Source organism: Ambystoma mexicanum, chromosome 5q (genome assembly GCF_040938575.1).
Source record: "Ambystoma mexicanum isolate Mex_15411 chromosome 5q, UKY_AmexF1_1, whole genome shotgun sequence".
NCBI lineage: Eukaryota > Metazoa > Chordata > Amphibia > Caudata > Ambystomatidae > Ambystoma > Ambystoma mexicanum.
Window position 1 is genome coordinate 1,006,250,655 of NC_090933.1, and position 72,089 is coordinate 1,006,322,743.

Consider the following 72,089-nt stretch of genomic DNA (forward strand, 5'->3'; position numbering starts at 1 on the left):
TTTCTATAGATGTGTCGTTATAAATAAATACCTTTATATCTTTACACTGAAGCCTTGTTGCGTGTTTGCTTGTCTTAACTGTGAAGGATTGATCTATGTTGTATACTCCACATACTGCCTAACTCTTCTTGAGGGAAGTCTGACTGCTCAGCCACAGCTACCAAGTGAATCTGTGTGGTACAGACTGCTACTAAGTGGGTTTACTGCCAAACACCTGTAGTCCTAAATCTTTTGCACTGGTCCCAGAGGGAACTACACAGGTTTTCGCCTTACATGCCCCAAGGGTGTTGATTGAATTGGGGGAGTTGGCCATGTGTTCTTGATAGATAAAGGGGCAACTGTCAATGTTTTGGGATAACAGGACTTTATGTCGTTGGAAATGGATTTGAAATTGACTACGTCTATGGCTAGGATTATTCAGTGGGGCTGCACAACCTTTGCAGTCTGTGGGCTAATTTCAAAGGAGGTTGGTGTATAAAAACAAATTGACAGATGGCATCTTTCATGTTGTTAGGAATCCTATAAATGGGAGGGGAGATGTCTCCTTAGTTATGCTACAGCTCATCAGTTGGGACTGATTGACATTCATTATCAGTTGGGTGATGTGGTGCACTCAATGGAAAGTCCAACAGAGAATGTTAAGTCCCTTGGGATGATGACAATAAGGATCCATCTTGGCCCATTGTCTAACAAGTCTATTGAAGCTAGGATCCCAATGTTGTTGAAGGACTGGGCAGAATCAAAGGGATGCTGGTTAAATTGCATATTGATGAGTCAGTCCGACCCATTTCTCAACATCCCCGGAGAATGGGGTTTCATTTGCAAGCCGCTGTGACAGAGGAACTGGCGCAGCTGGTCCGTCATAACAACATTTTGACGGCTACCAGACTTACTCCATGGATATCTCCATTGTTGGTAGTCCCAAAGGATGGTGGAAATATTCGGTTATGCATTGATATGCGGATTGCAAATACCGCTATTCAAAGAGAGCGACATCCTGGGCCTAGTATTGAGGATATGATTGTGCAATTCAATCGTGCTACTGTATTCTCAAAACTTGATTTGAATCAGGGTTATTATCAGATGGAGTTACATCCTGAGTCTCGGGCCATTACAACATTTTCAACGCATGATGGCCTGTTTCGGTATCGGAGATTGAATTTTGGCATTTCTTCAGCGCTTGAGGTTTTCCAGGAAGGTATTCGCCAAGTAATTCTGCCTATAAAATCTGCATTGAATTACAGCGATGATATCCTGGTATATGGGTCATCTCAGGAAGAACATGACCAAGTCTTGGTGGCCACATCTGAGGAGTTGCAAAAGGCTGGTTTGACTCTTAATGCTGCTAAGTGTAACATTAATAGGAGGAAACTGAGGTTTTTTTGGCCATATATTCTCTGATGCTGGTATGTCTCCAGACCCTGAGAAGGATAGCACTATTGTGGGGTTGGCACCTCCTCTGCAAGTGGATAATGTATGATCCTTTTTGGGTATGGTTGGATATTGTGCTAGGTATCTGCCGCACTATGCCTCTCAGACGGAGCCCTTTAGACATTTGTTGCAGAAAGAATGGAGGTTTGAATGGACTAAAGAATGTCAGGATTCATTTGAAGGAATAAAGGAGGCATTGGCAAAGGCCAAGAAGTTGGCGTATTTCAACCCTAATTGGCATACAGAAATTACTGTTGATGCCAGTCATGTGGGTTTGGGGCCTATTTTAGCTCAGGTGGAAATTAAAGATACACCCCTTCATGAATATCCTAGGCATATTGTGGCCTACGCCAGCCAGGCTTTGTCTCGCACTGAGATGGCTTATTCCCAGGCTGAAAAGGAGAGTCTGGCTGAAGTATGGGCATGTGAGCACTTTCACAGTTTTGTAATTGGAAAGTGTTTTATGTTAGTGACAGACCATCAGGCTCTTCTTTCTTTGTTTGGAAACCCTTGTACTAAAATGCCACCTAGGATCGAGAGATGGGGGATTTGCCTGCAGAAATATTATTAATCTATCATTCATAAGCCTGGAGGTGGTCAAAACCTGTCTGATTACATCTCGCGGCAACCCAGCGGTAATCCTATGACACAAGTGGGTGATTGTGAGTACCTCAATTATGTTGTGGCGAATGATATGCCTCTGCTCTTACTTTGGAGAGGGTGGCATGTGAGTCTGGGAAGGATCCCTCAGTGGTTGTGGCTGTCCATCTTACGAATCAGGGTCAGTGGAAAGACTATCAGAGATATTGTGAGAATCAGCCTGGAGTCTCTATGGAGGAGATGGATCGGCCGGCAAATGTGTGCATTGAGCTGGCAGTAATGGATGATGTGATTCTGTTGAGAGGATGTCGCCTGGTGATTCCTCCTACCCTCAGAGAAATGGTTATTCAGACAGCACATGAAGGTCATAGAAGCATTGAAAATACTAAAAAGCAGTTAAGGAGACGTGTGGTTTCCTCATGTGGATCATATGGTGGAAGAGTTGGTGAGGAAATGCTTTCCCTGCCATTGCAATCTACGCAGAGTCCAGAAAGATCTTGGGATAGAGTGGCAGTGGATTTTTATGGTCCTCTGAGCACTGGAGGGTATTTACTTGTCTTTATTGATGAGTTTTCATGGTTTCCTTTGGTAAAAAAAAGTGGTGACAACAGCTTTTCCCCAGGTTGCAGCTGTGTTTGTTGAGGTGCTTAGTGAATAGGGTATACCCAGTATTATTAAATCGGATAATGGCCCCCCCATACAATGTAAAAGATTTTTCAACATTCGCTAAGCACATGGGTTTCAGTCATCCAAAGGTAACTCCGTGGTGGCCTCAGGCAAATGGGATGGTTGAGCGATTTATGTCCTCCATTAAAAAGATCATTCAGAGGGCATCGTTTGAGAGTCGCGCTTATCATCAAGACCTTTGTAGCATGTTGCGGGATTACCAGAATACTCATCATGAGGCCACTGGGAAAACTCCTGCTGAAATCCTGATGACTTATCAAGTTAGCACTTGTTTGGTCACGCTGCCTGATGATAGGGGGGGAGTGTGATGATGAGATCAAGGAACGAGATGCTGAACAAAAGTGTTGGAGTAAGGAAGTAAGTTATCGTAGAAGAGGAGTGCGGTTTAAATATCTGGACATGGGGGATGAGGTGTTGGATGAGGTGTTGGTGAAGTAACAAGGGCGGAGGCAGATTGATTCACCATATGCCCCACACCCACAGCGTCATAGCCGTAAAGGGGACTATGATAACAGCAGACAATGATTTTCAGGAGGTTACTAGGAATGCCTCCTATTTTAAACCGCTGATCAGAGGCAACGGAGAGATTGAACCTGGAGTGGATAAGGAAGGGGGACAAGAGATACCCCAGATACCCCAGGTGGAGGAAGGGTTGATTGGGGGAGCCTTAGGGAGATCCCTACAGAGACAAGCGGTGATACCAGGAAGAGGAGAGGGTGGTGGTCAACCGCAGAGGACTGTTAAACGACCACAGCGATTAAGTGTTGAGTCACCCTTAGAGTTTTGTGAGTGGGTGATGTCACGGGCTGGTGGTAGGAAGCCTGTACCTTTTAGAACAGACCCATATGTGCATAGACACGTTGGTCTGACGGATGTGTTTAAAAAGAGATACGTCTCTTAATAAAGTTTTTTCCTTGGTGAAAGAGGCTACGGTGTCATGCGTCTTGTTTATATTGCATTTACTATACCTGCTTTGAAGTGACATAAAGAAAAGTAAAGTAAAGTAAAGTAAGGCAACCGTACTGCCCTTTTCCCAGTGAGGTACATCAGGATATGGTCATAATATGTGATAAAGTTGGCAAGAGTAATACAACTAACATTGCAACAATATATGTACATACATTAGCCATAAAGCAAATGTGCACTCAAATTGAATAACATGCACAGTATCCAGAAGACATGAAGAATACTAACATAAGCAATGTATAAGTAGAATGCATTATGAATGACACATGAATATAGCTCACTAACATAGAAACACAATTGTAATGGACAGCCATTGTTTCTAAAATGGTAGCTGCAGAGCACTTTCAAATAGACAAGTTCCTGGAGGCTTCAATAGAACACACAATGCTGACACCAAAGAAATGCAGATCCATGCAGATCTCAGGCAGGAGTTGGAAAACCACAGCCAAGGTTACCGTGAATTAAGGAAGGGTCAGAATGTTGCAGCGAAAATCCCAGATTAATAAAAGATGTATAAGAGTGCAGACAGCCTTTGTAATCCAGGAGCAATACAACTGTAATCCAAAAGACCCAATGACGAATAACCAATAAATGCAGAGTGAAACAATTCCAAATATGGTCCCACCAAACGTGTCCCATAATTGAAGAACAGTGTATATTCATTAGCAACAAACACAGATAGGACAGCTGCCTTACTCCTTAAATGTATCCACAGGCACGAGACGCCACGCAAGGCCAAATGCAAAGAGATCACCCTGGCTCATGGCCTAAAAAATGAGAGATGGTATATTTTTTAATTGAAAGGAAAGTAGTCCGTTGACCTCTCTCACCCTACTCCTGTCTGGCTCATGTTTTGATGACCTGTCAATTGCCCAAGGTTGGTTAGTAAGAAGCCAACCAATGGAAATCCCCAACGTTATGCCACACGTGAAGTCTGGTGCCCACCAATTACATGATACAGAAATGATGTCTTTTTACCTTTATCAATTTACAGTGGTCTCCCGAGGAGGCGGCAGATAAGTGTTACTCAATTAGACTTTTAACCCGTATGTAATGTATATGTAACCACCACCACTAACCAGTGTCCGTTCCCCATAGGTTTTTGTAACTAAGAGTACAGCATTATGTCAGTTATGACACATGTTGAATATATAAACCATTGTTTTTTATGTAACCGGCGAGAGTGCCAAGAATGTCATACTATCTGGCCACCCTCTGATCATGGGTCCAGGTCCCCTCCCCCACCAGTCGCACACCTGCACTGCCTTCCTGGCAACTCCCGCACTTGGTGACTGTTTTCTGTATCCCTACAGTCCCACTACCAGCACTTGACACCTGTTGTCTACACTTACCCTTGCACTTGCCACATGCTGGACATACGTTTACTTATTGTTTATGTATTCTTTTATGCCATGTACTGCACTGTCCCCTCCCCCTTCCCATGCACTTGCGTGATCTGAATGACACCTGGCCTAGTAGGATCGCTGTCTGTCTTCCCTCTGTTCCCCCTCCCTTGCATCATTGCGCCTTGAAACACTTGTGTATAGGCACGATATGAATGCCATATCATATCATGCCTACTTCCGTTATTTAGTCTGGGTTTGACTGACTCCATATCCTCTGGGTAACCCAGAACTTTCCTGGACCGTCTTAACAGTGTGTATGTGTGTGTAGGCATATGCATACTTTGATCAATTAAAACTCGTTTGTACATCTAGTAAAGGTAGGTATACTAGCACAGTATTCACCTCTGTGCCTTTGATAGATTATAGTGCATCCACATGCCATTTGCTGGCTTGTATTGTTGCTTTTCCGTTTCTACAAGCAGAATGAATAAAGAAGGAACTTTCATGCCTGTATCACAAACTCCACAGTACCTGCTTCTTTGGAGAGCATGATACAGTAGGACCTAGAGGGCCCACAAGGAGTGCAACTATGGAGAGGATTTCAAACATACTCTGGGGCAAAATAGTGTGAGATAAAATGTTATTTTGCTTCTCACCAAGCAGCCACATCCCTTTGGTTGTGCCAGGATCACACATTTGCTTACACATTCACGATGTACCCCCCTGACATGATAGATGACTTCTATGTTGATAGCTCACTGTGGACATTCTGGCATGTGCTCACCCTTCCATTGTGGCTGTATTGTAATTTGTTCTCTGTCCACTCCATAAAGCACCCATGGAATATATTTATGTGATACAATTCCTATATACCATATCATATTTCCAGCACAAACTCACACACGGCAATTTACAGCTGCCTGTGTCTTGTGATGCAACAGACAACACTCAAACACTCATTAGAAAGCATGATTGGCTTGTCTGTGAGATAGCAGATGGTACATCTCAGGTCTTCATAAAAAGATCCAATGACTAGGCTGTTCACAGCAGCAACGACATCCACACATGGGCTGTGTTGGATTACATCTCTCTTGGTTGCTCTTTATTCATGTCTGGGATGACTTGTTGAGGCAGGTGATTCATTGCCAGCACCTCTTGATTAGACATCACAAAGATGGTTCTTCTAGACCAGAACACCAGCTGTCAAATTGACCTAATCTGCATAGCCACAAATGCAGGTGATCACCCCAAAGAGGCAGCAGTCGCAGCAATAACAGTATTCACAGCCAGACAAAAGTGACAAAAGATTCGTTCACCACTTCATCAGCAATGTTTACAGTGTGAGCTGGAATGCTTACCTTAGTATTCCATGTGTAGCTCATGCTGCCTTTGTTTACTTGTAGAAGAGGTTCCATATTCTATAAGTGATCAGTTGATTTGTGCCGTTTGGAGAGTCCTGCTGGGCTCAGGGTTTGCTGTGAATAAACCTTCTTCTCTACCACCCCAGTGGCCATGTTATTACACTGGCAACGAGGTCAGCAAACCCTGCAACCCTGTGCGTGCAAGAAATGAAGGCCAAGTACGGCCCGGCAGGACTGCCGCGCTGAACAAGTAGAAAGCACAGCTGCCGTTGCCTGCGCTCCCCCTGAGGTGTGGGTCCGAGTGCCGGCGGCGGGTGAACCACAAGTGTCCTAATCGGTGTCGCGCTGCCTTTGTTTCCCTGAGGCCGGTGGGGAACCAGAGGCGTCCAGAGCCATGCCTCGGTGCCTGTGCTCCCCTGAGGCAGGTGAGGGTCGAGCGCGTGCCAGCAAAGTACCGGGACAGCAGAGGGAGAGTTGCAACAGCTGCTCTAAACTGTCAGTATTGCAGATGCGTTTTTAAAGAGCGCCTTGGGACTCCACAACTGTGCCCCTAATTTACCTGTCTATCTGGATACGAAAATGGCAATAATAAAGTCTCTGTGTAAATCCAATTCAGTGTTTCGTCGGATAATATTTGGGACCACTTGAAAAGGTAACCAAATTTAGAGAAACCCTTGTGGACATTATGGGATAGGATGACAGTGTTTCACTGGCATAGTTCTTACATTTGAAGAAAGAACTACAAAGTATCCGGCAGATGGTATATTGGGAAAACCCCAAATGCATCGGTAACAAACGAATTTGCTGGCCAAAGGCCAGATTACAGAAACTTTGCACCGGTGCAAGTGCAAAGTTTGCACAGTATCAGCACTAGGACAAAGTTTGTCTATTTTTAAAAACACTGGGACATATTAGAAAACGATTGCACCATGACAAGTGCAGCTTGCTATGGTATAAGCGCCAGGGTAAAAATTGCGGCAGTGCAAAGAAGATACATTTTCAATTCGTTTTTTTACAAGGGCAAAGTTTGCCCTAGTGCAATTCCCATTCCGTATTAGTACTAGGGCAAACTTTGCCCTGTTGCAAAAATGCAGTGCCAGAGGTCAATTTTGTCCCTGGTGCTTATACCATGGAAAACTGCATTTGTCTTGGTGCAATAGTTATCTAATGTGTTCCATTGCTTTTAAAAATAGGGTAAGCTTTGCCCTAGTGCTAACACCGTGCAAATTGTGCACTTGCACCGGTGCAAAGTTTCAGTAATCTGGCTCCAGAATTGCATACCACGCTAAGGCAGAGTCTGCGGTGCTGTGATATATCAATCATTCTACTCAGCTTAGTAATTATTGGACAGTAAGGCAAGGTTCTGGCTATGAGGTTTCTTTGGCTAGCATCCCTCATATATCACTGAGAGCTCTTTATAACAGGCACTGGTTGGGTATTCTATCATTAGCGAATCTGCGCAATACATGAACACCATGCACCAAGCTATGTGCCATGTATGCCCAACGCAGAGCGAATGTGCGGCTCATTCTACTGATATGCTAATTTTATTTGGACCTCTGATCCAAGCCGGAAATAGAGAGACACCTGTACAAGCAATGGATGTGTGCTGCGCGTCGAAAGATTGCTGAACGGTACATTGCATGGCACATATTCTCTACAGGCCTTGGAGAAGGAGGAATTCTGGCCTGGCCTGAATTGTTGGGAATATTTTTCCTCTCAAGCTGTTATTGATGGGCCCTCATGTGTGAGGAGACCTATGAGGGGCTACACGTGTTGGCATTCGATGCTGACTAGTGGCCAAACTGCATTGTTTAGGTTTATTCTCGATTGAAACTGCATATATGTATGTCATTGTATGCTGAGAATTTACCAGCAAGAGAGAATTTGTAATCCCTCCTTTTTGAAGCCTATGAGGAAGCCACCACACGTGCTTTTTTCCACAGGGCTAGGTTCGAAGCCATTCACCTACAATTCGGGATGAGTGCTCCCGTGTGCATAACCCAAAAGAGCGGACTGCTGGGTGAGTCAGGAGTATGATTCTATACTGTGCATTTTATTTTGAGACAATTTTTAATATTTTATCACTGGGATTATGTATGCAATAGTTGTAATTGATTGGTCTTATTTATTGTCAGTTTTGTGTGTATAGTCCTTTTATAATGTATATCCATAGGAAGGATTTTATGTGATGTTGTCAACATGTTTATACATTTATAGGAAGCATTTGGCTGATTTTATCGCGATGAAATGCATATATGCTGTATATGTTTGTGGTTATATGGCGTTGCCAAAATAAAGCTAATGAACTGAACTGGCCTGATATTACCATGACCACTGTTTTATGTGTGTCTACTTTACAGAAACATTACTTCCAACTGAGCAATATTTTGGCTACATTTTTACCAAAGCATGCGCCCATTGAGATGCCAGAAGTGTTCTTGAGAATCAGGTGTACAGCCTTTTTGTGGATCATTGTAATTGTAATCATACAAAATGTGTGTTTCTTTACAAGCATAAGATGTATACGTGCTTTAGAAAAAGTGCTGTGTAAAAAAAAAAGAAAAAGAACAAGTGCAGTGTAATGTACGCCAGCTGTAAGTTACTCTGGGTGTGGCGGGAACGTACTAGAGAATTTGCAAAAAAGCAACAAAAACACTCATGCTAGCATTTGCTGATTTACACATGTGTAAATTATGAAATGCACGATATGCTCATTGTCCAAGTGTAAAAAGGGATTTTAAAGTTCTAAATATTCATTTCTCATGTTCTGCAAATAATTGTGTTGAGTAGTCTATCAATTCCTACCAAGAAGACTGACATCCGTTTTTCCTCCAGGCATGCTCATGAAAAGAAGTCACCTGTAGAGTCCCACGCATGATCTCGAATCACTACATGTCACTCTTGGGAATCCACCTCGACATTCATAATATCCACATCCACAAAAATGTAGAGAATACAAAACCTTCCATGGATATAACATCCATCGAAGACACCCACCAACTCAAAACCTGCCTAGCCCTCATCAAGAAGTGTATGTCAACCACCTATTTCTAACTGAAATCTAACAAGATAGAATTTCTGATCATCACTAATCGCTCTGACCACCCCCTTATCCATACCTCGCTCTTTGCAAAGAACCAAGAGGGATTCACCACACAGCTAACATCCTGAAGCAGGTCTCTAGGATTGCCATTCAGAACACAACACAGTGATGAAATCTCAGAAAGAATGTTAAGAAACCAACTATTATTTCTGTGGAAAATCAATTCCTTTCTACCAAACACCAGTGTTGGGTTCAAAGTGTGCTAGTTCATTTCGACCGGCAGTGGAAGTGCACGGCTCACCAGGCTTCCAAATGCCACTCTAGCACTGACTAGAATTTCTTCCACACACCTGCCCTTCTCATCAAAGATCTCTGCACATCTGACCACATAACACGCACATTCCTTGAGCATTACTTGCTAGTCCTCCTAACACGTATCAACTTCAAATCCTATAGAAAGCTGTCACCTCTGTGCCTGCTACCTGGCAGGAAAAATCACTGCCTTCAAAGATAGCTCCATCATAAACAAACCTGTCACCATGCACGCTCCATGTGGCCTGACAGTAAAGGCCCCCGTCTTTCCTGGCCAGTGCATCCTCAACAGTTAAAACCAACCAGGTGAGAGCAGCAAACATGGATCCCTAATGTGTGTGAAGAAAATGGGTGCTCAACCACTTGACATTTTTTTATTCTCGAAAATTATACACTGATATAATTATTTCTCAGCACAGGATTGGTTTGAGAAAGGATTAACGGTACTCCGCTTGCTGCATATAAATCTACATCTTATAAATTGGAAGACTTCATAGCAAAGCTCAGAAAACAAAGATTGCTTCAGACTGACCAGTGGGTAATTATTCATTGGAAAACGTGTATAGGTTAAAGTGATGTTTTACTCAATACTATAAGAACAGAAGAGATATCAATGCGCTTTAAAACATGTTCATAATTATCAAAATCATTTTAGAATTGTGTATGAATCCAACCACGATCTCCATGCACTATGGAAAGCGTTAGTAATACTGCAGTCGCGGGGGAAACAAGGTATTTCTGTTATTTATTAGAAGCAGAATGCGATTAATAATAATAATACATCAATACACCGCTCAGAGCCATTTTCTTAGAAATCTGTAAAATGCAGAACAGAAACGTTGTATGAGCGCGGGGAGTGTCTTTATGATGGCCGAGACAGAGACCATTATTGGGAAGGGATTTTTGATTTTTTAAGATTGTAAATGTTATTCTGGAACAAAATGTGGAATGGAGCATTAATCTTCAACTATGTTGTTTAAGACGTCAATTTAATTTAAGCCTGTTTTCGAGAATGGCCCTGCAGTGGATATGCTAAACAGCAACGTAAATTAAATATAGGATTACTAAAGTCAATAGGTCTTTTAGTCTGGCTCTGAGCATTTTGAAGACACTTTTCTTTCTTTTCTTGTCACGTAGATGACCTTCTTCATAAAAACAACTCTCTATCAGTGCAAAGGCCGAGCTATCGGTTTCACTTATCGCTGTTGCGCGTGGATCCTCAAAACTGACTAGCTACTCTAAGAACAGGGATGTGGATGTTCAGGTATTTAGCATTCCAAAGCGAACTGCTGACAATATGAGCGAACCCAACCGTTTGGAATCTGCGTATTGAAGGCCCAGCATTGCAGCATCGTCCCAGAATTAAGCAGGTGGGTAGCGTTTTTCACTAATTGGATCTGCCCTTAACATCCTTAGCTTCCCACTGACAATCCAGAAATCCAGGGCAAATCCATGGCAATTACTATTGTAGCATTTTGAAATCACCAAATTGCGGAAGAAATCAGCTTCGGTATGAATTGAGGAATGTGTATATTAAAATGGACAAGTAAATGAAAACCACTTTGGTCATTTACCTGTTGTCTTGAAAGCGTGTTTTTGAGCACACTTTTTTTATTGAAAATGTCCTTTCAGTTTATGGAACAGATCTGGTATTGAATTCACATGGAAGAACTTTCTCCTCAATATGAACACAATGCAAAATGTGAGGACAGACTTTGTGAAAGAATCGGTGCATTACAACATGCATAAAAGCGCTGATGCCATGTGTCTGGTACGGCTGATAGTGTTGCTTCCTCTCTGTCACATCACCCAAACCATAAATACTATGGGCCTCATTACGGGCCTGGCGGTAACAGTGCCAGTGACACTGGCTGGTTGCCGCCATACCCGTAAATCTTTACAGGCACCTGACTTTCCGGTAATAGCAGGGTATTACACCCTGACAGCCCGCAAAAGTCAGGTGCTGGTAAAATGTTGTTCCCCATTCCCATAGAGTTCCATAGGACACTATGGGCATGGGGACCACGGAAACACCAGCACCGTTAATAACGGCGACGGTCTGCTTACCATGGCCACTGTGCTCGGCAGGGTCAGATAGGTCAGTCACGGCAGCTGCGGCAGGCAGACCTGTAGTATTTCAGTCTCGAAACAACGGTGCCGGTAAGCTTACCGACACCATTATTTCCGGACCGGCATACTTGTAATAAGCCCTTCTGTCATCACATAATCTCCTCGCCTATTGATGCCTACCTTGACATCATGAGAAGAACACATAAAGCTCACTGTCACACCGCTAGTCACCAGTAGCACTACTAGCCTCTGATTAGGTGAAGATCGTCAACTATCTGTTGGTCAGAAACCTGTAGAATTGGAGTCCTGGCTGGCACTGGAGGAGGATAGAGTCAACAAAGCAAATGTTTCTCCTTTGCTGTCCATAGCTGTCACTTTTCCAAAATCACCTTTTTACAGAATGGTAGCAATATGATATATTACTGCTTGTAGCAAAAGAAATGCAGGAGTAAATACGTTCTATCATGGGTAAAAAATAATGGAATCACTGCAGGGATTCTGAGATACACATGTGTTGGTTGTAGTGTTGCACCAAGAAGCAAGCTAATCAGTAGGCATTTGTAATCACCATGCCAAGATGGTAATCCAAGCCCCAATTCCACGCACAAGATACAAGACAATAACGTACTGATCACATTGATTGTGTATGCTGTTTTTTTACTCTTGCTTCTCTGGTGGCAGAGAAATGATTGTTGCATGTGTATCTCACGGGACAAGGATGAACAGTGGCTAATTAGGCTACCCAGCCTTGCACAGGCCACTAAACCAACAGTGATCACAATCATGAAGGAAAAACAGACACAACCCAACGGGTATACCTCTTTCGCCATGCGTGATCATAAGGGAGGAGGTGGACCCTTCATGAGGAGGAGGAGGGGATAATAGCAACCCAAACAGCAGTACTAAAAGGACTATCAATGTCTATACAAATAAACACTTTATCAATCTGGAAAGATGAGCAAGATTGCTCAGGCACTCAATTAGAATAATGACAATGTTCATGAATGTATCTTGTATCGCTTAAAATTTACCATGGTCCCAAAAGAGCTCCATCGGACTGGGCCTTTTCGCAGAACCTTATTTCATTGCTGCATACAGGCTGCCTTTACTATAATCAGAATTGACTAGAAACATATATCACAAGATATTAAAAACTGTTAATGAAGTATAACATGCGTATAAGAACATGACCGCGTTTTGAAATTATAAATCCATAACAGGAATCTAACAAAGAATAATCTATACGATGACTAACCTTGACCCGACTTCAACAAGTCGATTTTTACCTTGACAAAGCCCAGATGGATGGAACCCAAGGCCATGTAGTTGGCTTGCTTGTAGATTTGATTGTTTAAACACATAGAACCAGCTTTGTTTAGGGTGTGTTCATTAGAGCCATTTCTAGTGCTAGCTGTCCCTCTACTAACACATAGCACAAGGATCAATACAAGCATTGTAACTGTACAGGCTTTTGCAGGGACATCATTTCAACAAATTGCCTGAGGTAGTGGAAGCGACATCACACAATCTTTGACCCCTGATGACATCACAGGAAGTGATGTCCGTGACCCCACCCCGAAGTGATATAGCTGGAAGTGATGGAACACGACCTTTCACCTGTTGAAAAACAGGAAGTGGCATCACATAACATTGTACACTACGAGAAATATGGTTATGATATCACTATAATGTGATGTACATTTCATACAAGAACGGATCGCCATATGTATAGTTAAGATCAGTGTGTATAGGCCCATATTGCCAAATTACTGTGAATGCAAACAGACGTCCATGACCAAATGATAATGATGTGTTATTATATAGCACTTATGCTTAAGCACTTTATATAGACAAAATATACGCCCAATATCACCCAACCTGTGTTGGTACTCATGTATCGACCTCAGAAGGATGAAAGGCTGAGTTGAGGTGTTTAAGAACAGACTAAATCAGTGACTCACCCCCTGAAATGGGCCTGAAATAAACCTTTAATGAGTCTAGCAATTATTGTATAGAAATCCTGAAATAAACATTATTTGGTATTCCTATTCTTTCTTATTTAGGGTCAGTGCCGAAGGCGTTAGACTTGTGGCACTCCTTTTCTTATTTTCTTCTTTTTTTAAGGGACCTGAACAAGAAAGCCAGCGACTCAGAAGTAAAGAGCCACATGGTGCTGGCTACAGCCCAGGAGCTTGCATTACAAAAAAAAATAAGTGTTTTAATGAGGTCGCAAGGGAGACCACAGAGGTCACAGTTGCGACCTGTAGCAACCCCTAAATGACTTCCATGGGCTTTTGTGAATTAATAGAGCTAATATCGTAGTCTAAGGAAGACAAAGTAATCACTGTGAAACCATATTCAGACATGATCGATGTTACTCTATTTTAATTAACTTTTGAATTAGATTCAGTAAAAGGAATTACAAATCTAATTCGCCTATTTAGCAAGTCTACACTTTAATTGTGTGTGAGCGCTGCCACTGGAGACACCCTTACCTGACATATTTATAATCTAGCATGAGGTTATGTGTTGGAGTCTCCACAGCATGTGAGCACCACACCTAACTAATATAGACCAACCAAGTATAGTGAAGAAGAGCAGCCATACAGGATCTGACAACTGACACTAACCTTAGCCTATTTCTTTGTCTTTGCTGCTCAACAGCATCAAGCCAGGCTTCTATGCATTTTCCTGCTGTCAAGCTGTTGTCGAGGCAGGGTGAGTCAAATTCCAGAGGAACATTAGCATAGTGTCAGCACATTGTGCGGTTGAGTCTGGACAAAATGATGCTTCTGCTGGGTCATTTCAGCAAGTGACATGTTGGCTTCCAGTGGTTCGATTCCACAGTCAAGTCGGGTTGAGGCAATTTTCTGTTGGGTCGCTATGCTGCTCGGGATATATCAAGTCATATGCCTGCAAACAGTGAGCCAGCACTCCAGTCAAGGCGGCAGTGATCTTCATTGTTGTAGGACAGATTGTAAATCCAGGTAAGATCCTCATAGAGTGCCACAAGTAGCAGTCTGGGTCATTTCTCTGCTTGAAGGGTGCCAAAGACGGTCAAACTACCTCCAAGGTTACTCAAGGCAATGTATCAGGTTCCAGCTGCTCTTGTCCTTCTTTTTTCTGTGATTCCCAATCCAGGGGCTCTTGGACAATACAAATTATATTTATACAAGGATTCCAGCTGCTCTTGTACTTTTGGGTTGTTGTGAGTCCCAAGGAGTTTTAGGACAACATGAGTCCTTTTGATACCCTGCACTCAATAGAGTTGGGCTGACATATACAGGTGTTCCGTTGAATCCAGTGATACGATTCTGCTTCCACTGTAGAAATAGTGAGGCCTTATTCAAACAGTAGTTCACTTCCAGTGTGACCTGGTTATGGATAATGAGCACAACTGTCTTGAAATTGATTGAACTCCCAAAAGAGGTCCAAAGTTTTAATCTCCTTGTTCTTTTTAAAATCCCAGAGTGAATCAAATAATGAGGGAGTTCCATCTCTTTTTGTAAGCATATGTGACTAGTCCAAAGCTAGACATTGTAAGGTGTCCAATTGTTGTTACTTGTGCCTTTTGCCTTACCACATCACAGAAACCCTTACTATAAGGAAATGGAAGGGACAGAAAAGGAAAAAGAACCTTAGCATAGAGCAAAATGGTGGGAATCTTCTGTAGGCCTAAAGCCCCCTTAGACTACTCTAACCACACCCTTTTTAAATGCCTGCTGGGTACAAATTAATTCCACTGTTCAATACCCTGGTTTGATGCTGGCCTTGTTTTGTCAGTGCTGTCTCTGAAGCACAGTTCCCAGTCAACCAACTGTGTTAAGTTTGTCTGAGAGGGGGGTTTGTCCAGCCCTACTGGAGAATCACAGGAGGCAACATCCTGTCTATTGTCCCACAAGACAGGTGTGAAGGCATCCATCCTAGACACAACTAAACATCTGTCCTTTCACCTTCAAGCACTGCTGACAGAGTTGACACTTGGTTTGATATTAAATTGATTTGGCTTCATAATTGTGTTATCTATATCGGTCTACATCGGTCACCATGCCATAGCCAGGATATAAGATGAACTGCATTGTGTCAAGTTTTATATTTAAAGAACTGCCTGCTCCTAGACTGATTAATGCACAACATTATTATTTTAGATTAGAGGTGTAGAATTCCTTGTGCCCTAGGAGCTGTTAGGAATGCACAGGTGACATTTGAACCTGCTATGTGCCACATCAGGGCTGACACTGGCATGTCAGTATACTGGTTACATCAAAGCAGATGGGTGCACTAAAATACCCACATCATGCTGTGCAACTGCGTGGGCATGGTGGCGAAAGGATGTGATGGAGCAGCTCAGGCTGGCATTCCCCTTTAATGGTTGGATCAAATCTGATTGTCACACGGTCATTCCCCTCTCTGGACCGGCTTGGCAAACAAAGAACGATGATCTGGAGGGCTACCCAGAGTGATACCAGAGGTTAAGATTAATTCCAAAGCTCCAGCCACAACCTCCTTTGTTTTGTTGTTCAATCTCAGTGAAGTGTTTTGACCAGAATCTAGATTGGTGGGGCATCAACCTCTGATTGTAATTGAAGATAATCGACTGTGTGGTTGAAGACAATACTCTCAAGGATTTTAGAGTTGCAGTGATGAGTAGTTGATGTGGCTAACACTTGGTTTCTTTAATTGAGATATATCTTAGGCTGTAAAAATAACAGTTGAGAGAGATAGGTTGAATAAAATAGAGTGATGAATAAAGGAGTTGATTGAACATTTCCTAGCCATTTGTGTTGCAAAGTGGGAAATTGGAAAGCAAGATGGATTGCAAGAGACACAGATGTAGGTAGGGTGGATGTGAACTGAGGAAGAGAGTAGAATGTAGGGAAGATGAGACAAGAGGAGAGTGAGGGAGGTTGGGAGAGATAGAATGGTAGACAAGTTGTCCCATGTTTTGTTGATTTTAGTGGAGAATTATGTTACATAGGTGCCGATTCATGGAACAAACGTGCGCCGAAAATCTCAGTGCAAGCTGGCGCAAGGTGGCGCAAGTGTGAAAAAGCAAGCGCACGCGTGCGATTCAAGGAAGGGCCTGCGTGTGTTTTCCACTGGTTGTGCGCCAAATCTGTGCATGGCGGACACGAGCGCACACGTCATTGCAACAACCCGAACACCGTGCGCGTAGCGCACAGGGAAAGCGCACAGCGTCGGCGCACACACCAAAAAGGGGGCGGGGCACGGGGCGTAACACGCGGAATGGGGAACAACGCATGAAAAAGAAGGCGTAACTGGGGAAGTACTGCAGGAAAATACACAAAATGCCCACACGCACGCAAACAACTCGTATTCATGGATTCGAATACGGGAAACAAGCTCACGCTAAAAGACGCGCACAGGCACCAACACGTCCGCCACAGGAAGGCAGGCGTAAGCGTCTCTGCGCACAGTATAAAAGTGCGCACAAACAACAAACACGTATATACAACTACGATGAATGCCCCATTTGTCGCAGCACTGATCGTGGGACACTGCAGGAGGAGAATAGCCAGGGCACGCATTTTTTCCCACCGGACTAGCCTTTTTGGAATGTCTGATGACCAGGTCTACGGCAGGTAGAGGTTTCCACCTTGTATCATCCTAGACCTGGTCAGGGAGTGGGAAGATGACCTTACATCCCCCACCCTCTGCTCCCAAGCATTGAGCCCCTTGGAGAAGGTGCTCAATGTCCTGCATTTTTTGGCCACTGGGTCATTTCAGCGGACTATTGCCATAGCGGGGGCTCTCACAGGCCATGCAGTCACGCTGCCTACACCAGGTGTTGGCAATCATGACTGCATGCCCCTCAGTCCGCAGTTATATATACATGCCCAGAACACCCGCAGAAAGGCAGGCCATAGTCCAGGACTTTTACCGGGTGGCACACTTCCCCAAAGTGCTCGGTGCCATAGATTGCACCCATGTGATGCTACGTCCACCTAGGGCCACTGAGCACATCTATCGAAACCGCAAGCACTGGCATTCCATCAACGTGAAGGTGTTATGCGATGCAAAGGGAATCATCACCTCTGTCTATGCAAACTACCCAGGCTCCACCCATGACAGTTTCATATACAGAATGTCCACCCTGAGCCGGGCCCTGGAAGCTGGGCAGCATGGCGACACATGGCTCCTAGGTGAGTACAAATGCCCGTTCAAATGTATGCATGTCACACACAGACAAATACTCAAACCCCAATAATCACAACCATTATCACCTCTCCAGGGGACAGTGCCTACCCTCTGAGCAACCACATGATGACGCCAATCCGGAATCCCACCACACCACCCCAGGTAAGATACAATGCTGCTAATATTGCAACCAGGGGCATAGTGGAGCGCACATGTGGAGTGCTAAAGTCACACTTCCGCTCCCTTGACCGCTCTGGTGGGCAGCTACTCTATGCACCCCCAGTAGTGTGCAGGATAATTGAGGCAGCATGTGTCCTGCACAATGTTGCTACATGGCAGGGTGTACCAGTAGACATGGTGGTACCCCCATATCCCCAACCACAGGCATAGGCGCTGCCCATGGGAGGGGATAGGGCACGTGGCGAGGCAGCCCGGACCCAGCTTGTGGCTACATTTTTCACCTAAACTCCCACCCCTGTGAAGTGCACACAGGCCTGGCACATACCAGGTGACAATCGATGATGACAAAGAGACAGTCAATTGTCACAACCTTACCACCCTGAGAATGTTGCCATGGAAGTGCTACATTGTGTGCATCCCTAGCTACTAAAACATGAACAATCGTGTGTGACCAAAAGGAACACATGCAAGGTGTGAATCACACACCCCTGCAAAACAGGCCATCACAATCCCTGGTATGTCATCCAAACCCTCCTCAACCACATCACCCTTGTTTGACACACCATGACAGGGCAAGCAATAGCAAAAGGCCAACACATTACCAATAATATACAAAGTGATATGTGATAACAGGAAATTGGCTTCACACAATATAGCCTGTTTTGGAATGTGATGAAATGACTGACCAACAACCTCCCACACAAAACAAGTCATACCCAAATGCTTTCCAACAGTTGTAGCATGAACATATCAATCAATGCCTGTTCACATGTGTTAAGATGGATTTCTGAACTCGGACCTGGAGGGGCAGAGCTTCAGAAGGCCAGCCTAGTTTCTTGGAACAGGCTAACCTCTGGACAAGCCAGACCAATCAGGGTAGCGAAGGCGGCGGTCAAGAGGGGTGAGGGTGACTGAAAGACTTCAATGAGCACACAAAGCAAGGACACATAAATTACTCCAGACAGGTGTTATATTAAAAATATAGACACATTTATTACAAGGCCTTTGTAACATCGACCATAGCAAAGAATCACAATAATACTAAAGTAAACCAACACATCACAATCAATACAATATATATACAAGACCGAAGGGCCTAAGGAGTTATGAGCACGTAATATGTAGACCACCAGTTGGGGAGGAAAAAAGGCAGTGCAAATAATCATTAGTCCCAGTTCGACATCAGAATTTCACCTAACTAGGAGGAAGTCCGAGCCCTACGAAGAAAGGAGCCTTATGCTCAAAAGTACATGCACGCGCTTGTGCCAATGGACAAAAATAGGGTCGCTTTGAGGGTTTCTGACTGTTCAGGAAGGTGGATGAAGCGATGAAGAACAGGCCGCCACTACTCAAGCAAGACCTCTACTTGTGGGGGGAGGCAGGGTGAGAGTGCGGGACAGATCCGCAATTTCACAACAGCGGAGGAAGAGAAGTGGGTTCCTGCGCTTGGGGCCACCGGTTGGGGTATGGACTACTCACTGGTCCCCGATGCAGGCACAGCCAGACTTCGCCAGTTCAGTTCACGTTGCTGGCAGGTTCAGATGCGATGGTCAGGACGTCTCGACACTGTGTAGATTCTGCAGTAGCAGGATGCAGGGGGGAGGATGTCCCAAATGCAGTGTATGTGCACAGGTTGTTACCACAGCAGGGCAACACGGCACCACGTTTACTCGGGTCCGGGCGCACTCGTCTCACTTCAGACCTGGGAATGCCAAGTGTATGATATTCAGTGTGAGAGTGCAGTGGACACAGAGCTAGCAGTAGGCCAAGTTTTGGGGGCTTCCCCGAAACGGCGGCGGTGACATAGCAAACGTCCTGTGTAAGCTGGTCAGCCCACTGGTTGGCCCAGGGACAATTCTGAAGAGGCTTACTTGCAGGGTTTGATAAAGGTGCTGGGAATAGTTGATCCCACTATTCCAATGGGTCAAAGCGCCTTCGCAGACCTTCTAGGATGATCAGATGCAGAGGGGTCTCGCAGGACGAAAGCGGCTCAGGGTGCCAAACCTTCGGCGGGTCACCAGCGGTTCCTCGACTCAGCTTCTTGTTGCAGGATACTTGGCTCCTTATCCCTTGTTCGGTGTGAACTCAGGAGATCAACATTAGTAGTGGTGTTTCTAGCCTCCTCTTATCCAAAGTTCCCTTTGCGCCAAAATGGAGAGGACCCAATGGGAGATCTGCTCACAAACACTCACACCATACGTGGACCTATCATGGACCATGGTGGTCCCAGGCATTCAGGACACTCCAGACTCTCTGGCACCCATGATGTGTATTGGGAACAGACATCCCAGCCCACATCCTGGAGGCATACACACAAGGCATGCAGAAGCCCGCGAAAGCTTTGGGTTTCGTGGGAAAGTGCATGACCAAATAAGGAGTGACCCGGTTCGGCTCGACCTGGGGAAGGTGAAAGGGCAAGATGGCCAAAGGACAGGACAAAGAACCTGGTGGCATGGCCATTTTGGAGCCAGGCCACTTATTCGTGTGAAACGCGGTAAGCACGGATAACATGGCAAAAAAGGGTTCAAAACACAAGAGAAACGATAGCTGTCACCAGTCCTGTCTGTGACACACTTGCACAGTTCATAATAAGTCCAGCGAGAATTTCTAGGGCCTTTGGAATGACTAGAGACCCAAGAGCATGGTAAAGTAAGTTACAGTGCACGCTTGTTTCATGTTGCACAAAAGCTGCAACATGAAGAAAGGACTCAGGGAGACTAAGTCTCCCAGTACTGACTGTCTTAAAGGCAAGTCAGTTTCCCCATATAAATTGAGCGAAAGCCCAGAGGAGTGCAGCGGAAGGCTGCGCTTCTCTGGCAAAGTCTAGATCAGGGTGTAAAACAGCAGCTAAAAGTTTTTGGGTTGTCACATGGAGGAATAATTACAGACAATCATGAAATCTTTCCTAACACTCACCCCTCCCAGACTAAGGACAGGGGGAACTAATCCACCCCTGGACAACCCATCAGCATTGCTATGTTGGACACCTGGCCTATGCTCAATAGTGAAGTCCAATTCTTGTAGACTTATGGACCACCTAAGCAACTTTGGATTCTCTCCCTTCATGTTCATTAGCCACTTTAAGGGAGTATGGTTAGTTTGCACAGTGAAGTGGGTCCCATAGAGGTAGGGCCTGAGCTTCTGTAGGGCCCACACAACAGAGAAACATTCTTTCTCTACTGTGGACCATCTGAGCTCTCTGTCCTTAAGCTGGTGACTAATGAAGCCAATAGGGTGTTCCTTACCCTTCACTTCTACTTGTTTTAGTACAGCTCCTATCCCAGTGTTAGAGGCATCTGTCTGCACAATAAAAGGTATTTGGTAATCAGGGGCCCCGAGGACAGGGGCCTGGCACAATGAGTCTTTTAAGCCATTGAAGGCCTTCTCACACTCTTCAGTCCAAGTTACCTTCTTGGGTTTCTTCGGAGTGGTGAGAGCAGTCAGAGGGGCAGCTATGATTAGATAGTCTGCCATGAAATTTCTGTAATACCCAGTGAGTCCTAAGAAGGCTCTCTCTTGGGTCTATGTAGTGGGGGTAGGCCAGTCTTCTACTGCTTGTACTTTACTGGGTAGAGGCTGTATCCTCCCTCCACCTACTTCATGTCCAAGGTAAACCACTGAGCCTTGTCCAATCTGGCATTTACTGGCCTTTATGGTCAAGTGGGCTTTCTGAAGAGCCTGTAACACAATCCCAAGTTGTTTCACATGGTGTTCCCAGGTGGCACTGAAAACTGCTATATCATCCAGATATGCAAGACAGAATTCATCCAACCCATTCAACATATGATTCACAAGCCACTGGAAAGTGGCAGGTGCATTCATCAATCCAAAAGGCATTACCCGGAACTGGTAAAGACCCTCTGAACTGAAGAACGCTGTCTTCTCCTTGGCATGTTCTGCAAGGGCTATTTGCCAATAGCCTGCAGTGAGGTCACACATGCTGAGGTACTTGGAGACACCCAAGGTATCCACCAGCTCATCTGTTTGAGGCAAGGGGTGTGCATCTGTCTTGCTGACAGCATTCAGAGCCCTGTAATCCACACAGAACCTCAATTCAGAAGTACCTACTTTCCGAACCAAAACCACAGGGCTGGACCAAGGACTACTGGAGGGTTCAATCACCCCAAGATCTAACATTTTGTTGACCTCCGTTTTAATGTAAGACCGTACTTTGTCTGACATCCTGTATCCCCTACTTTTGGTAGGTACACTGTCTCCTGTGTCTATATTATGTGTGCACCAAGGTGTCAAACCAGGGGACTGTGAAAACAGGGGGGGAAACTGCCTAAGGAAAATTTCACCTCCGCCTGTTGATCAGAAGTCATCTGAGGGGCCACTCGGACACCCTCAAAGGAGCTATCTGAAGGACTGCTTTGAAACAGGTCAGGGAGAGGTTCAGACTCCTCTTCCTCAACATCTGAAGCCAATAGCAGTGCTGCGATTTCAACTCTTGGGATGAACGCCTTCAGCCTATTTACATGGAACACTTTTGGAGCCTGGCCAGGCCTTCCAAGGTCCACTAAATAGTAGACCTCAACCAGGGGTTCCACCACTGTGTAAGGGCCAGACCACTTATCCTGTAAAGCTCTAGGCCTTATGGGATTAATGATCAGGACTTGCTGACCAGGTGTGAAGTTGATGAGGGAAGCTTTCTGGTCATACCAATGTTTCACCAGAGCGTGTCCTGCCTTCAACTTGTCACTGATCTGCAGATATCAACACAAGTTCCCCTTCCAGAACCAGGTGCCAAACATTGTACCAGAACATCGTAGTAGAGCGGAGGCCATGCTCTATCTCTCAGCACTTCCAATAAAAGGTTTTTTAGACCCACATGCTGGTTACATTTTCTATACCAGTCATCTGTAGATTCCACTTCTGTATCTATGAGCAGTTTGACATGGCATTTACCTTTCCAGGGTGTATACTGATATATTTGTACCTCTTCTTCTTGTTATATACCCTGTCTGCTCCAATACACGATTTCTTTTAACAATTGTATAATAAAAACACCCTAAACAGAATAGGACAACCGTAAACTGTCAAGCTTAATATCACTCTGTATCTATTAGCAACTTGCCGAGGTCTCCAGGGCATGCACATGCACTTCTCTCTCTCTTTCCTCTGCTTATATACACCATTGCTTTCGACCAATGTATATATGAAGATGATGCAAAGAAAAATATGCAAACAGAAAAATGTGAACCTTGGCTTTTTAGTTTTTAATGCTGTTTTAATATATACAGTATATTAATTTACAGAACCTAAGATTTTTGAATACATCTGCAAAAATGTCTCTCTTATGCTCTAAACTAAACTGCTTTTTGTGTTTAGTAGCCCTAGGCCCGCGCCATCTTGTTAGAACGGTCTGGCGCTTTTTTCGGATAATATTAACAAATTGTACATTGTGCTTAGGCAACTTTATACCACTATACCAACATGACAAAGGGCCCATGCGCATTTACGAGTCCACTACACAACCACGCATGCGCCCGTATAAGCGCCCGGATGGCGCTCCCTCGCACACATTAGCGAGCATACTGCAGAGCCCCGTCTCCATTACACGCATGCGCAGAAGTCGACGAGGCTCAGTGCCGCACCCCTGCGCTTGCGCAGGGAGTACAGCTGCACAGTCCAGTTTAAGCCTTATACGCAGCACTGAGCATTACATATCGAGCTGCAACGGGATCCTGACGCTGCTTAGTTCGCGCTCGATCCCACTCGAGCAGACCGCCGCTGTCAACAGCCAAATTTCCAAAGGTAATGGCTTGAGTGGCATACAGAGTCTCCGTTTATCTGTAACCCAAATAACCCCCCACCCAAAACCAACCTAACCGCCCAAACAACCCCCGCCGCCCCCCCCCCCTCCCTCCCTCCACGGCATGTTTTAAGTCTTCTTCCCTTTTCCACAGAATAGAAACGTATATTCTGCATCTTTTTGACTGCAGCATCAGACGGGTGCCCCCGCTAGAATACAGACCGGGGTTTCCCGCCTCTTCCAGCCTCAAGTTGCCGGGTCCTTCAATACACCCAGCACAGGAACAGGTAACTTCTATTTACCCTGACCCCCTGTGGTCCTTCCAGCCACTTTAGGTGCTTACTTGTGTTTACTATAAGTACCCAAGTATTTACAAAGCTCATTTCCTGTGTGTCAACCCTTTCTTTGTCCCTTCTCTTTCCCTAGACACATGTTCCAGGCTCAAATGGTACCAAGTACATTGGGACCCACGCCATTACTCACGGAGGGCTACTAACCACTTCCACCTCCTCTAAGCCAACCCTTTCAGGTCAGTGTATGAGTTAGTACAAGCCCGACATTTGAATATTAGCAGTTCAAAATTCTTTATGTCCAGGGGTTAACCCCGAGTTTTTTAAAAAAATCGTTTTGACACATACCAGTATCCTGGTTTTTATGACAACACCAGAGTGTTCTTGGAACACTAATTACGTCCTTACTCTATTCTCGTTTGACAGGGAGACTGGGTCTAAACCCTTGAAGAAGGCTATTTTTGACGCCGAAACGTCCTGGGACCCTCATTACATCCAGGCCAGCAAGCCCGTCCCTACAAAAAACATCTGATAAACATCTTGACGTAGACCAAAGACTTGGTTTTCTCCTCTTTGAAAGACATCCAATATACTATTTGAAATCAGTATTGGGATGATGTTTGTAAAAAAGTGATGTCTACAAATATGATACTGTTTGTGCCCTACTATATATGTTTATTGCACTGACTTTATGTACTAAGCTCTTTAGGCACCTTCAAGTTCATGCTATGAGAGTTCTGCATTGTGGCTTTATTCTACTGTATACAGACTCCCACTTTTATATGTACACTAAATTGCTAGAAAAGTGTTGTTCTAAAAAACTATCGTAATATCATGGGTAATTCATTTCCAATTTTTTTATACTTTGTGATATTAGCTGAATAAACAAGCTAAGAGTCACATGTGTTTTTCTGTATCATTCTCTTGTACCTCTGTACTGCAGACAGCACAACTTCACAGTTTCTAGGATATGTAATATGTGAAATAAGAAAAGTCTCACAGTAATTAAAAATAAAATATTACTGTATGCAAATATACGTGGCAGGACGCCACCCCTTTGTTTCCAAATTCAACTTGTCACTAGCCAGACCCATCAGGAGTACCATCCTTTTTCTGAGCCCTAACACATAATCTACTATGTTGGTAGTAACAGGGGGAGTGGGCATCTCCCATCCCCCCTTGACTATGGCTAATGGTCCCTGCACAGGGTGACCAAACAGAAGTTCGCAGGGGCTGAAGCCAACACCCTCTTGTGGTACCTCTCTGTAGGCAAACAGTAAGCATGGTAAAAGATCCCATTTTCTTCTTTGAGGCTCTTACAGAGCCCCAATCATACTTTTTAAGGTCCTTTTAAACCGTTCCACCAGACCATTGGTCTGGGGTTGGTATGCGGAAGAAAACTTATAGGTGACCCCACATTCTTTCCACATAGCCTGCAAATACTTGGACATAAAGTTGCTGCCTCGGTCAGACACAACTTCTTTAGAGAAGCCAACCCTAGTAAAGATGCCAAGTAAAGCTTTTGCAACTGACTTGGCAGTCATAGTTTTTAATGGGATCGCCTCAGGATGTCTGGTGGCATGGTCGACCAGCACCAGGATAAACCTATTGCCTGAGGATGTTTGGGGTCAAGGGGACCAACTATGTCAATCCCTACCCTCTCGAATGATACTCCCACAACTGGGAGTGATATCAATGGAGCTTGGATTGTTGAACCACTCTTACCAGATAACTGGCAGGAGGCACAACTCCTGCAGTGACTTTCTACTTGCATCCCCATCTTGCGCCAGTAGAAGTGCATGGATAACCTTTGCTTGGTCCTCTTAATACCAAGGTGACCAGCAAGGGGCACTTCATGCGCCAGCTGCAGGAGGAAGGGTCTTACAGCAAGGGGAACCACCAACCTCCTATGGTCTCCTTCTGTAGACTTTGTGGGCTCACTAACAGGAGTCCACCTTCCCAATAAATCCGATGCTTCCCAGGAGGTTCACCCTCAAGCTGGGTGCAGGCCTGTCTCCGTAGGCCTTCCAGAGATGGGCACTCACGTTGGCCTTTACTGAATTCTTCCCTGTCAGGACCACCTTCTACTAACAAATCGTTTAGTTCGGGGTGGTCATTGGGGTCAAACACTTCAGGTATCACCACCTCTTCGTCAGGTCCGGGTGATTGACCAACTACCTCCACCTCAGTGGTAGGCGAGTTAGGGGGAATATTCTCTTTCCATCTTCTTGGTTTCTTGACTCCTTTAGCATTGGGTTTCCCCTTTGGCTGGGGCAGAGCATTGGTCTTGGCCAGTGCTGCCCTCGTTTGAGACCTTGTGCAGGATCTGTCAGCATTATCTCCCACAAGCCCTAACGCTCTGAGATCATTGCCCAACAAGACCTTTCCTGGGACACTCCTCTGAATGCTCACTGGAATCCTGACTGCTGTACCATTGATAGTAAGATTTACAGGTATTACTGGGAACATGAGAGGTGGGCCGTCAGCCAACTTAGTGGGCATCAGAGTAGCTCTCGCAACTTCCTCTGGGACTACCAAGGTAGAATCCACTACAGTTCGACTGCACCCACTATCCTTAAGAGCTGGAGTATCTACTCAATTGATCAGCACACTGTCTTTAAAGGAGTGCTTGGTGTTATCTGGAATCCTAGCATAAGCCTCTGCGACCTTAGGCTCCCAGGAACCCAGGCAAACTAAAACTACCTCAGCTTCTATCCCACTGGGGAAGGAATCGGAGGAGAAGGATGCTCCGGTAATCTCTTCTTCCTCGTAGGAGGAGAAGGCCAGATTAGCAGAGTGGACCCCCGCAGTTTTGACCTTATATCTGGGATCCCCCTTCATGTGGTCAGTTCCTCCACAAGCAAAACAAGATCCATTGGGTCTGTTTACATAGGGAGGCTTATTAAAACCAGAGTTCTGTTTCGGAGGCTGACCTCCACTACCCTGTGAGTTCTCTTGTGTCTTACCCTTATTTTTCTTTTTGTGGCCCTTTTGGGAAGAAGACTTATCAGTATCCCCACCCTCCTTATCTTTGGACATTTTCCCTTGCTTCTGCTTATCAGGATGAGTCTTGTCCTTATGGGACACTCGATGTGACACCCAGACATCTTATGCAATGGCAAGCTTCTTAGGATATATCTCCTTTGAATCTGCCAAATGCTGCTTAAGCTCAGGGGAAGATGATGCAAAAATATGTTCCAGCATGACAAGATTTATCATACCTTCAAAGGTAGAAACCTTATACCCTTCGACCCAGCCAGTCAAGTTTTTTAAGGATTCAATTACATAAGATACCCAAGTATCACCTTCTTTTTTCTTATACTCTCTGAATCTTTTTAAGTATTGGGCAGGAGTCTTTCCAAACTTTAAAATGAGAGTTTGCTTCAACATTGCAAAATCTGCTCTCTCAGCCTTCGACATTTCCATAATGGCACTGCAGCCAGGATGGGGCGGTCTGCTAAGTAACCAGGCAATTTTATCAGCATTGTCAACTTGTTGAACTTCACGTGCATACTCAAATGTATTCAGACAGTCCATAATGTCATTCTTTTCCTCATACACACTGAGCAGATCTCTTGGAAACCTTGGATGAGAGGCAGCCCGAGACACATATCCAGGATCCTTGGATCCATTGGCAACTTGAAGCTTGGCCAGTTCCAACTGGTGATCCCTGTCTTTCTGTTTTTCTGGCTGCTCGATTTTTAGTTTGGCCATATTGAACTCAAGCTCCTTCTGCCTAAACAGCAGTTCTTTATTCTTGAATTCAAGTATGGCTTCCCCATCAGCAATGGCAGAGGAAACATAGAACATTTCATCCTCCCTGTCCTCATGGTCGCTGTGGACCAGTGCAGCGGCAGAACTGTCAGTTCTACCAGTTCTACCAGCGAGAGCAGCCCCACCTCCTTCTGCACTGTTCTCTGAAGCTGAGCTTCTTGCCATGCCTTTATTCTTTGGATCATTTCCATTTTGGTGCCTTGAGAGGAAAGACCTCTCTCAGCACACATTGTTTTCAATGTTTCGGATTTAGAAGCATTTAAAGTTAACAAGGTACTTGTTTCCATACTGTCAGATAGGACTATGGCCTTTAAAAAGTTAAACTACGACAATTCACTAAGTGTCCTGGTAGGAATAACTCGAAATGCCTTCACTCGTATGCAACACTGGATACCCTCAGTCCTATCCCACCGCTGTACACCAATTGGTTAAGATGGATTTCTGAACTCAGACCTGGAGGGGCAGAGGTTCAGAAGGCCAGCCTAGATTCTTGGAACAGGGTAACCTCTGGGCAAGCCAGACCAATCAGGGTAGCGATGGCAGCGGTCAAGACTAAGGGCCTCATTACACGGTAGGTGGTAAGGGTTTACCTGTACCAGTATTTTACCGGTACCGGTAAACCCTTACCGCCTTACTACGAGGTCCCTTTGCGGGTTGGGGAATTTAACGCCTGCTTTTTGCAGGCATTAAAAACCAACCCGCAGAGGGACCAGGGAGCTAATTACGGTACCGCAATTTGTGGTGCCGTAATTAGCACCTTCCCCATTCCCATTATGCCCTATGGGGCAAAAATGGGAATGGGGAAGGGCAATGAGGGAAGGGGGAATTACCGCCCCACCAACCTTGGAATAGGGTGGTAATTCCCCTTTCCACCAAGGCGGTGCCGGTATTTTACCGGCATGGACCAAGGTGCTAATAGCACCTTGGTCCACCGCCATCCGTGTAATGAGGCCCTAAGTGTCAAGAGGGGTGAGGGTGACTGAAAGACCTCAATGAGTACACAAAGTAAGGACACTTACAAATTACTCCAGACAGGTGTTATATTAAAAATATAGACACATTTATTACAAGGCCTTTGTAACATCAACCATAGCAAAGAATCACAATAATACTAAAGTAAACCAACACTTCACAATCAATACAATATATATAAAAGACCGAAGGGCCTAAGGAGTTAAGAAGACGTAATATGTAGACCACCTAGATGGGGAGGAAAACAGGCAGTGCAAATAATCATTAGTCCCAGTTCAACATCAGAATTTCACCTAACTAGGAGGAAGTCCGAGCCCTACAAAGAGAGGAGTCTTATGCTCAATAGTACATGCACGTGCTTGTGTCAATGAACAAAAATAGGGTCTCTTCGAGGGTTTCTGACTGTTCAGGAAGGTGGATGAAGCGATGAACAACAGGTCCCCACTCCTCGAGCAAGATCTCCACTTGAGGGCGGAGGCAGGGTGAGAGTGCGATACAGATCGGTTATTTCACAAGAGCAGAGGAAGAGAAGTGGGTTGCTGCGCTAGGGGCCACCGGTTGGGGTATGGACTTCTCACCGGTCCCCGACGCAGGCAGACCCAGACTTCACCAGTTCAGTTCACGTTGCTGGCAGGTTCAGATGTGATGATCAGGACGTCTCGACACCATGTAGATTGTGCGGTAGCAGGATGCAGGGGCGAGGGTGTCCCAAATGCAGAGAACATGCACAGGTTGTTACCACAGCAGGGCAACATGGCAACTACGTTTACTCGGGTCCGGGCGCACTCGTCTCACTTCAGACATGGGAATGCCAAGTGTACGATATTGTCATGATCTCTGCTTCCAAAAGGTCAGGGTTTTCCCAACTCCCTTGGAAGCAGATCCATAACCCAGGTTCCGAGTGCCAACCAGTCCCAATTGGGACCTTTTGGACCCAGTCCTGGCGCCAGTGGCACCAGGCTCAGAAATATGCCCAGTCCCAGCGCTGGAAGCGCCGGGCTCATAATGCTTGGGTGGACTTACCTTCAGCAGACCATGCTGCTTACTTGCCTGCCAGTTGAGCCTCTGATCCTCTTCTGTTTGGAACTACTTTTCCTGTTGGGTGGGGCTGGAGCCACTCCCTAGATTCAGAACACTGGAACTCTTCTGGAAGGCAGGAACTCTTTTCTTACCAGGAACTCTTTTCTTACTTAGGCGTGGCTGTGGAAGGAGACACCTAAGCACTACAGGAGGCTATTTAAACCACACCCGGTGGATGAATCTTGCTTTGCGTTATTCTGCAACCTCTGCAGCAGAACGCTCATTGTGTCTTCTGCATCCGGTCCTGGGCCTAAGGAAAAAGGCTTACCATCCTGAATCCAGTCTTCAGCAACACCTATAAAGACAAGAAAGAACAGGTTAGCATTCCGGCATCTGAAAGGCAAAGGCTTACCATCCTGAATCCAGTCTTCAGCAACACCTATAAAGACAAGAAAGAACAGGTTAGCATTCCGGCATCTGAAAGGCAAAATCTTACCTACTCTTCGTGCGCTCCGGAGGTCTTCACACTGCATTCCGGCATCTGAAAGACAAAAGCTTACCAACTCTTTGCACGCTCCGGAGGCCTTCGGCGCTGCATCCCGCATCTGAAAGACAAAACAAGGTGCGTTTAAAGACATTGGGGAACTTTAATACTCACGTGCCATTACTCCTTTCCACATCTAATCCAGTGGGTATTCCGGCACCCTGCAGCCGCTCCGAACTCGTACCTGCAAAATAAAAAGACAGTTAGAGCGCATCGTGAAGCAGGCAACAAGCGCTTACTTACGTGCTTCCAGGCGCTTCTATTCATCACACGGGCTCCATCTTCAACTCACTTCAGCCTGTCATCCGCCATCGCCGGAACCCTGCAAAACAAGAGACATCATTACTAAAGACTTTAAAGACATTTGAATGACTCGAAACTTACCGTTCGTGCAGTAAACGACGGACAGCAGTCCTCTGAAGTCAAGAGGCCTGCGCTACCTATCCAGTGAAGAAACTGGTTACAGCACCCTGCCCCGAGGCAGATGGAGAGCTCGGCATTCACTTACCTAAGGTGAGAGCGTTAACCTTTGGGGGTCTGCAGGAGAGGAGAAGAGGAAAGAGATAGGGACACCCCAATAACCCCAGTTCATTAACCCCATATTTTCTATCTGCAGACATCTTACTCTACACGTCAGGCATACAGTGCACAGAGGTCCAGCCCAAAGAGCCAACCGGGTGCTACACATCACCTTTGAAGATACGGTAGTCGCCCAGTCAAGACCGGCGCCTCTGCGAGAATCAGGTGAGCGTTACAGAACGCAAAGCCTACCGCAAAACTCTCGCCCAGGCGCTATGGAAACCTCGGATACTGACCCCCTAGCCCGGTTACTTGGGGAATTAAGGGCAGAAGTGCATGCAGCTCGTCAGGAAACGAATGCTCTAAGAAGGGAACTAATTATTTCCAAGGAGAGAACAGACAATCTTGCTAGACAAGTGCTACAGTCACAAGCCGGACAGACCCCGTTACCCGCATCAGGGGCAAATCTTCCTTCAACATCCTCTATGAATCCAGTGCAGATCAACCTACCTGGGAATGTACCTCTGGCTCCGCCCGAACGATTTTCTGGTGACCCAAAGAGGTTTGCAGTATTTATCAATCAGTGCCGGTTGCACTTCTTATGCCGGCCAGCAGCCTTTCCAACTGATCAAGCAAAAGTAGCTTTTGTACTTTCGTACCTTAGTGGAAATGCGGCAGACTGGTCGATCCCTCTAGTTAATCAAGATGATCCGGTTCTCCATGATTTTCAAGCCTTTCAGCTTAGTATGGAAAAACTGTTCGCAAGACATTCACAGGGGCAGGCCTTGGACAATGAGCTTCTTTCGTTGCGACAGGGTAATCAAGACCTTTTGGCTTATATTGCATCTTTCAATAGACTAATAGTGGAAACTCAATGGCCTGAGGACAAAAGGATTACGCTGTTTTATAGAGGTCTACGTGGAGAGCTCAAAGACGTTTTAGCCCAAGTAGTGAATCCCCCACAAGACTGTTCGGATTATATAGACTTGGTCGTTCAAATAGATCACAGGCTGCAGAACAGGAAGGCCGATCGTTCCAAGTTTGATGCTCGAGTATTTTCCAAACCGCCAACTCCTTCCAAAGGAGTAGACTCCGGGGAACCCATGCAAATAGGGGGTCTGAAAGGTCCTCTAACACAAAGGGAGCGGGAAAGGAGGAAACAGTTGCAATTATGCCTATATTGCGGAAACTCAGGGCACTTTCTTCGAGACTGTCCGGTGAAACCTGCCAAGAAGGCAGTAGGAGCTGCAGTTACCAAAGTTACAAACTCTGAGCAGGGAAACGACCTCGCCCGACAAGAATAGAGGTCCTCTTGCCGAGCGTGAAAACCAGTTCCGTGACCTCGCATTTCGTGATACCTATGGTCCTCATTAGCCCTGATAATCCGGATCGATTACATGCAATTGAAGCTTACGTCGACAGCGGTGCCATCAGCAATTATGTGGATCATGAAATGGTTTTGAGGATGAATCTAACTCTTTGTCCCAAGGCTGTAAAGGACGTCATTACTACGGTGGATGGTACGGAGATAGCCTCCGGGCCAGTAACGCATACCACTCAAGAGGTGACGCTAGTAAGTCAAGATGGACACCATGAGAAGATCGTGTTCGATGTGATCAAGGCCCCTCAGTTTCAGATTATTCTAGGAATACCTTGGTTAGAGAAACACAATCCTCTGATCGATTGGCGAGCAAGAACGGTCCAGTTTCCAGAATGTGTCTCTACTTGTCACCCTCCACCTGGTGTTGCACTGGCCGCAATTTCTTCAGAGACTCCCCAGTTACCTCCCGAATACCTAGAATACCAAGATGTTTTCCGGAAGGATCAGGCTAACTCTCTACCTCCTCATAGGTTTTATGACTGCCAGATAGACCTGATACCTGGATCTACTCCTCCTTGTAGTAGAATTTATGCCCTCACCGAGCCTGAGAACCTTCACCTTCGACAATACCTGGATCAATACCTGGCAAATGGGTTTATTCGTCCTTCCAAGTCCCCTGCTTCTTCAGCTTTGTTCTTCGTTCCAAAAAAGGAAGGAGACCTTAGAACTTGTATCGATTATCGCTCCCTGAACCAGATCACCGTTAAGAATAGATATCCATTACCTTTGATCCCTGAACTCCTGGACCAAGTCAGAAAAGCATGCATATATACAAAGCTGGATCTTAGAGGAGCTTACCACTTGGTACGAGTAAAAGAGGGCGATGAATGGAAGACGGCCTTCCGCACCAAGTATGGGCTATTTGAATATCAGGTCATGCCCTTCGGACTTTGCAATGCCCCGGCCGCCTTTCAATATTTTAGGAACGATGTCCTCAGAGAGCTCATAGATGTATGTGTTGTTGTTTACATCGACGACATCCTCGTTTATTCTTCATCGGAATCTGAACATCGGAAACACGTGAAAATGGTCCTCGAAAGATTGCGTCAACACAAACTTTTCGCTAAGTTGGAAAAATGTGTTTTCAACGTGACTGAAGTTGAATTCTTGGGATTCATATTATCACCTGGCGGAGTGCGTATGGATTCAAAGAAGGTCGATGCAGTTCTCAAATGGCCATCACCATCCTCCGTAAAAGGTGTGCAAAGCATGTTAGGCTTCGCTAACTTTTACCGCAGGTTTATCCCCGAATTCTCTCGAATAGTCCAGCCCATCACTGCCTTGTTAAAGAAAAACAAACGTTTTGAATGGTCTACCGAGGCGGAACAAGCTTTCCAGGATTTGAAGACTAAATTTATCTCTGCACCAATCTTAAAACACCCTCGCCCCGAACTCCCCTACATCGTGGAAACTGATGCTTCAAGCCTTGCCATGGGGGCAGTTCTATCACAAAAGGACCCGGTAACCAATCAGTTGCATCCCGTGGCATTTTGGTCCCGCAAATTCTCGCCTCCTGAAATCAATTACACGATTACTGACAAGGAACTTCTGGCTATCAAGTCTGCCTTTAAGATTTGGCGGCATTATCTGCTGGGGGCCCGACACACCGTTACTGTGATTACGGATCACCGAAACCTGCAATATTTGAAGACCGCAAAAGCCCAATCCTCTAGACAACTCCGTTGGGCATTATTCTTTGCCGAGTTTGACTTCATAATTACCTATCGACCTGGTACAAAGAACGGTAAAGCCGATGCCCTTTCTCGGATGGGAGTGGAAGAACACTTGGTCAACCCTACACCTGTACCAATCATTCCCGAACAAAGAATTCTGGGTGTAATCGCCACAGAATCCATAGAGGAAGTTAAGGATAAAGCCAGGCAACTTGTAACTCCAGCAGACATACAGAATTGGCATCTGCAGGGAAAGGACTTTGCAGTAAAGGACAACTTATTGTATTTCCAAGAACGATTATACCTACCCAGCACAGATTTACAGAAAAAAGTAATCTCTTGTTATCACGACTCTTTAATGGAAGGTCATCCCGGTATAGCCAAGACCTCAGAAAAGATCAAGCGCTACTTCTGGTGGCCGTCTTGGAAAAAAGATATCAGAGACTTTATAATGTCCTGTGGAGTATGCGCCCAAAACAAGAGTCAAAAGGAAAGACCAGCAGGCCTCTTACGCCCTATTGACATCCCACCTCGCCCTTGGCATACGCTTTCTATGGACTTCATCACCGATCTACCTCCATGCTCCGGATACAATACGATTCTAGTAATCGTGGACTTATTCTCCAAGATGGCGCATTTCATTCCGCTCAAAGGCTTGCCAACAGCAGCAACTCTGGCCCGAGAATTTCTCGAAAACATCGTCCGACTGCACGGTTTTCCTTCGGTTCTAATTTCGGATCGAGGTAGTCAATTTATTTCTCATTTTTGGCGAAGTTGCTGTCGGTCGGCTCAAATTGATGTGAGACTATCGACCAGTCACCACCCTCAGACCGACGGACAAACCGAGAGGACCAATCAAACTCTGGAACAGTATTTACGCTGCATGCTGCAACAAACTGAAAAAACTTGGAAAGATATCCTTTGGATAGCCGAGTATGCCTACAATAACTCTGTCCATTCGGGAACTGGGAAAACCCCGTTTTTTCTTTTGTACGGCAGTCACCCTCGAACCTCGGAGTTGGATCCCCTCCAAGATCTTGAAACACCAGCAGTAGACTACCTGCATTCTACAATCACCCAAGCCTTTAAGGAAGCTGTTTTTCACCTTCAAAGGGCTAAAGAACAATACAAGAAAGGAGCAGATCAACATCGGAAGGAAGCCCCTCACTATCAAGTAGGGGATCAAGTCTGGTTATCCACCAAATATCTATCTCTAAAAGGGCCACGCACATTCAACCCAAGATACCTTGGTCCCTATTCCATCACTACCATAGTAAACCCAGTAGCGGTCAAGTTGGACTTGCCCCCGCACATGAAGATACATCCGGTCTTCCACGTCTCTCTATTAAAACCCGTGCAACCTCAAACCCGACTAACCAAATCTCCAAAACCTATCCTAGTGGATGGAGAACTCGAGTTTGAAGTCAAAAGCATTCTGGACTCCAGGATCTCCAAATCTAAACTATTCTACCTAATTGACTGGAAAGGCTACGGCCCCCAAGAGAGATCCTGGGAACCTGCTGAATATGTCCACGCTCCTCGCCTAATCAAAAGATTTCACCGAACATTTCCTGACAAGCCAAAACCCCCGGAGAAGCCCGGTTTGGGAGGGGCCTTGAGGGGGGGTACTGTCATGATCTCTGCTTCCAAAAGGTCAGGGTTTTCCCAACTCCCTTGGAAGCAGATCCATAACCCAGGTTCCGAGTGCCAACCAGTCCCAATTGGGACCTTTTGGACCCAGTCCTGGCGCCAGTGGCACCAGGCTCAGAAATATGCCCAGTCCCAGCGCTGGAAGCGCCGGGCTCATAATGCTTGGGTGGACTTACCTTCAGCAGACCATGCTGCTTACTTGCCTGCCAGTTGAGCCTCTGATCCTCTTCTGTTTGGAACTACTTTTCCTGTTGGGTGGGGCTGGAGCCACTCCCTAGATTCAGAACACTGGAACTCTTCTGGAAGGCAGGAACTCTTTTCTTACCAGGAACTCTTTTCTTACTTAGGCGTGGCTGTGGAAGGAGACACCTAAGCACTACAGGAGGCTATTTAAACCACACCCGGTGGATGAATCTTGCTTTGCGTTATTCTGCAACCTCTGCAGCAGAACGCTCATTGTGTCTTCTGCATCCGGTCCTGGGCCTAAGGAAAAAGGCTTACCATCCTGAATCCAGTCTTCAGCAACACCTATAAATACAAGAAAGAACAGGTTAGCATTCCGGCATCTGAAAGGCAAAGGCTTACCATCCTGAATCCAGTCTTCAGCAACACCTATAAAGACAAGAAAGAACAGGTTAGCATTCCGGCATCTGAAAGGCAAAATCTTACCTACTCTTCGTGCGCTCCGGAGGTCTTCACACTGCATTCCGGCATCTGAAAGACAAAAGCTTACCAACTCTTCGCACGCTCCGGAGGCCTTCGGCGCTGCATCCCGCATCTGAAAGACAAAACAAGGTGCGTTTAAAGACATTGGGGAACTTTAATACTCACGTGCCATTACTCCTTTCCACATCTAATCCAGTGGGTATTCCGGCACCCTGCAGCCGCTCCGAACTCGTACCTGCAAAATAAAAAGACAGTTAGAGCGCATCGTGAAGCAGGCAACAAGCGCTTACTTACGTGCTTCCAGGCGCTTCTATTCATCACACGGGCTCCATCTTCAACTCACTTCAGCCTGTCATCCGCCATCGCCGGAACCCTGCAAAACAAGAGACATCATTACTAAAGACTTTAAAGACATTTGAATGACTCGAAACTTACCGTTCGTGCAGTAAATGACGGACAGCAGTCCTCTGAAGTCAAGAGGCCTGTGCTACCTATCCAGTGAAGAATCTGGTTACAGCACCCTGCCCCGAGGCAGATGGAGAGCTCGGCATTCACTTACCTAAGGTGAGAGCGTTAACCTTTGGGGGTCTACAGGAGAGGAGAAGAGGAAAGATGCAGACATCTTACTCTACACGTCAGGCATACAGTGCACAGAGGTCCAGCCCAAAGAGCCAACCGGGTGCTACACATCACCTTTGAAGATACGGTAGTCGCCCAGTCAAGACCGGCGCCTCTGCGAGAATCAGGTGAGCGTTACAGATATTCAGTGTGAGAGTGCCGTGGACACATAGCTAGCAGTAGGCCAAGTTTTGAGGGCTTCCCCGACACAGTGGCGGTGACAGAGCAAACGTCCTGTACAAGCTGGTCAGCCCACTCGTTGGCCCAGGGACACTTTCGAAGAGGCTTACTTGCAGGGTTTGATGAAGGTGCCAGGAATAGTTGATCCCACTATTCCAATGGGTCAAAGCACCTTCGCAGACCTTTTAGGACGATCAGATGCAGAGGGGTCTCCCAGGACGACAGCGGCTCAGGGTGCCAAACCTTCAGCGGGTCACCAGCGGTTCCTCAACTCAGCTTCTTTTTGCAGGATACTTGGCTCCTTATCCCTTGTTCGGTGTGAACTCAGGAGATCAACATGGTAGTGGTGTTTTTAGCATCCTCTTATCCAAAGTTCCCTTCGCGCCAAAACAGAGAGGACCCAATGGGAGATCTGCTCACAAACACTCACACCATACATGGACCTATCATGGACCACGATGGTCCCAGGCATTCAGGACACTCCAAACTCTCTGGCACCCAGGATGTGTATTGGGAACAGACATCCCAGCCCACATCCTTGAGGCATACACACAAGGCATGCAGAAGCCCACGAAAGCTTTTGGTTTTCCGGGAAAGTGCATGACCAAATAAGGACTGACCCGGGTCGGCTCGACCAGGGGAAGGTGAAGGGTCAAGATGGCCAAAGGACAGGACAAAGAACCTTGTGGCATGGCCATTTTGGAGCCAGGCCACTTATTCGTGCCAAATACGGTAAGCGTGGATAACATGGCAAAAAAGGGTTCAAAACACAAGAGAAACGATAGCTGCCACCAGTCCTGTTCGTGACACACTTGCACAATCCATAATAACTCCAGCGAGAGTTTCTAGGGCCTTTAGGATGACTAGAGATCCAAGGGCGCGGTAAAGTACATTACAGTGCACTCTTGTTTCATGTTGCGCAAAAGCTGCAACATGAGGAAAGTACTCAGGGAAACTAAGTCTCCCAGTACTGACTGTCTTAAGGGCATGTCAGTTTCCTCATAAGAATTGAGCGAAAGCCCAGAGGAGTGCGGTGAAGGCTGCGCTTCTCTGGCAAAGTCTAGATCAGTGTGTAAAACAGCAGCAAAAAGTTTGGGGGTTGTCACATGGAATGAAAATTACAGACAATCATGAAATCTTTCCTAACAACATGCACATTCGCCAAGGCAAAATCCCTACTCCTGAATACGTGTGCTGTGCACATCTCCTCCAACACACTGCTCAGCACACAGCATAGTGACCAGCCAGTGTGTAAGAGACACAACTTGAGCATCACATGAATAGGACAAAATAAATAAATAAATAAACAATTGACGCATGTACAGGGTCCACAAATGGTCATAGATCATGTCCTGCAGGGACACGGTGGTCCCCAGAAGGCAAACTGTGTGCCCATTCGGATGTGGAAGGGTTGATTTACATGTGGTGGATCATAGTGCGACTGTGTGTGTCAGTAGGGACATGCACTCAATACATGCATGTCCAATCAAGTGACCATCAGTGTCCTCTACACATCACATGTGAACATTGCCCACGTGCACACCCCAGCATGTCAAACCACACCAAACCCCTCACACCTGAAAGATAAACACAACACAGGAACATGCATTGATCAGCAGAACACATCATGTATGTAGGACACCACAATAACAATGTCAGGGTGCCCTTCACACTGTAGACCAAGACAACTGTCCAACAACCAAACACCCTCCCTCATTCACATATCACCATGACCTACTGAAAACTGTGTCTGGGTATGTAGCCTTCTTCCTTGAAGTCTACCTGGCCACAGGATTACCCTACCCCTTTGTCTCCATCTTCCACCTTGCGTGTAAATAGTCTCCAGCACCCTCAGAGGCCACCTTGACTGGCAAAAATACCAAATCGAAGACAGCTCAAAGGAGCCAAACACACAAGCAAGGCAAACAGCCTGTAGGCAGCAAAAAACGCTTGAAGAGTCTCCAGTAGATGACTTGAAGTAGCAGTAAATTTCAAAGCACATGTACAAGTATAATGATGGAACAACCAAGTTAGCACACTTAAACAATGCTACAACAGGATGTGTACCATGTTTGGTACATAATATACAATGATGCAGCACCAACTGATGGGTAGTGTCACAGCTCCGGTGTCCACGCGCAGGAGTGGCACGAACCAACCACTCCCTCCGTGGTCTGGGCGCCTGCAAGGTAAAACTTACACAGGCCTCTGAGACGACAGTGGGGAAGGAGGGTCAGGGATATGTTGACTGGACAGGCATTGGTATTCTGGATAACCAGAAAGAGGGGCAGGAGAGGGGAGTTGGATTGTCAAGGGAAAGTAGGGAAAACACAAAAATCTACTATTCACAATTACACATACTCAATCAGATAAACCATGCACCAGTACCAAATGACTCAAATGGAAGTCAAAGAGAGACTTATCTCTGGGGTGAGTGCTGGCCTCCTGTCTGCGCACTCTCAGGTCCGGTAACAGGAGCAGTTCAATGCTGCAAAGATAGTAGGAGTTACTAATCTGTGTGTGTCCATAACACACACACACACCACCATACATGCCCCAAAGCAAGTAAATCCTCCACAAACTCTCTTGTCTGCTGCTTCATCCCCATACGTAAGACTCCCCCCGTGATGGTTCATACACTGTCAATGCAGTAAGTCAGGCGCACGTGGGTGCGTGGCAAATGGAAGACCAATGTGTCAAGATTCACACATCATGCAATGGTCCATGGGTAAGCAGCTACACGCATATAGCGAGGTACGACTTCAATACAAGTAGTGTTCTGGCATCCCCCAAATAAAAGAGGTAGTGCATGTGTCAATTTGAACATGCAAATGATATGCACTGCACACCAGTCTGTCCCTCGCTGGGTGTCCCTGTGCGCAACTCAATTTTTTCAGGCTTTGAACGCTAATGGGCTTATACATCTGCTTCAATGGAGCAGGGTGGACTGGAGGATATGCGTGACAGCCCCTGCATGTGCCCCTGACAACTTGGAAAGCAACTTGCCATGTGTCCACCAACTCATCTTAGCTGTACTGTGCGCTTCAACACCAATAACTGCCAAGCTCACCGTCAGTGGCGCTACTTAGCACGCATGTGCAACAGGCCTAGTGGAAGGTTGGCTTTGGTGTGTGCCCCTTGTGCTGCTCACCTTGCATGGAGTTCCTGGAAACACGTCTGCTTCTGTTGGATGTATGAGCACAAGCCCTGTGGCACTGCTAGCGCACACATGCGCATGTCTGCACCACCAAATGTGGCCAGCTGCCAGAAGTACACTGGCACATGTCTGCCGGCAAAGGTCATCTGGAGGCTCATTCTCCTGCAGAAAGGGTACAAAACACAAAATCAATGCAGGAAAGTCATCTGTGTGTGTCTCGTCATGCTGGTTGTGACTGGACCATGTCAGAGATGTACATCAAATTCCATCCCACCATCAATGTGACTTTGACAGGTAAAGGGTGGCAGACACTCTCTACAGCATGAAGTGCATCAAGCACATGTACAGTAAAGAAAATAAACATACAACACAATGTATAGCAATTAATGGACACCTGATTCCTGAAACCACCCATTTCTAATGCCGAAATGCCGTCGATAAGACCACTACAATCCCCACTAGGGATGTTAACACAAGTTGTACAGCAGCAGACAGGCCACAGATTTGACAGTCCAAAGCCCTTGTGAAATATACTGTAACACCGAACCATCCTTGCGAGCCCATGGATAAGGGAAGCAGGAGTGGCCTATGTGAGTCAGGACCCCAAGCTGCAAACGCATACATGAGACAAGCTTGAAGGGCCCAGCTGGAACAGACAGTGGATGCTTTCAAAAGCCACAAAGCACCACACCATCACATGAAAGCACAATAGACAAGCATTTTTAAACTATATTAACTGATTACACTAACTATAAAAAACCTACATTACCTAATTAAACTAACTATCAAATCGAATGTTAACTAACTAAACTAAAAAGAAAAATCAAAAATGGCCACATACGACCTGGGGGGGGCACCCAAGAGGGGGGGAGGTACAGGGTGCAGCTCAACACCCACATGCGATGATGTTGAGGAAAGAAAAAACTCCATGGGCTCAACGCCTGCACAGCCCGACCTTTGTGGGAGATACCTCGTCATCCGAGTCTGGCTCATCCTGAAAAGGAGGACGTGGTAGAGGAGCCTCACCATGCCTAGCCGCTGCTTGCCCCTCGTTGGTAGCAAGTCTGCCGGACGGGTGATCCTGGTTCTGTGCGGCGATGACACGTAGGTCTGCATGCAGAACCTCCCGTGATACAGTTGCTTCCTCTTGCAAGGTACCACGTGTAACACGGAATTCTTCCTGCAAGGTCTAGCTGGATAACTGATGCACCTCTCAGCAAGCACGTACCTCAGCCGAGGTGGTACGCTCAAGCTGCTCAAACCTCTCCTCTGACCGCGCCCTCTGGGACATCAAGAGGATACCCAGAGTGGATCTGAGAGACTCATACTCAGCACTCATGGCCTCCATGTGTGCCTCGGCGTGAGTAACAATTGCTTGACGCAAAGACAACATTTCAGCCTGGAGTGCCCTGTCTGAGGCTGCCATGCCCAGCCTGAGCGAGCGGGCCGTGGACTGTGCCGCCCGCTGCTGGAGAAGCACCTGCCTAGCAGGGGGGAGCACGGATTGGGCCACACGCTCCATGCTCACAGTGATGTTTTCCATTGCTGCCCCCTGGCGTTCTGAATTGGCAGTCATGTCTTGCTCCCACTCAGTATACCTCGGTGGCGCGTGGCTACCGCGTTGCTGGGCTTGACATCTGCAGGACCCAAGGACCGGCCGTCCTCGTTGGGTTGGCACCGCCCGCGGCTGCACAACTACATGCTCCCGTCAACGTGATGGCCCAGGCCCATCAGCAACTGGTGTGGAGGGTGACCCGGCATTCCGATCCAGCATAGGCAGAGGTCCCACCACTGTCTGTCCCCTCAGTGCAGGTGTCACGGACAGAGGAGTGTCCACATCAGAATCACTCAACCCTGACGTATGGACCTGATGCACATCCAACTCGACATGGATGTCAGAGTGGTCATCTGGTCTAGACTCATTGCCAGCCAAAGACAGGATGGTCTGTAGCACATGTGGGTTCTCGTGGTTTACCACCCCACGACCCCCACTTGTGCTGGGTTGTTGTAGTGATAACAACCCTGTGCCTGGCATGACAACACCATCCTCTGGCTCCATTGCGTCATCATCTGAAAAGTAGAGAGAAAAAAAGATCACTACACATGTTAGAAGCACACAACACACACACACATAGACATCACACTGACAGCCAACACATGAAGCAGACATGTCACACACAAAAGAGAACGTGCCATGCATGCCGGGTCAACTTGACATTGCTTCTGTGATTAGGCATGTAAAAGGGTGTTATACTGGTCAGAAGTGGCCCGATGCAGTGCAGAACATTTGTACGTTACTCACTATCTACATGTACAAGTACTTCATGATGTGTATCAGAAAACGTGAAGGCAGTGCAACGTCAAGATCAGGCATCACGTGCAATGTGCATGCAATGGGTTGCATGGCTACAAGCAAACCACCCCTCCCTCTAAATGGAAATGCAGGGATGCCTTGCATGGTATCAAAAGGATGACCAGAGACCTGTGTATTGGCAGACAGTGTGGACTAGCATCAATTGCATCATCTGAGTCAACTGACAACACAGCAGATGATGATGGGACAGTAAGCAGAACACATGATGAACCCTCAGTAGTACACCCACGTGTGCAGAAGAAACTACACCAGTTGGACAGAGTCAGTGGGCCTGAAACAGGCTGAGGCCTGTGACCCACACAGACTGTCACACCCTAAACATGTGTGGGATGCAGGACTGAGCCACATTGGGCATGGGAAGGTTGATGAAATGCCATGAAATGTAGGTCACCCTGGATACGTACTACAATGATCATCAAGTCAAGGACACATAGGGGCATGCATGGAATGCACATGGAGCATGAATGCGCACTCATGTCCCTGCGGAGCATCTGACATCTGCACAGTCCAAGTGAGACACCCTGCATCAAGTCCAAAGGATGTACCCCACTGCATGTGTCTGGCAGGGGTATACACGCATTTCGCCGACCTATTTTTCAATGTGGGACGTTTCATCGTCAGAATTGTCATCGCCAAAAACCCAGTTTTTCCAATTTTTTATTTTGGGGGTTGTTTTGTAGGGGTTTGGGTATGATTATAATAGTAAAGGGTGGGTCTGGGGGGGGGCACCCCCCCAGAATAAAGAAAATAAAAAAACAGGGTTTTTGGCGATTAAAATTCTGACGATGAAAAGTCCCACGTTGAAAAATAGGTCAGCGAAATAACATAGAACCCTGGCAGGTTGGCTGGTGGAAGTTAGCATGTACACAGGACGCATGAACAGGCCATTGCATTATGGCAACATTATGCAGACCAGTGCAAAGGTAATATTGGGGTGAAGGGGGTGGTGGAGGCACAAGGGAGCATGCCTACGTGGAGTACCCGCATGCAGGCAGCGGACACATGCACGTCAGTCATGCTATGAAATAGTCCCAGTGCTGAGAGGAAGGACACCACAGGCTACATGCAGAAGGGCGAGTGAGCTTGAACATGGACCGGAGGGGCATCCAGGTGACCAGCATGTGAGCAGGGTGCAAATGTGGTGATGAGGACAGTCCCCGTCTGCTCCACATGTCCAAAATCCTGCAGAGCAGCCATGCATCAGTGAAGCATTGCATTACTTGCACATCTGAATCATGTACACATGACATGTAGTGGCAGTCATGCACAACACATCGCACAAGTAAAACACACATGGCCTCGACAAACACGCAGCAACACTCACTGGACTTGGCATCAAAGTCCGGCATCTCTCCCACTCCTTCGACCGATCCAGGTGGTATGAACGCCGCAACAAGTGACTTGTGCGGAGTGAGGTCTTCCTCCTCAGGTGCTGGCCCACTGCCAGTCACCAGAGTCACATTGTAATTTGAGGCATGCTTTACCTTAGCGGTGCATTTGAGGTCATTCCAATGCTTTTTGCACTCTTGCGCCATGCGCATCTCATGGCCGAATGCACTCACATGTTCCGCAGCTTGCTTCCAGTGGGTATCACAATGGGCAGCCATAGTTTGACAATTCGGCCCCACTAGCCTGTCACGGTTGTAGTCCCGCACGTAGTCCACGAGGAAGTCCAGTTCCTGCGCAGGCTTCTTCCTCGACGTGCATGAGGTCGTGGCTGTGTGTGGGGTCCCAGCCTGTGCTGCAGGTGCAACCTTCCTCCTCTTGGATAGTGGCGCGGACCTTGGCTGGCAAATGCCGCCCTGATCAGTATGGCCAGTGGCACCGGTGGATTGAGCCAAGGGAGTGGCAGGTGGAAGGACGACCGAAGGCCTGACTTGCGTCTGTGGCTGCTGGGTGCTCTGGAATGGACCCTGCGCATCAACATCCACTGTGGCAGGGTCATTGACTGCGACTGTCCTGGTTAATAGACCGGGGTGTTGTTGGCTGCATCTGCCCCTGCACTCACCAACACCCAGCTGGTCGGGGCAGCAGGCAGCAGATGACATTACTGCCCCATGGACACATGTCTCGGTCAGGGCAGCCCTGCGTGCACCTACGGTGTTCCACCTGACCTGTTGGAAATCTTCCATGGACTCTTCAAGTGCCAACGCAGCCTGCGCTGGCAGACCCTGAGCCTGGGTGGTGGTGTCCACAGCTGCACCTGCAGCTACCACTACCCTTGGGCCCATGGCATTCGATGAAACGGACTGCCGGGTCATATGGGTGCCAGTGCCAGATGCAGAAGCAGCATCTCCCGGAACCACAGGGGGTGTGGCATGACTGCACCAACACAGGTTACAACATCGTGCCGAAGTGGCGCACCCATGCCTGTTCCCCCTCTGCGGCCACCCTGGACACCCTGGAGTGCCCCCACTCCCTGGTCACCCCAGCCACGTCCCTGACCACACCCACCACAAGGAGTACGCCCAGCTGAGGTGCCCCTCACCTTTGGTGGCCTCCCAACCATGGCACAGATGGAGTAGTGCTGGCACAGATGGAGAAGTGCCAATGGGAGGTGTACACGACAATTGTCCTGGGCAATTGGGGTGAAGGGGGTGGGATGCAAGATGTTAACTGCATCCCTGCACCTGCAAGGCTGTATGCCGGGCACGCAACCCCAGCAGCCTACGTGCGTGTAATTAACCTCCTGCAGTACGCAGTGGCACCCAGGAACACGATAAATGCATACGAGTGAGACACGCAGGCTACTATGACCTCGAAAATGGGTACCCGATACACAGGGGCACCCGCAGTGGGGAAAAAAAGCGTCCGCGACTCACCGTCAGACTAGCGTGATGATGAAAAACATGCATAGCCAATACCCCCGCCAAAAGAAGAGATACGTCCTTGATCCGCTGTGAAGTTGTGATGGCGCGCGAAACAACACGAAGTAGCAACACACACGTCAGTCTCCACGAAAGGCACGTACAGCGAACTGCTGGCCACGCTCACCTTTTACCTGTGCTGAGGGTGACGCCTGCGCGCATCACGTCACTTACGCGCTTAAGCCCTTTCCTCGGATTTCACGCATTCACACACAGACGTGTGGTTTTTTCACATGCTGATCCACTATGCACCCGTGTTGAGGGAAACGCTGGTGCGTGTTATGTCACAGACGCGCTTATGTGCTAAGGGCCTTTCCTCAGATTGCACGCTGATGTGCACTTTTTTCACGTGCCAAATCACTCCGTATCAAGCTGGCCACTTGACAACACACGGAAGACCACGCTCCTGCCCAAAAGGCCATTTTCCTGACCCCCAGGCTCCTGAGCACGCTCCCACCTGCCATCTGCTGCTGCCTGCCTGCCTGCTGCCCATGTGCCATGCTATTTGGTGCCTGCACGTCAGCCATCTGCAGGGGTCCAGTTGCTGTGTGCACCCCTGCTGGAACAGATGACTCCCGACTGGGATACCATCGCTCCACAGCCCAGCCCCAGGACCCAGTTGCCCACCCACACCTGCCTCGGGGGTTGCCATGTCGGGGCAAACACCATCAGAGACCACTGGCAACCCCCAGCCAGAGAGGCAGAGGGCTACCAGCTTCAGTGACAAGGAAGTTGGTATCCTGGTGGAGCAAGTTCTGGAGCATTATGATTGCCTCTTCACACCATCGCCTGCCGACAAGGAAGGACGGGAGAGGATCTGGGAGGACGTAGTGGTTGCCATCAACGCAGAGGGGGTGGCAATGGCTGCAATACCCGGATGCAACCTTGTCTAAAGCTGAACGTACAATGAGCAGGAAGCTACGATTGAATAGGCTGGGATTGACCCCATGACTTTTTTTGCCATTGCTGAAAGGCTTTTTCCAAAATATCAAGACATTACTATTGACCCTAATTTGAAAAAGACGGTTTGGACTGTTGAAACACGTGTCATCAGAAAAGGCATTTGTTCATATAATACATCACTGTATTAATACAAAGATATCGAGTCGAGTTTTTCTTTTATGTGCCTTGGCGCATGAACTTAACAAGTGTAACAAAAAACCTGAAACTATGTTCCCGAAAGTGGAGTTGAGGAACCCTTAATAATCCGTTGTTACCAGGTTCATGGGACAATTACAATTTTTTCATTAACCAAGTAAAGGGTGCGGATAGTGTCCACTGTGAAAACATTCCTCATCAGCTTTTTTGTCTGAAGCTGAAGTCTGTCATGGCCCCTGGGAGTCATCTGCTGCATGGAACTTTGTACACCGCGCATCGGGCCTTAACACAAGTATCCAACCCCCGAGGTGAATTGTGAATGGCAACTTTCTAATACTCCACAGCGCTATAGGGGGAATGTGTTGGCCATATGTGACTGTAATGAAAATAAACATCACAGAAATAATGATGGGCTCGCAATTACCTACATGGATGTGCATGAACCTAATACTCTGGTAAACTGTAACACACCTGACAATAGTCACAACGCATGGGGGTTGTTCTACTTGCTCCGTTATACTGCAAGACATGTCTAAGATGCCTTTATTGCTTATAAAGGGGCAGAGAACAAACGCCTCTACTTCTGAAATACAAACGTGTCCATGGCTTCGTGTGCAGTGGTGCGAACAGACTGTCCGGATAGAACTGCAAACTGATTGGGGATTGACTGATGTGGAGCAAACTGACACTTTTATATAAATAACCTTCCATGATCTAACTATTCCAAAGGGATTGTGATTGTCGAGGCTGATACTGAGCTGTACCTCAACAGTCTATCCAGTAATTTACGAACACAAGCTTTTTTTTTTTTTTTGAAGGCCTGGTGACTTCCAGCTTCATTTCAGCTTTGCGGAATGCATAATGCATGTTCTAAAGCCATCTTTGATGTAGAGTGTGATCGCAAACAAATTTCGAATTTCCTTAGGTAATTCCTCCCATGTTTATTTGTTTTTGTCTCACAGAAATGCAGGGGCGTGCATACATGGCAAGTTCTTTAAGTGATGGGTTGAATGTTTAGGTTTATTTTTAGATTGGTTATTTATTAGTTTTGACTTATTAGATGATTTATATTCCACTCAATTGTAGAGAGGAAATGAAAACATGAGGTCTGTGCACACTACTTTGTACTTTGATTTGAAGTATTTACTTCATGGGGTTGATTGACACATAATTTACTTGAAAGCTGAAACCTCAGATACTTTGCATGTTTTTGATGTATTAACTGACGATGAAATATGATATGATATGATAGGTTATTTATAACACGCTTAATACCCAGAGGTTTCTAAGCGCGGACCCAGGGATCGAACCTGTGTTGCTCCGTGTCGTCGTGTTTCCAAGTCGAGCACGCTGCCGCTGAGCTATCCTCCTGGCTCTCTTTTATACATCTTGTGTATGTTGGTTGTATATAATGCCAAATCTTTATTTTCTATTTGAGTTTTATATTTGTCTTCATTTTAAGGCATAGGACCTCATTACGATTATGGAGGTAGCCGTGCCCTTAATAAGGTTCCAGCTCCGGGTTCCTTCAATGAGGAATAACCGAGCCATTCAAACATTGGAGGAACTGGAAATTCCTCATTGAGAAAAATCCATCCCCATTCGCATTTGAGCCCCATAGGGCATAATGGGAATGGGGAGGCAGCTAATAACAGGCCTGTTAATAACGGGCCCGTATTTAGCTCACTGGTCCCCTTGTCGGACCCGCTAAGGACGTCTGGTCTGATCAGACGTTCTGAGCGGGTCCCGCTAGGGGACCTCGTAATAGGGCATCCCGTAATGAATGGTGCCAGTCCCGTACCAGCACCCTTCATTACGGGAGCGCCAGGGTCGTAATTAGGCCCATAGTGTTAAACTATTGGGCATAAGCTGCTCTTTTGTTAGCTACTCTCTCTTCATGTTCCAGTCTCAGTTTGATGTTTTTCATATTATTTTTTACTTTCAAGTTGTCGTTCTTTCTAAACTAAAGTTTTATTTAGTATTCAGATCTCTCTGTCAAAACTCACAATGCCTTATAGAGTTTTCCCTTATTTTAGGTTTACCCTCCCATTTCATCAAATCTTAAATGCAGATTATGATTTCAGATAGGTAGAAGATTCCATTATGAGTGACAAGACTGATTGAGGGTGTGCCCAATGTATTTTTTGGGTGAAACATGTGTGAGATGGCATTTTTTTAATCCCTGATGTCTAACTCATTACATGTATTAAGCTGGAATGTGAAAGCCCACAAAAGCCAATTAAGAGGAAAAAGGTACTTACTTTCCTAGGCAAAAAAAAGGCATTGTACTACTGCAAGAAACTGATTCACAAAGAGAAAAGGTAGATTACATTTTAAATAATGTATTTTTAAAAGACAGTAACTCTAGTGGAGTGGCCATATTATTAAGAAAAATATACGGCTATCTGTGGAAAAAGTGAACAATGATCCAGAAGGTAGGTTTGTAGCAATAAAGCTGCAGGTGGAAAATAGACTCCTAATTATTCTAAATGTATATGCCCCGAATATAGGTCAATAGGAAATGATTGGAAAATTGGAGGATGTTCTAAAGGAAATGGATACTGAATCAATACTAATAGGTGGAGATTTCAAAACTATCCTAGATAATGTGTTCCGATAAATCAGAAATATCTCGTTCATACGCAGAGGCGAGGGCTAGAAAGGGTCTCTTGAAATTAATGCAGTCATGGGACTTACATGATATTAGGTGTCAACTAAACCCAGGCAAAAAGCAGTATATCTTTTGCCTGGTACCACATGAACTTCTTCCCAAATTGATGTTTTCTTGGCCAGTAGAGACTTGTTTGGTGATGTGACTGCATCGGATATGGGTGACATCGTGATTTCTGACCATGCACATGTAATCCTAAAGTTAGATCATACACAGGGAGAAAAGAGAACAGAGTGCCAACGGAGATTTAATACACGATTGCTATTAGATCAAGATTTCATTAAGCAAATTGGAACAGAAATCTCATTATTCAGTGAAGAAAATGCACAGTCAGTTGTTAGATTGACAACTGTATGGGATTTTTTGCAAGCCTTCTTAAATGGTAAAATTATTAGCTATGCTTTATATAAACAGACATTACATGAGACAGATTACAAACAATTGGAATCCGAGTACAAGAGATGTTTAGCTGATTATACAGTCAATCCTTCTGTTGATTCCTTCTCAGCCATGATGAAAGCTAAAAGCTATTTAAATAAATTGATACATTGTAAAACAGAGATATTTATTTTTACAAGGCAGGTATTTTGGGAACATGGAGAACGGGCTGAGACATTATTAGCGGATAGATTGTGAGGAAGAGAGAAGGGGAAAATAGCACTTTTTATTTCAAAAGATAATGGCAAACTTCTGAGGAAAAGAGAAGCAATCTGTAATGCTTTCAGAGAGTTGTATGCCTCATTATTTTGTGAAGATGAAATTGTGAGTGAAGTTGGTTGAAGTGGCTGGTTATTTAGAGAATATATGTATCCCAGAGATAAATGATAGAGATAGACTGGTTTTAGATGGAGACATTACAATATAGGAAATTATTGACTCTATGGGGTTAATGTCCTCTGGCAAATGTCCAGGGCCAGATGGATTCCTGATTGAATTCTATGCTGTGTTTAGTGCTTCCCTCCCGGAAATTATTAACTCAGAACAGATGGCGACTCCATGAAAGCCGCAGCAATATCTGTAATTCCAAAAGCTGGGGAAAGATAATTAAAATTGTAGAAATTATAGACCGATATCTCAGCTAAAGGTGGATGTTAATCTTTTGGCAAAGATTTTCGCTGTAAGAATGAACCCTTTATTACCAAAACCGATCCATCAAAACCAATCAGGGCTTGTTTGCAATAGAAATAGTTTTAATAATTTGAGAGAACTTTTAGGTGTCGTACATTTAAAATATGATTCACCGGATCCTTATGCCACAGTTAGTGTTGATGCGGAAACATTTCTATGGCAAGTATTGTTAAAAATGTAATGTGGATCTCGCATATTAAAACTTTTCAATGCATTATATAGAGATGCTAAGGCAAAGGTCTTGGTGAATGGCTGCCTATCCAAGGTCTTTCATATTGTTCATGGTACCCGACAAGGTTGTCCTCTGTCCCTTCTTTTTTTAATCTCTTTATTGAACCCCTAGCTATCTCTATTAGAGAAAGTGTTGATATTAAAGTTGTGGCATTGGGTGACTGCATCTCCAAAGTGCTGCTGTATGCAGTTTATGTTTTAGTTCTGCTTTCTGACCCTGAATCATTATTTAAAAAGTTGGTTTCAAAGCTACAGAAATTTGTCTGAGTATCCAATTACAAAATTAATTTTTCTAAGACACTGATTTTTCCTATAACCCCTGCATGTCACAGAAATCTCTTGGGTGTTGAACGAGAGGTGTGGGCAGAAAATTGATTTAAATATTTAGGTATACATATCTCTAGACAAGTTAAAACCCTATGGTCACATAATATACACATTAAACTAGTGGAAATAGACATATTGGGCCTCATTACGACCCGTGCGGAATGGGTTACCGGGTCCCGCGAGCGGACCAGGGAGCTAACAAGGGGCCGGCCGGTTGTAATCGGCCTGTTAGCTCCCTCTCCCATTCCCATTGAGCCCTATGGGGGCTCAAATGTGAATGGGGAAGGTCCAGGCCCGGGTTCCCTGAGGGAGGAATTACCGGGCCCTCTGAACTCGGAATGGCCCGGTAGTTCCCTATTCAGGGAACTCGGTAAAGGAGCCCGGTTTTGCGGCAGCCATGGAGCTAATAGCTCCATGGCTGCCACCAAACTCGTAATGAGGCCCATTGTGCTAAAAATAGAGTAAGCTGAATCAAACACTGTGGGGCTATTACTTCCAAAACTGCTTTACATTTTTGGCATGCTCCCACTTCCATTAACGGGGAATTTAATTCATGACATAGATACAAATTTTCGAGAATTTGTATGGGGAGAGGGAGGCAGACCCAGAATCCCTAGAGATGTAATAATGAAGTCGGTACATATCAAAGGATTTGGATACCCAACATTGCTTCGTACCACAGAGCCTTTTCTTTGCGCACTTTACACTTCTGGCTGAGAGATGTTACTCTCTCTTGCCCAAATTGGGTTCACATAGAGAGATCCTCTGTTCATCCAATTCCACTGGATTGCTTTCTTAGCATGGACAAGAAATTATCTATTGATAAGACCCCGCCATTTGTTAGACATGTTCTGAAATACTGGAAGAAATGTTGTGAGTCCTCAGGGGTAAAGTACCTTCTGAGATCAGAATTGTCCATTTGGAGGAACCCAGCTATTCTGTTTAACAATCGTCCCTTATCTTGGCCCTCTGGCAGTCAATGGGCGTCTAGAAAATTGGGCGCATTTTTGATGATACTTCTATACTAACTTTTGACTTCTTGAAATGTAAATATAAGCTGCGAATTCCACAGGTACGCCGTTATCAAATACTTATAGGATTCCACCTATACTGCATTTGTCTAAATGTGAACCTCTCACGGCCTCCAGCTTGTATAAACTACTTGTACCAAAAGATGTTAACGTGGCATCTGAATGTGGTAAGGATATATGGAGTTCTGAATTGGGTACTTATCTTTTTAGAGGGTGAATGAAATTGAATTTGCACAAACCCTTACAGATATAACATTGACTTGGATCTGAGATTTACTCAACAACGGGTTTTACATTGTATCTATTGGTCCCTCCAAGGCTGCTAGATGATACTTGCTGAAATTCTAAATCTGATGTTGGAACAGGTTTAGATATGTTCTGGACATGCACAACAATGACTGGTTTTTGGGATGCTGTCATCCAGTGGATGGATCTCGTGCTGGATGTTTTACTCCCACATACCCCCTTGGCATGTGTACTGGGACTGTTCCCTGTAGACCTTTGAGTGTCTGTTGATTTACTGTTTTGGGCATATAGAGCATGATGATTGCAAAGAAACAAATATTAGAATACTGGAAGAGTAATGCCAGACCTTCTATTAATGATTGGTTGCATGACCTCTCTATTCTTTCAAGTCGGGAAAAAGTAATGTATCAGAAACTGAGAAAGATGGATAGATATGATGCTATATGGAGTGTTTTCAATGATTAATATTTGTGATTTGTTGTTCTCTCTCTCTCTCTCTCTCTCTCTCTCTCCCTCCCTCACTCTTTAACCATGCTCTTGACCTCCACTATTCCTTTTATATTGTTGTTTAACTTCTTCTTCTCTTCTGATACAGAAGTCCTTGAAGAAAAAAGGGGAATGGGAGAGAGGTGAGGGGGGTGGAGAAGAGGGGAGAGGGGAAGGATGGGGAGGTAGGAGGGAAGGGGGAGGAGAGGGAGCAGGGGTGAGATGAAGATAAGGAAAAAAAGAGGAAAAGTAGAGAAACATGGGTGGAAGAAAGAGACACATTTTAGACAAAAAATAAAGGGTGGAATATAACAGGGGAGGAGGGATGGAGAAAAAGAGAGTGAGGGATGGGGGGGAAGGGAGAAGAGAATTTAGGATGGGACATTGTTCTGTTGTCAATATTGCATTAATCCTTTTTCTGTTGTATTTATTTGTTTCCCCATGAACATGTTAATAAAAAGATATTTCAAAAAAAGAAATTGGTAAGTCATCAGTAAAAGGAACTAAACGTGTAGCCCAGAGAATCCCTGCAATATCAGACATTGGGTACTTTGCCTCACAAACACAGCAACAAGTCGCTCCCAACTTGCCCCAGTGTCTACAAGAAACACAAATGATTTGCCACCTATCATTACCCTAACCCTTCCTATTGTGGATATAAATTCATCCTTGTGCCTGTAAAAGGGTTCCCTACCACCACGGTCACACTCCCTATACTGGGTGTGAATGCTTATGGGGCTCCTGTATTCGCATTCCATTGTGATAATATTACTTGTTGTACCTGTGCATGATGGGTCTGTACTTGTGGTTGCATAGGTGTTAGCTTTGTTGCCCTTGTGGAGACTCTGAGTGCAATGGAATTTGTTATGTTTGTTGTATTTGTGGTGTATGTGTCTGATTCTGAATGTGATCTTGGGCCTAATATTCCTGTGGTTCGGTATTTTATTGTGAAAACTAGCTCACCCCCCCAATTGGAGCTTGCCAGTTCTGATGCATGTCCCCTCTACTTCTTCACGTTCGGGCCATTTATTCTGTGCTCCCACACTTCCAACATTGCTTTGTATGTCTTACATTAAATCCTCCTCTCAACTTGAGGGTTTTGAAATCTGCCTCCTATTCCTCTAAGTCTATTCCCTCTACCTTGTGGCCAAAGATTATATCCTCCTTGATCAATACTGTACCCTGTATTTCTTGGCTATGCTAGATGTAACTTGTGTTGCCAAACCTTCACAACTCAGCAATACTGCTCCTCCTATGGAAAATGTTGCCAATTTTTTCTGAACTAACTTTGCTTCCTCCTGCTTTCTACTCTCTGCTATGAATTCTTCTTCTTGTAATAATCAACAATGATGCATGATAGTCAATTGTATTTCTGGCCATGACTTTGCTTCCATCCCTACCTGCACTGGCTCGGGCAGTCCCTGACATAACATATGATAGAATAATGCTACTGTTTTATCCTACAGTTACCTTATCTGAAGACACAAACATTCTTGAATCTCTTCATCCTCACTCATTTTCCTTGTCATAATCGCACTCATGTCTGATGTTTCAGGATATTTTATTCTAAGTGCCCTCCATACTCTCCATACCCTGATCATCTCCAAATGTTGTCAGCTCTCTCTCCTAGAATAGCTGCTAGTAGGCCATTTATGTCACCCACTGCTAACGTAATTTCTGCTGTCATTCTTTCTAACTCCTAAATCCATTTTCCCACACCTGCAGGCAAAGTAGATAATTTACATTGCAAATGATATTTGTCCATTTGTGGCCACGGATATATTGTGGTCGTCCTCCCCCTTTCTCCAATAATGGGAATTGTGTAAATTATGGTCCACAATTGTACGTACCCACCTACACTTTTTGTCTTCCAGGTGCGGCTAGTTGTGCCCGTGCGCCTTTGTGCTGGTAGTGACCTTAATCTACTTATGCAAGGTGTGAATATATCCCCTGCACTGCGTGACTGCGCCTGTGGTGGTTCAGAGACTGGTGTTGATTCTGGTGCTTTCTCTTTTGGGCCTTCTAAATCTGACCAACTTATCCTTCTTTCTATATTTGAGTCTATAGAAAAACCACATGTACCTTCTCTTCACGTTCTTTTGTTTTCTTCCCTTTCTTTGTCTGACATCATTATACCCCAGCTGGTAAGGCACTGTATGCTTGTTCATTATTATGTCATCCAATATTCCACCTGTTGCTTTCAGTGGATATTCTTTGATGCTCCTTTGGTCTTGCTCCATGTTGCATATGTTTTCTGCATCTTTGATTGTTCGATACTTGACACTTGCAAAATTCACGCCTTTGCTTAATCTAAGAGAAATATGTTGGTGTATGCAACTTATCCTCTTTCACTCCTTTCGTACAGTTGCTTCTGCAGTGATGTCGTTGACCCCAAGCCATGCAAATATCCTTTGTTCTTTGCACAAAGCTGTTTTCCAGCACCTATCAGCTCTGCAGCCACGGTCCCTCTCCTTCAGGCTTCTCTCTTACTACGTATTACAGAGTCGATGTCCATTTTCTCATCATGGCGGCTTTACCTGTGTTATATTCTCTACTGCAGCAAGCTTCTATATGTCTCATCTACATTGCATTTCTGTGTATACACATCTACTAATTCTCTTCTACCTTATCTTCTCAGTGCATATGATTTCTTCATATTTGCATAAATGTTCACTTTGTTACTTCAATTACATCTTCATTCTTTAAGTATTCGCATATCGTTTCAGTGTGTCCTCATGTCTTCTCTTTATGACATCACTTTACACTTTTCTGAAGTACATGAAAGGTGTAATGTGTGGTTGGGTGTCTAGGTTGTCCTTTTACCAGAACCTTTTTGTTCTTGTTGTGGTACAAAATTAAAAATAGTAACACTGTCACAATTGTATACTAACCCCACAATATGATAAGGTGTTTGTTTTTAAATATGTCTTGGGGCGTCCAAGTATTTTGGCAAAGGGAAGGTTCACATTTCTTTTGTAATACTTTTTGTAATATAAACTGATTTTTACCAAGAGTTATGAAATATTGAACTATTTTTCAAAAGATTTCTGGCAGAGGTGCAGTGAATTTTTTCAACCGAAGCACATATCATAGTTTAAGGTTATAAGTAGATGCGGAAAAGGGAGGAGTATCCTGTTTACTTTATGCATTAGATGATATGGTTTCTTTCCCTTATGACACAGACCCCTGATATCACAAAAGTGGGAAGTACTGTAGCATGTTCTATCACTTTTCACTTGTCAGATTGCTGTCTGCAGGCATCCTTCTACCAAATCAGTGTGAGGGTACATTTGATTTGGATATTTGATCACATAACGTCTCTCACATCTTCGATGCAGCACTGGGATGATACCTGGTGTCATTCACAGTGTCTTACTGTTGTTCTTCCAATTTGATGGAGAAGGGGGGTGCAGCACTATAGATGACGTGTACATCTGCCTCTCTACAAGAACTATCAATATGAGCATCATTTTAATTCAGCTCATCGCGAGGTATCAATTTGCAAACCTGAGCTGCTAATAGACAGCAATGGCAAAATAGTGAAAAATAGTGAAGATTGTTGGATATGTTGACAGAAAGAGCAAGGTCTAGAAAATGTCACTGTGATGTATGCTTTAATAGTTGATATCCAAGTCGCCTTTGACTCTGACTGCAGATATAAACTCTGGCAAAAGTTTAAGGAATATGGGTGCCCGGGTAATATTTTTCACTTCCTGAAATGTTCCATAGAGGCACAAGTGTTCAGGTCAGGCTTGATAGCGGGGGTGGGAGGACTTTGAAGGACCCTATCTATACTAACAGAGGGTTGTTCTTGGCTGACCTGCCCACTTGTTTGGGAGCAGTTATAAATTGCCCTCCTAAGGTGAATTCATTGCATGTTGTATGCTTGTCGTACACTGATGACTTGGTGTTTTTCGACACAATTGAGAAATTCATACGAGAACCATCTGGTCATCAATGAGAACAATACGTAGAACAAGATTTTTTCAAGTGGGAAGATACGGAGTCCCACACATGTGCTTCCTGAGGGAGTTATCAAATACAAATATCTAGGTGTTGAAGTTAATTTGCGCCCAATTAACTCAGTTGATTACTCAGTTGATCACTAAATTTGCACAACACATGGGGAGATCCAGTTTGGAGGGCACCGTTTGGTTATATAAACAATGTTTTTGTCCAGCAATCACATATGGCCTGGAGTGTTTGAACCTTCATGATCTTAAATGGGTATAAGAGTTTTGGGTTTACCTCAGTGTGTCCCAATGGAGATATTCAGATTGGAGCTTGCCCTTATCTCCTTGGAGGTCAACGTACTGTTGAAGCAAGGATTATTATTTATCAAGGCAATGGTCACCCCGGGATGCCCTTGTTTTCCTCTTTAGTTCTCAAAATGAAATCTCACTGGAGCGACTTTTCAGCTGAGTAAAGAAAAAATCGTTTCAACAATTGGGTGGTTGCCAGATTGGAACGTTGATTTGTACGAACTAAAAGGAGTATTTCTATCGAAAACTGGCAAATGGGACTGGTGCCGCAATTTCAAAGATTTAGCTAAACTGAAACAATACACCCACGTCTCGAAAATGTTCTGTAATTATAAAAAGGGTCAATCCTATCTGTTATTATGCCCTTCTCCGCATGTACGTAGATTTGTGCTTCTAATACACATACATTGTCTCCCAGCTTTGTCCATAACTGACACAACCCTTAAGTTGCATTTAGATAAAAGAAGCTGCCACATCTGTAATATGAGTGACACACCTGAGACAGCGAAACATGTGCTGACGAGTGTAGTCGACTTGGCACTACCTACACGTGCTCCTGGGATTTTTGTTTATAATTTGCCATGAAAGAACCTGTTTTCTGGGTTTCCTGTCTCAACTCTAGAAGTAACCTTGCACTTTATAGGATATGGTTGATTGTGACCACAAATGTGTTTTAACAAAAGTAATTGTTTCAATGAATGTTTAATCTTGACTTTGAAGTTTTGAATTGTATCTATCGATCTTAATAATCATTGTGTTTGTATTAGTGTATGTTTTTAAATATGCATGTTATTTTGTAATTGTTTTATCATGTGAAAACGTCGTTTGAACTATAAATTAAATAACACACCTCGCACAGTTTGTGCCCAGGAATATATTTTTACTAGATCAAGAACAAAGAAGACATGGAACCCATCCTCTCAACATTAGGAGATGCAAAACATGCCAACACATCTGCACTGTATCTGACATAACACCTCACTTTATACATTTTCTGGTGTGCGTGAATGCGTGTGTATGTATCTGTCTTTGCAGTTTATTTAAATGTGACATTTTATGACTTATGTGTGAGACTTTGCATGACACTCATGGTTTACTTGTATGTTTCATGGAATTACTATTTGCATGCAGTATATATAACTTCTATCTGTGTTCATCATGTTTCCCATCAGAATGCATCCTACCTTTTTACCCAACAAGATCTGATTAAAAAATATCAAACATCTGGTTCTTCTTATCAAAGAGCAAACACCAGAAATACTAGTATGTTGCTGTAAAACCGATGGCTGGAGATGTGATCTACTGTGTACATTGGATACATTGAAACAGGTCACCCAGGGAAAGGTCTTGGCTTCTCCACATGACGAACATGTGTGATCCTAAGTAAATCACAACCTCAAAAGGCCTAGTTTTTCATACCTTCTCAAAATATTATCATCTTGCAGTGAATCAGTTCATTTTGAATAATACAACAACAAATGCAAGCTGAATAATGTATTAGGCATATCAAGCTTTTACTGGCATATGACAAACATATTTTATCTAATTTGGCTACACTTCTCATATGGTCAGAGCAACATCCGCCTTGCAAGGTTGTTGCTTGCATACGATGACAATACACTGCATATGAGGCTTAAACTGGCATACGATTCCATCACTTTGGTATAAGCGATGTGCTTGGAATAGTTTAGCAGTACCTGCCATGTGGCATACTTTAGCATATCATTAATATACCTGACATGTGAGGCTTCAACAGGCATACAATACAGAAAATGGCCACACATGTCTGTACTGACTTAAACAGCAGTTTCCTTGGCCTATGATGGTCTGCTTGGTGTGTCTCTGACATATCATGACTGCACCAGTTTTGTTGAGGCAGCACCATGGTTAACATACGATTGAAAACTAAAATAGCCTTTGTATGCTTTAGTACTATATATCATTTAATTAATCATGTACTCATTAACTTTGTTTTTACATGTCTGAAGTATTATCCTGTGACAGCACAAAAGTAAAACTTTGTGTAGTGTCATCAGGGTGAGAGGTTATGTGATGTCACTTCCTGCGATGTCATCAGGTGCTCTATGACACATGTGCTGCCTCTGGCATTTTGGTGAATTGACGTTTCTTGGGGAATCTACAACAATTCCTCTTTAGGGGAATCACCTTAAAAAATCATATTCAGTCACTCACAGTGCTTTTGGTGTACTCAAACTACATTGACCACTCTGTATATTATTCAAGTAAAAGCTGGCCCTCTTGGATGTCGATCACTTCTCAACAAGATGAAAGAAGTAATCTTTCCCACGTGTCCTGGGTGGATTTTGATATTGCATTGTTTCTTACACACCTCCAAATCAAAGGGCATATATGGCCCAAAGAAGGTCCTATTCGCCCAGTCATGGTTCCCTGGAACCTCCATCAAAAGCTTACTCACAACATGTTTCTCTTGACGAGTTTTCCAGCCTCAACTGAGTTTCTTGTCAGTTTTATTCTCTCTCTGTTTGGGGACTCCGGGAGGGGTGACCTTGGCAATACCTGGGGTATAAGAAGGCTCTCCACCTTTCTAACATCTGCATCCTGACATTTCCTAAAAGCGTTCATGAATAATAATACTATATTATTTATTTAGCAAGTTATTCAAAGATACAATATTATTTCACAACCAATGTTAGTACTCATGTATCAACCTTGGACCCATGAAAGGCTGGGTTGGCCTGATAGAATGTGACCGTGCAACATCCACATCACTCACAGATCTCAGCAGAAAGTGCTCAACCTTCTGATCTATCCTAGCACCCCCACGCCTGTGGCCCTACTATCTGCCTCTCAGCACCCCATAAGTCTTTCCCCCTCTTGACTTGGCCAATACTGAATCATTGACCTGAAGCTCACTGCCCACCTCCTTCCGTGCTCCTTTCCTCTGTTTGTCTCAAACCTATTGCTTGCTTCAATAATTTCCTCTTTCATCACACTCTGTCTCTTTTCTTGACTCTGTGTCTGTCCCTCCTGCAACTACAACATTTCAGTCATTCTGAATTAATTCTCCCTCATCCATGTGTTGCCTCTCCCCACCTTACTTTCCTTCACATCTCTGTCCTTGCCCTTCTCCAATACCTGCATCGCCTTGCTCCTTTCTTGTTCCTCCACCTCTCTGGCTTGACTCTTTCACCTTATCACTGTTGACCATTCTCCTGCACACAATCCCAACCGGAATCTGTGTTGAGCCCCTTTTATATCCTGTGCTATTGGGGATTTGGGGAAATAAGGGTAGGACTGTGGACTGTGAGAACAAAACAATCTTCCCGGATTGCAGATAATATCTGTAGCTTCTTTATTCTGTGGATGAGTTCCAACATAGTGGCTGTCTGCAACCAATAACCACCACGTTTCCTCAAATGCCAAATTATAATTATAATTGTTGCATGGTAAGTCCTCTAAATTGTTGGTGGTAAAGTGACAGATACACCTCCTGTTTCCACTTTACCTCCAAATATCCATGCACTAATTACCTAGTGGTAAATCCCAAAAAATCCCCATGAAGTCTTATGGACTCCAGAAATTGGGAGTTAGCACTAATTGCAATCATGTGGTAGCCTCACAGGATCAAGTGGCAGTAACGGTAATTTAATTTGGCTGCAATTTGCCATAATTACTGCCAAATTCGGAATGAGGCCCTTTGTCTGTTTGTACCTTGATATTGTTATGTTATGTTATTTTGCACTTATATAGCGCCTTATATACCATTGGTATGGTCTGAAGGCGCTGGTAGGTTGAACGCCCTTGGGAACCGAAGTTCAGATCAGTAGAGAGAGAAAGGAGAGACAAAAAGGTGCGTGTGAGCACCGGGTATGTGTGCAGCTCCTGCGGTACTCGTGTAATAGCTGCTTCTTAGCGGTAGATGTGGTGGTTTAGAGATCAGGAGAATGTGTTCGTTCTGGCAGGATTTATCCGGAACGGATGTGGCTGCGTTAGGCCTGAAGAAAACGCCTTGCTGGGGGTGTGATACCAGCAGTGTTTACATAGAATGATGTGGAGTAAGCGGCGGATGTTGGTATGAGAACAGTTATACCGAATGGTGTCATAGTATCTCTGTGTTCTAGTTGAGTGGTGATGTAAGGAGAGAGTAAGCGTGGTGGTGTGATATGATGGGTTATATGCTCTTTCAATGAGCACACTTCTAAATGCAACTTTCCCAGAGAGGGTACTGGGCGAACTTCTAAATTCAATTTTCCATAGCAAGGCTACTGGGCGAACTTCTAAATACAATTTTCCGCAGAAAGGTTTATTGGGCACACTTCTAAATTCAATTTACCAGAGAGGCTATTGGGCAGAGGGCTATTGGGTACACTTCTAAATGCAATTTTCACAGAGCGTCTACTGGGCATACTTCTAAATTCAATTTTCCAGAGAGGCTATTGGGCACACTTCTAAATTCAATTTTCTAGAGAGGCTATTGGGCAAACTTCTAAATGCAGCTTTCCAGAGTGTCTATTGGATACACTTCTATAATCAACTTTCACCGATGCTATTGGGAACACTTCTAAATGCAACTTTCACAGCGTGGCTATTGGGCACACTTCTAAAGCAGCTTTCATAGAGGATATTGGGCACACTTTTAAATTCAATTTTCCACAGAGAGGCTACTGGGCGCACTTGTATAATCAATTTTCAAAAGGCTATTGGGAGCAGCTCTAAATTCAATTTTCTCCAGAGGCTATTGGGCACACTTCTAAATGCATTTTTTTTACAGAGCGTCTATTGGATGCGCTTCTATAATCAACTTTCACAGAGGGCATTGGGCATACTTCTAAATGCCACTTTCATAGCGAGGCTATTGGGCACATTTCTAAATTCAAATTTTCCACAGACAGGCTACTGGGCGCACTATTAAAATCAATTTTCCAGAGAGGCTATTGAGAAGACTTCTAAATTCAATTTACCAGAGAGGCTATTGGGCACACTTCTGAAATCACAGCGAGGTTATTGGGCACACTTCTAAATGCAACTTTCCAGAGTGTCTATTGGGCACACTTCTAAATGTAACTTTCACAAAGTAGCTATTGGGAACACTACTAAATTCACAGCGAGGTTATTGGGCACACTTCTAAATGGACTTTCCAGAGTGTGTATTGGGCATACTTCTAAATGCAACTTTCACAGAGGGTCTTGGGCACACTTCTAAATTCGATTTACCAGCGAGGCTGTTGGGCACATTTCTAAATTCACGGAGAGGCTACAGGGCACACTTTCTAAATGCAACTTTCACGTGCTAACAATCACAGTTCCATCTAGATGCGGCGCAGGCCAATATTCACAATTCCATCTAAGAGTGGACATGCTAACATTCACAATTCCATCTAAGTGTGGACATGCTAACATTCACAGTTCCATCTAGATGCGACGCAGGCCAATATTCACAATTCCATCTAAGAGTGGACATGCTAACATTCATAATTCCATCTAAGTGTGGACATGCTAACATTCACAATTCCATCTAAGAGTGGACATGCTGACATTCACAATTCCATCTGAGTGTGGACATGCTAACATTCACAATTCCATCTAGATCCGACGCAGGCCAATATTCATAATTCTATCTAAGAGTGGACATGCTAACATTCACAATTCCATCTAAGAGTGGACATGCTAACATTCACAATTCTATCTTAGAGTGGACATGATAACATTCACAATTCCATCTAAGAGCGGACATGCTAACATTCACAATTCCATCTAAGAGTGGACATGCTAACATTCACAATTCTATCTTAGAGTGGACATGATAACATTCACAATTCCATCTAAGAGCGGACATGCTGACATTCACAATTCTAACTAAGAGTGGACATGCTGACATTCACAATTCTATCTAAGAGTGGACATGCTAACATTACCAATTCTATCTTAGAGTGGACATGATAACATTGGACTAAGAAGCCTACGTTTTAACAAAAATGCTCTACAAAACTGTAGTGTGGAGTATGAGTGAAGATCATCTCCTTAATAAATTGCAGAGTAAAGCTGGAAATTGATGTTGCATGTTCATAAATCCTTCTTAATAACAAGGATCTAATTGAAGTTGGGCCTAGATTCTGTTCATGTAAAACTAAACAGTGCATGTGTTAAGTCTGGGGTCTGTAACCTTTGCATCTCCAGGGATGTTGGACCACAATTCATATCAGCTCTTGTCAGTACAGTCAATGGTGAGGGGTCATGAGAGTTATAGTCCAGCACCTCTGGAGAGACTCTGCTGCAGACCACGTTGTTAAGCTATTCAAGTTTCACTATTTGGCATTATTATGATTGGACCACGTTTTGCTACATGAATATTTTTCACACGTTTTTGGGGGCCATACAGATTTTTCCATTCAGTAATTATAGGTCTGATTTCAAATAAACACAGTACGTGTAGTATCATAAATGTGGATCAATTGCATATGGTCGTGACGCTCAACCCTCTGCCTTCTTTCTAGTGAGTGAAGCACAGTGAAGCTGAACCCTGACGTATTCTTGTCAATTTGCATTATACAAGGAAGAACCTCAGTGGTAGAATGTACCTGAGTCTTCAGACTGTAAACCACAAGCCTGTATAGGACAAGAGAGGTGAAAGGGAGGGTGCCAATTGGACGGGGTGTCCCTAACCTCTTTGTTAATAATACAATCATGATTCTTTACCCACAGATGAAGAATGTACATGTTACAGCATGACCCAGAAGCTACAGTTAAAAACCTGTCAGTAGCAAGAGACATGATGCTAAGAACCAGCAACCAAAGGGATCTAACAGCACTTCTGTAGAGAGGTGCATGTGATGGGAGGAGACAGTAGTGCCAAATGGAGTGGGTGAATTCTACTAGATTCTGAAGGCACATGCAGCCCAGGCAGTTGATTTAGCACACAAGAGGGACAACATCCATCTTCCAGTGGACAGCTGGTTGGCAGTAGGCTATTGTGCGCCATAAATGCAGGCATACGCCCTTGTGTTTATGTGCAAGGCTGTCTCTTAGTGGCCCAAATTACCCCTGGTGCACGTTGTACTGCATTGAGTCCCTGATCCCAGGAAGCTGGGGGACATTTCCAAGACCAGCTTGTCAGAAGACAAACGCTTACAAAGCCATTCCAGGATTCCTTGTGTAAAAGCCTCCAATGAATTCCCAATCTGACTTCACGAGAGGCCGGAACATACTTAAAATGGAGTCAGCTGCACAAAAAGGGAAAGTCCTTGAGGCTTTGCAGATGTTGGTGAAGAGAGTCTGGGAAGGTCACCAGTGAGGTATAGGAGAGAAGCACCAATTGTCAGGGAGTAAAGGGAGCCAGTGTATGAAGCCACAAACTTGCAGTGTTATCTAAAGCTATAGTGCACCTTGTCATTCAGAAGCTTGCAAGATCATGAATGGGTGTCTAACAAGAATCCCATGAATTTCATTGACTGAAAGTTCACTATGGAAGACTTCCCTGTGTTTATAACAATATCTAGGGATTGCATCATGTCTGTTTCCATTGTGGTGAAGATGTGAAGTGGGAAACTCTTGGGCCAGGAGGAGTATGCCATAGAGATACATGATCAGGAGAATTCCCCATGGACCAAAGCTAAGTGCTTACTACATTGTCCTACTGAAACACCAATGCTTTGAGGACAGTCCGAGGAGCAGACCAGCAAATTCCTAAGGGTTTCAAGCCCAATAGAATTTGCGAAATTCCTGTTGGTGGAATGCGATCAGGATAGTTCATCTTGAGGTGGACCAGCCACCCTGGTCATAGGATGCCCTTCACAAGGGGGTTACATTTATCCTTCAAATAATGGAAAACCATTCAGGTGGTCAGTACTTTCAGTGTGATGACTGGCCCGTACCTGGTGGTTGGAGTTATCAGACTGGCATTACTATAATTGCAGAACCCATTATGAGGGACGGTGTCACACCTCAGGGAACCTGGCGGCTTTGGTCTAAATGGAAGCTGCGTCCTCCATTGCTGGTTCCTTCATGCACGGCGAAGCGCAGAGTACGGGTCTAGTCTTTTTTTCTACGCATTCCGATGCCGGTTCTTTAGCCTCCCACTTCCGGTGTCGGATGCGTTGCAACAAACAGTATCTCTGATCGCCTGCGCTGCCGTACTCCTTGTACTTCGCTCCTCAGAGTTTTTGTCTCCTTACCGTTTCTAGTCTCCCCGTTCTATTTTTCCTCCCTTTCTTATTTCCAGCTTATCCTCTCGCCTCCTTATCCTCGCCCTTCCTCCTTCTACTTTTCCGCTCCCGTCTTCCGCCAGTCCCTTCCTCCCGTCTTGTGTTGTTTTCCCTCAGGCTTGCCTTCTTTCACTCCTTTCTACTCCGCCCCCCCCTTTCCTTCAGCCTTTGCCAGTCTGTGTATCGACCTCCGTCTGTACAACGGACTGCCTTGCCTCTTCCTGATTGGCATTATCCCGTACTTTTTGTGTACCGACCTCCGTCTGTACAACGGACTGCTTGCCTCTTCCTCAATTGATTTGTTGCTACCGGAACTCTCTACCTGTGTTTCTCAGGCACTCATCTGCAGTTTATACGTCAAAGTTTACTACCCCTGGAGTTTCCTGATCAACTCATCTCTTCAGCAGAGGAATACCTTACTGGGGTTTTTCATGCCACTGGCTTTTTCCCCACTGTTCAACGGCTGAGGAGGGTAGCCACAGTTCACCCATTGGGTGTCACTGTGGCGTCCTTTCACGGTCGTCCTTATCTACAAAAAAAAGGTGAAGACTCGGACTCAGGATAACCCGAAGCTTGCATTACACCGGAAAATCAGAGGTGAGGAGGAAGGGGAGGTCAGGGAATCAGAATCTTCACAAGTGGAAGAGGATATAACAGACATATCTGACAGACGTGCCCGCTGCACAACTTAGTAAATCTTTGACTCTGAAATAAGTGTATGCAGTGTGACCTGCTACTTCAGTAGAATTACATCTTGAGTCATTAATTTAAGGAGAGATTCAATTATCGGCACATCCTTCAATCCATTTATGTTTGAGCATTTTCTCTATAGTGGTCCTGGGGAATACTACACAGTCGAAACTAGTAATTCTAAATGACGAGACAGTGGCCTCACATGTCACTACATGGGCAGTTGCCTGGTTAATGTTAAATTAGCTAAATGTTGGCATCACTTGGGCATCTAGTTGACCTTTACCAGCACACCAGTGTGCTTATGATAATCAGGACACAGTAAACATTGTTGGTGTTCCTTGATCATGGATCAGAATTGTTATGTGATGACTTGGTGAATTGCTAACATTTGCATTTTTATCCACAATGCATTGTCGTTTATGTAGTATAATGTGTACTATGTTGCCATATTATTTCATTTATGTATTTTTGGTATTGATAAACATTATCAAAAGTAGTATACATTGTGACTATTCCTCAGTGTTTTAGGTTTGTGATGTGTGTGTTCTTCTAAATGTTAAATGCTACTGTGATCAATCACAGTGAATAAAACGATGATATACATATGTGTGTCTGTTTTAAACAATTATTTATAGTTCTTAGTTGTATTTTGAGGGCAATTTGGTTGAGGTTTTACACATAGTCTTGTCATGGTTTGTGCAAAATAAATTGGCAGTGGTTGGGTTGCAGTCTGCTTATCATCATTAACCATGTTTTACGGTGTTATGTTAAAAAAGGAGATACAATCATTGTGTGTGTTGTTAAGGAGCATTTGTATGTTTTGTAACTGTGTTTACCTGTTCTTCTTTCTCATGTCAGGGTACCCTGGTGTTGGATAGACTGGCTTTATACCAGCATTGTTCTGTTCTCCAGTGGAAAAAATAACTTGAGGAAGCTGTGGGTACCATTGGTCACCTCCCACAATGGTTGCTTTGGTCTGAAGGGCATTGACTTCTTACTCTATTATGTGACCAGTGCTGGCTTTAAGGAAGGGATAAGCGAGAGAAAGTAATTCTCAGTGAAACCCCATAACTACTTCCTAGCCAGCTATGGCTGAAAGGAAGCATTTGTCTACAGTAATCCCTGCCCACGTCTAAGACAGGCTCTGATGTGAATAAGTTCAGAAGGAAGGTCTGGACTTTCCAGTATGTTCCCCTCTTGAACCATTAGATGGTTAGCATCCACAGCCTCTGTTCAACTGCATCTGAAGGAAATGAAGTGTGTTACAATCTGGTAGTGGGACCTGGCTTGGAGGACCCACCCAAATAGCACTCTTTGGGTGGTGAACCAGTATCTGTGTTTTATTAGGGTTAACTCTTAATTCATTCTGAACAATATACGAGTTAAATCATGTCAGATGTTTTTGCAAACCTAGTTGTGTTTTCAAAATTAACAGCAAATCATCCGCATACATTAAACTCTTAACAAATTGGCCATTGAGTTTTGGGGAGTCTGAAGGTGTAGCATCGAAAACATATCTTAAATCATACACAAAATTGTTGAAAATTGATGAAGCCAGTAGACAGCCATGTTTCAACCCACGCGAGGTTAATATGGGTTCATATAATAGACCATCCAAGGATAGTCGAATGCGAACTGAGATTTTAGAGTGTAATGCGAAAATGAGATCGTATAGTGTTGCGGGATCATTATCTCTTTGCAATTTCCAGAATAAAATCACACTAGAAATTTAATCAAAAGCAGAAAACAAATCAACAAATGCAAAATAAACTGCTTGTTTAGTAGTCTGGCATTGCGCCTTAATTGCATTTAAACACATTAATTTAATTTGTGTGCCCATGCTGGAAACAAATCCTGTCTGGTTTGGATCCAGGCATTAAATTGAAGCAGAAGCATTTTTGAAAAGATCAAGCAAGGCGATTGGTCGGTAATTCTGGGGTAGCCTCCGGTCACCTTTTTTGAAAATTGGGATTCTGATTGACGTCTTCCATGTTGAAGGGACCATTTGCAATTGCATTACTGACTGAAAGATATGATTCAAATTGCAGACCATTCTCGAGAATTAACTTTAAGCATAGCGGTGCTTATTCCATCTGGACCATAGGCTCTAGATGTGCTAGCCTGTGTTTTATATTCTTCAATAGTCTCAAATGAACATTTTAGAATCCACGGTTGGGAGACCTTACGTAGTGTTTGAAATTTATTAAAAACAGCATCAGCATAAAGGTTTGTATAATAATGAACTCATACGTGTTGGTGAACTCCATTAAGCTGTGCATCTGCTTGTAAGTTTGTGTTGTGGCTATTTAATAGTTGCCACATTTCCGCTGAGTTCTTATCAGCGATAGCTCTCTGCAATCTTTCACTATCTTTTTGGAAAGTCAAGGCTTTTCGACTTTTTAGCCAGTTTTTATAACAAGTTTTGGCATTTTTCAAATCGTGCCAGCAGGTTAACGTATTTTATGCTATCATATTTCTCTTTTCTTTTCTAAATTCAGCACGTTTGATTTGTATATTGTAGTCAAAAGCATGTTTATGGATCATTCTATTTTTAGAGCTTTAGGTGATCGTATTAACATATGGTAGTAAAAGATCTGGATATTACATCAGAATATTTGAATTCACATTATTCTCAACTACCCATCTGAATTAGTTAAGACTCATATTGGTCCATCTCAGTCGAATTCTTGAGCTGTTTGTTACAAAAGTTTGAATAAGATATTTTTTTACCAGCAGGGATTATATCCTATATTATGGTTAAAAATAAAAGATTATGATTGCTATGTATCTGTGAGCATATGTCTATTCTCTGAATCCAATGAAAAAACTCTGTATTAACATTTATATAGTCAATGGTGCTATTACTAGTATTTCTTTTCCAGGTGGTTGAGCTGGTATGTCCCCAAGAACCTCCCCACTGACCATCTGGAAATTTCTTTCCGATAAATGTAATCCAGGTATTTCTTTCATTGGACGCTCGGGAGACATTACAACAATCTAAATTTAAATCTCCCATGATAATGATATGTTTAAAATTTGCGTCCATATAGATTCAATCTAACAGCTTAATGAAGCTTGCATAGAACACAGGATCTGAGATTCCTGCCGGATTACGATAGAAGTTTATTAGTGCAATTATTTGATGTTGATAGGTAATTTTTACTAATTGTAGAAAAGCAGTTTCAATCATCCAAGGTGTGAAACCAGACTTAGAGTTTACTGCTACAAGTAAGCCTGATGAGGGTCTACCACCAGTGATTATTTCTGGAGAGAGTAGTAAATTGTAGCCATCCCGTGTTGGATTATTAGTTAACCAGGTTTCTTGCAACGCAATGATGTGATATAAAGTGGTTAACTTGTTGATCGAAGAATGCATGTGTGAATGGCCTTGTGTATTACAGCTTGCTATACTTATAGTTTGAGTACTAATTGATGGTTAATTTCTAGTAGCAACAGAGCGTCCTGGCAAACCACCACTCCCATTTTTTGCACTTTGCTAAATGTTTAATTTCATAGGGGGCCCTTGCATTTGGGCAGTTTTCTGCTCAGGGTCTCGTGTTAATAAGAAGCCCAGGTCAAACAGCTTCCTTCTCATTTGCCAAATAACATTAAACACTACATTTGAAGGAATCCACAGTCTCACTATTGATCTAGACACATCTGAAACAAACTCAATTTGAGCAATATCACAGGAGGATACATCTTGCAGTTCTGATACATCACTAAAGATATTTAACACACTTCTATTTAGATCATATGTTTCAAAGTTACCACCTCTACTTTTTAAAATAAGAGAATTGGATGTACAATTTGAAGGCTGAGTACGCTTTGCTGCAGTGTGTGCGAAGGAATAATTTCTTTGCGGGGATCAACTGTTTGACTTTGAGAAAATTCCCTTTCAAAAGGACCCTCTGAGATATCAACATTAACAAGTAATTCATCACTATTTATAATAGCTCCCTTTGACTTGTCCACTTGTGAAGATGCCAATTTATCAGTAGCTATTGGTAATAGACGTTCCAGTAAATTGTCATCAACGGCCTGTTTCAATTTTGCCATCGCCTCCTCACTCTGCATTTTAGATAGTGAGGATGGGAGGGACGTGTTAGGTTGAATTAGGGTTCTTTCCTTCATTAAGCGCTCTTTGTCAAGTTCCCTCTTAGACTGATGTGAGCTTTCAATAATATGCACAAGATTGCTTAATGGAGAGTATGATGGGGGACAGTCAGATGGAGCTTGGGAACTGGAGGAATCTACCTGGATGGTGGGGATGTTAACTCTTTCATTAGATCTTGTTATAGGTTCATCCTGTATTTGAGGCTGCTCATTCATTTGTGTCTTTTGATTATCTCGGTGGTTTAACCCTGGTGTTGTGCCGCCTATAGCTTTAAAAAGGCATTAAGACATTTTTCGAGGGCCTCCCGCCTGGCATATTTTTTGATTTTTTAAATGTGTGGCGGGGACCTTTTATCTATAACCGATTAGCTTTTTTCTTAGCAGGCATGGTATTCGTATGATTGTGAGGACGTTGATGCTCGATTGGTTCTTCAATTGGGCACTCAGTACCCCCAGCTGTTAGATTGAATATAGATTCAATCTAACAGCTTAATGAAGCTTGCATAGAACACAGGATCTGAGATTCCTGCCGGATTACGATAGAAGTTTATTAGTGCAATTATTTGATGTTGATAGGTAATTTTTACTAATTGTAGAAAAGCAGTTTCAATCATCCAAGGTGTGAAACCAGACTTAGAGTTTACTGCTACAAGTAAGCCTGATGAGGGTCTACCACCAGTGATTATTTCTGGAGAGAGTAGTAAATTGTAGCCATCCCGTGTTGGATTATTAGTTAACCAGGTTTCTTGCAATGCAATGATGTGATATAAAGTGGTTAACTTGTTGATCGAAGAATGCATGTGTGAATGGCCTTGTGTATTACAGCTTGCTATACTTATAGTTTGAGTACTAATTGATGGTTAATTTCTAGTAGCAACAGAGCGTCCTGGCAAACCACCACTCCCATTTTTTGCACTTTGCTAAATGTTTAATTTCATAGGGGGCCCTTGCATTTGGGCAGTTTTCTGCTCAGGGTCTCGTGTTAATAAGAAGCCCAGGTCAAACAGCTTCCTTCTCATTTGCCAAATAACATTAAACACTACATTTGAAGGAATCCACAGTCTCACTATTGATCTAGACACATCTGAAACAAACTCAATTTGAGCAATATCACAGGAGGATACATCTTGCAGTTCTGATACATCACTAAAGATATTTAACACACTTCTATTTAGATCATATGTTTCAAAGTTACCACCTCTACTTTTTAAAATAAGAGAATTGGATGTACAATTTGAAGGCTGAGTACGCTTTGCTGCAGTGTGTGCGATGGAATAATTTCTTTGCGGGGATCAACTGTTTGACTTTGAGAAAATTCCCTTTCAAAAGGACCCTCTGAGATATCAACATTAACAAGTAATTCATCACTATTTATAATAGCTCCCTTTGACTTGTCCACTTGTGAAGATGCCAATTTATCAGTAGCTATTGGTAATAGACGTTCCAGTAAATTGTCATCAACGGCCTGTTTCAATTTTGCCATCGCCTCCTCACTCTGCATTTTAGATAGTGAGGATGGGAGGGACGTGTTAGGTTGAATTATGGTTCTTTCCTTCATTAAGCGCTCTTTGTCAAGTTCCCTCTTAGACTGATGTGAGCTTTCAATAATATGCACAAGATTGCTTAATGGAGAGTATGATGGGGGACAGTCAGATGGAGCTTGGGAACTGGAGGAATCTACCTGGATGGTGGGGATGTTAACTCTTTCATTAGATCTTGTTATAGGTTCATCCTGTATTTGAGGCTGCTCATTCATTTGTGTCTTTTGATTATCTCGTTTGTTTAACCCTGGTGTTGTGCCGCCTATAGCTTTAAAAAGGCATTAAGCACATTTTTCGAGGGCCTCCCGCCTGGCATATTTTTTGATTTTTTAAATGTGTGGCGGGGACCTTTTATCTATAACCGATTAGCTTTTTTCTTAGCAGGCATGGTATTCGTATGATTGTGAGGACGTTGATGCTCGATTGGTTCTTCAATTGGGCACTCAGTACCCCCATAAAGTGGGGGAGCAATGTTATC